Source organism: Mercenaria mercenaria, chromosome 7 (genome assembly GCF_021730395.1).
Source record: "Mercenaria mercenaria strain notata chromosome 7, MADL_Memer_1, whole genome shotgun sequence".
Taxonomy (NCBI): Eukaryota; Metazoa; Mollusca; class Bivalvia; order Venerida; family Veneridae; genus Mercenaria; species Mercenaria mercenaria.
This window is the reverse complement of record NC_069367.1, coordinates 62,655,891-62,724,897: the sequence shown is the minus strand read 5'-3', so window position 1 is coordinate 62,724,897 and position 69,007 is coordinate 62,655,891. Positions and strand designations below refer to the sequence as shown.

Below are 69,007 nucleotides of genomic sequence, written 5' to 3'. Positions count from 1 at the left end.
AATTTTCTACTGAAATTTGAACAATTCTAGAGCTTAGGTTTAATATATAAGTAACAAATTATCAACAGAAACTGAACAATAGGTATTACAAATCAACTGCCCAATTTTTATTTGAAAATGACCGTATTAAGTAACCTTTCACCCAGCTATATTCCCAATAATTGGTTACCACCGTACATTTTTTTACATTATTATTTTATTCATTATTTCTGCATTATTAAACCATTAAGCTTCAGATCGAGACAGGTTAATGATTTTTTCCGAATAATTGATATACAAAAACATTTAGTTTGTCGTAAACGTCGTCGTAAATCGTCACGTTAACTTCCGGTTAGGCATGCGCACATACAAATATTCAGGTAACCTACCTCCTTAATTGATTGTTGTAACTATGCCGAGTACTTTTTGAGTGGCTGCTTTTCTTGTTGGACAGTTGCCCTTGTTTTTTGTGATTTTTTTTGTGAAAATACATTTTTATGATAGTGGCATTTGTTTTACAATTACTTTTGCTGTACATTGATTGTGTTACTAAAAACATTATTATGGTATGCAGTTTAAATAATTTGTAGCCTATCACAGTATTATTATTTTCCAAACATATTACCGGTTCAGCTGGAAGGTAATTATCGTTACCCTCTTGTCTGTTTGTCCGTCAATCTGTCAGTGAGTCACACAGAGTGTTATTCTGCGATATTTTAAAAATAAAAGGTATTGTTTCATAAGGAATAGTATATTGATCAATTATTGCATTATGGAAAATGTTCACATTCGTTTATTTTGTTGCTATGACCAAAATTATTCCTGCGATAGCACAATACATACAATAAGTTATCTGCCTGAAATGTGTTCTTTCGACAGAAGACGGTATGGAGAACACTGCTTACTGTTTTCTCCGTTTGTCTATCCGTTCGAGGACATATACAGGAGAAATTGTGGATAATATTCACATCAGCTTATTTCATACATACTTTCGTCCGTCTGTCTGTCCGGCCGTCGATCATGGAAAGTATACAAGAGATTATATCACGGACACTTGTTCTAGATGGTGTTATGTATATATATGATGTTATCTGGAGAAAATACAGGTTTGATTTAGTTTGAACACAAATGTGGTTCTTGTGCCATCAAATATGGAAAATGCCCCTTACGGCAGGGGAAGGTATTGCTGGGCTATAGTCTTGTTATATCTGTGTTTGCTTGACATTTATTATAAATACTTACTATTGTTATCATAATGTTATTTAGTTGTTGTAATATATTACTAGTATGGCTTGACATTGACATGATGAAATCTTCACGTTATTGGGTTGTTATTATATAGTACGGCTCGAAATTGATTTTGATGATATTGCTATGTTATTCGATTGTTAAAATAAGAACCACTTGACATTGATTTTGATGATATTATCGTGTTATTTATTATAAAACTGAATCGTCTTCTATTTAGATATTTCTACTAGAATGACTTGACATTGTTTTGATAAAACCGTCATGTTATTCAGACATTTCAACTAGAATGACTTGACATTAATTTTGATAATATCGTCATTTAATCAAGATATTTTTACTAGAATGACTTTACATTAATTTTGATTATATTGCCATGTTATTCCGATATTAATATTGGTATGCAAGTAATTTATCTGAGCTAGAACGGTTTGACATTGATTTTAATGATATCATCATGTTATACGTTTATTCAAGCTATAACTGGTTGACGCTGATTTTGAGCATTTCGGTTATACAAGCTACAGTCAGGTTGACTTGACATCGATTTTGTTAACATCGTCATGTAATTAAGCTATTAAAAGAAGAGCGGCTTGACCGCGTGTTAATAATATTGCCTTGTAATTCAGTTATATAAGTGTAATTCCAAATTATTTCAGATTACGAAAACGCATTCAAAAACGTAGTTAATCTATCAAACCCTGGGACGAATTAGGAAAATATATCCTCATATAAAATGAGTGTAAAAAGAGAGCAAAACATTGTACTTTGTCCATTATCCTTAACCTGTTCACGTCTAAGTATGGACCAACTTTAATCATGATGATGTTAACATAAGCCTTGCGTGTATCAGTGCTATACACTGGGCACGTTAAAGAACCAGGCTGTCTATTCGCAACGAGCTAGGCTAAGTTAGCCGGACAAGCCTGTATCTGATTTCTGATCTCTCTGTCGTGGGGGTTTTGTCTCACTCTGTCCCTCTGGTCAGATCGCTCTGTGTCTGTACTAGTAGAGGATGAATTATGCGCCCTGTGTGGCTGCATTTGAACTATGTAAAGCGCCTTTGAACGTGAAATTGATCATGAAAAGGTCGCTATATAAATCTGGTATAATAATAATAATAATAATCTTTCATGGTTGGTTGCGACAATATTAATTATAACATTGTTTGATAGCTATATACCATTGTGCCTTCATAACATTATTATCTGCCTTAGAGATGTTTCTTTTACATAAAGTCTTTTCAACAGCATATAAATTGTTTGAATCATTTTTAATCTTGAAATCGTTGACTTTGCGTGCATAGTTTTGAAAACTTCATTGAAATCTTCAAAAGTATGCCGGGTATGGTTTTATTACCAAAGGCAATTTCTGAACGCACATTTAGAAACTTGCGTTTTATCTAAAATATATATTGGTTATGTATTTTGTATAGAAGGAAATTAACGTATATTTTCTTATAAAAACAGCATTTGTGCGATTGAACGTGTGATCAAACGTCGTTCACGAAAGCATAAAAAGAATGACGTCATGAAAAATGTATTTAAAAACCGGCAATCATCCCAAGCTTTAATTATATCATAGTATGATAGTAGGTTGTCCCCCTTTAAAGTAACCCGATAAACAATATTGGTTTCCCGATTAAATAAACTTTGAGCAATAGGTTATATAGGAAACTATTTTCAATGGTTAATTTCAAACATTTCTTTACATTTGTGAATAGTTTAGCAGATATGACATTATATTCAATTTCTCCTCTTTAATTTGATGTAAAAATATATTTGTTTTACTTACATCCCAGTTTACTCAAGTTTTTTATACTGCTCGAATTTTATAAATATCTCGGATACCGTATTATTCATTCTAATATGCTTGTCTCTGTTAAAACACGCTTACGCTAGAATGACGTCACGTTAACGTGCGGTGACGTCAAAGATTTTGTTGCGAACAATATTTTACCTACTGTTTCAGATTAAGGGCATATTAGAATCGAAATAATTTATAGCACAGGCGTGTTTTAACATAATTTATACACTCGGGTGGTAATACGTCGTTCAAATAATTTACGCCCGACGTATAACGACCCATCGTGCATAAATAGTGTTGAAGCACTCTGTTGCTATAAATTATTTCTTAAGTTTATGGCTTTTGTCCTGCTATTAAAGAGAAAACCTCTAGGCATGTGAAGTTACATAAAAATACCGTTATATAGGCAAGAGAATATATTGTGTCTTTATATTAGTCTCGTTTTGATCAAGGAGGAAACTTACTTTACATGTTGTTATTTTCGAAATATTTGGTCATCTCTTTATGGCGGACTTTAAAGTTTCAAAACAAAATGATATAAACTTATCTTTATGTATTTATTTTCTGTTACTAGAAAACACGAAATCCGTAACATTGTAAGCTAACATAATGTTTATATTTTTTTTACTGAACTGTTTTATGTTTTTACAGAGAATCTTTCTATATGAATCTATTAATCAACAGAAGTTATAACTTTATTTCAAGGTATTGCCCAAAGCAATACTACGATCAGTTCGAACTGTATGAAAGTGAGTTATTAATATACGACTTTAGCTAATGTAAGGGAGACAATCGAATCAGGAGAACAGCTTTAAAACAATCGATATTTCTCATCATAAGCTGTCCATGGGTTCCATAACTCTATTTTGATCTTCCTTTTATCACAGAACCCACTGATTTGATTTGAATGGATTGAAACTTCACACAATTGTTCACTGTGATGATTTGACATTTAGTACACATGTGTCATAAATCTGTTTTGCAGTTTTACTTATGTATGCCCCGTTTTTTACTTCGCAGTTTTTGTACATGCAGTACCAAGTTATGGGAATGGATTGACACACACTTGTTGAATGTGACAAATTGACCTTCAGTGCATAGGTTCCATAACTCTAATTTGCATTTGTACAAAATTATGCCCCTTTTTGGACTTTAGGGCAAGTTTTTTATGTAAGCTGGTATCTCAGGATCTATTTATAGGAATGGATTGAAACTTCACACACTTGTTCACTGTCATGATCTGACATTAACTGCACAGGTTTCGTAACTCTGCTTTGCCTGTTCTAAAAATATATGCCGCTTTTCCGACTTAGCAATGTTTGGTTTATTTTGTATGTAAGCTAGTAGCTCAGTACCCGCTAATGGGAATGGATTGAAACTTCACAAACCGATCCACTCTGATAAGCTGACATGCATGCTACAGGTTACATAACTCTCTATTGTATTTTTACAAAATTGTATCATTTGTTCAACTTTTATTATTAATTCAGTTGACAATGCTGTTGAATAATCGAGCGTTGCTGACCTCCGAAAGCTCTTGTTAACAAGGTATTTACTTCAGTTTTTGTCGAGCCCGCTGGCAGAAGCGAAGACATAGTTGTCCAAATGGCCGTTTGATGTATGTGCGTGCGTCCGTGCGTGTGTTCGCCCGCGCGTGCGTGCGTTCATCCGGATTTGTTTGTCCGGCCGATAACTTTGACACGCAAAGAGCAATCTTGTTTATATTTAGCATGAATGTTAACCTCATTGAGACGGAGTGTCATGTGCAAACCCCAGGTTCCTATCTCAAAGGTCAAGGTCACAGTTGGAAGTCAAATGTCATGTCAGATCTTGTCCAGCCTATAACTTTCACATGCATTGAGGAATCTTGTTTATATTTGGCTTAAATGTTTAACTCAATAAAACCCCAGTCAAACATACGGCGCGGATAGCTACGTCTAGCCACGGATAGAAACGTAGTAAACCGTACCGATCCGTACCTGTGCCGTACCTCAAAGTAGTAATTCGTATCAATCCATACCAACACTTGGCCAAAACGTATTCAGAACTTATATCAAACTTGCAAGTTTCTCCAACTTTTGAACATGCACAAAAGTTTGAGCGATCCGTAGCCATTTGAGCGTGACTTTAGTCCAAATTGGTTGAAACTTACTCATCCAGTTAAACGTACTAAGACGTAGTTATACGTACTGAAACTTGCCTTGCCGTAGCTGAACGTAGTTATCTGTGGCTGTCCGTAGTTAAGCGTAGTTCAACGTAGGTCACCGCAGACCCGTCCACGCGCTGGGCAAGTAGCCAGGCGCAGTAAAACGTAGTACGCCGTACCTAACCGTACTTATTCGCGTCCTTTTTTGTTCCCCGTTTCTCACCTTTTTCCAGTACTAAGACGTACTGCTCCTTACTTATCTGTGTCCGCACCCCACAGACCAATCCCATCCGCACCGTACCTCAACACACGGACATATCCGTATGTGTGGCTGTAGCTTTAGACGGAGTGTCATGTGTAGGTTCCTATTGTTCATTTTAGATCTTGTCCAGGACATAACGTTGGTAAGTATGGAGCAATCTTTTTCTCCTTTGGCGTAAATGTTCACTTCTGTAAGACGGATTGTTGTGTGCAAACCTAGGGTCCCTATCTCAAAGGTAAAGGTCAAACTTTGGGATCAAAGGTCATTTTAGAGCTTGTCCGGACTAACTTTGCCATGCATAAAGCAGTTTTTTTATTTGGCATGAATGTTTACCTCAATGAGGTAAAGTGTCGTGTGCAACTCCCAGACCCCTACCTCAAAGGTCAAGGTCATACTTAGAGGTCAAAGGTTAAAACTTGGTGCTGTAAATCCTTTTGACAACTGGCGGGCTCGACATAGTGCCCGTGGACATCTAGTTATTATTTATTGGTTATGACCAAAGCTTATTTAATGAAACTTAAGTGCTAGCTGGTTTCAAATTGATCATTCCTGCTCAATAACTTTAGTTTGAAATGCTAGTTGTCCTATAGCTTTATAGTTAGACTAAGATTTGGACTGAGTATGAGGTTAATGGGGTTAATTAAGGCCAAGATCACCTTTACTCATTAATAAAGTAAAAAACAAATATTACCGGTTCAGTGACTTACTAAGGTACGAATAAAATGAAACAAAGATGACTTATCACACAAATACCAAGGCGTGGATTGAATATGGCTCAGTAAATAGGACCGAGGTTACCTTATCAAAGATAGAAACACTACAACATCGATCAAAAACTTCTATTTCGATTGATATATTGAAAAGAAATTAATTTCGTCTTATTAGCATATATAAAGAGTAAGACCGTGATTGCATGGGGTCAAGGTCAAGCTCATCGTTACTAAAATAGATAAAACTGAAAGTTTACTTGGTTTATAGGTAGCCTATACAAAGACTAAGGTATTGATTACACATGAGGCTAGTGCAGTCAAGTTCCAAAATTTTCCCAACTATTTTTAAAGAGTGATTGGTCTAAAGTAAATTTCTCATATCACTATGATCGTTGACAGCGATCAACGGAATACATTCATTAACAATTGATACAAATGTTCAAACCATAGCTAGCACTTTATAATCTTCATAAATCTATAAGAGGAATACAAATGAATGCACCATGTCACATCCGCTGGGAAATATTTGTCCGATGAGTTGTATAGTTCCAACAGACTTTAAATTACAAATTATTGGATAATGACACATGTTTATATGGTGACTAATTTAGGGCATTTCGTTATATCGCATAAATATTTGCGTGCGCGCGGCTTTTGTAGCACATTTCGTTGTGTCATTTTGGCGCGCGCCAATGCGACAATGCGAAACTAACAATGTCACATAACGAAAATGAAATATTTAATTCCGTGTTGGCTTGGGCGCCATTTACAAAGATTTTGTTTTGACATGTTGGTGCGCGTACCAAGTTTCATTATGTCGCGTTGGCATGATTGCTTTTATGTAGCACATTTAACTGTGTCGTACTGGCGCGCAAGCTCACGTGAGACGAAGAAACATTGTATTTAGTCTTGGCGCCTTTGTTAATGGCGAGCAGGTCCGCGCAAAACAACGAATAATTTCATCTCGTCTTGACGTCCGCGCCAACGCACAATCATGATTTTTTTATTTGATATTTTTTTTTATTGTTATACAATATTCCTGCACGGAGGCTGGTTCAAATACAGATCTTATTCATAAAACAGTTTCATTCTCAGCTGAGTTTGCATAATGTAACTTTATTTGTCACTATTAAAATTTCAATCTTAAACTAAGTTGAGACCGACAAATGTTTTGTGAACATGGGGCAAGATCTCTACAATAAGTTTGATATCTTATATTGCAGCGACTTTTATTATCATATACTGGCCGTTGCATGGTATCATACTGGATTACGTATCGACCTTAACTTTAGGCAGAAGCAAAATCGCATGCTGCTCTGGTACCATGATTCAGTCTTAGCAGAGTTTGATAAAGAAACGTTATTTGTCAATTGCATCTAAATTGCATTAAATGTTAACATAAACATAACATGTGCCCATAACAACGTGAAACGGCGGCAAAAGTCAGCTTATATGTCTTGTATTTTCGATAGTTTCAGCACTTTGTTGTGTTTTATGCAAGAATAGCGACAACACACGCTTCGTTGAACAACATCTACAGAATCCCTCGGGCTGTGTTTGTGCACTCGCCCTTCGTGCACCAGCCAATCACTCAGGATGTTGCAGATGTTGTTACTCGAAAACACTTGCGTTAACCTAACCCTACAATGTCACACTCAGCTGAGGGGGTTAGCAAGGATCATGGTCACAAGAATCCATCTCACTAAGGCAAGAATATAGCATTTTCCCAATGTACAACAAAACTAGACGGACTGACGGGCAGACGCACGCACGCACGGATATTGCTCTCTTTCTATCTATATGTCACTTGATAAATCTTGTAATTTAAAAGTTTCGCTGAAAGACTCACTGATGAATTGAAGGTTTGTGTGAGGGTGAGAGCGTAGGGATAAGAGTGGACAATTTCCTCTGGTAACACTTTTAAAATGAGGGACTAACAAATATATGACTATATTAAATGTTACAAACTTTTATCTTCAGTTTAATTTAACACTAAATATTCTGGAAGGTGAAAAGGCGACATTCGGCAGGGCGAAGTTTGTTGGGACGAAGTTCGGCGGGGCAACATTCGACGGGGCGACGTTTGGCTAGGCGACGTTTGGGGGTCGATGTTCGGAGGGGTGTCGTTCGGTGGGGCGACATAACGACGTTTACCAATGTGTCGCTGCGACAGAACGAAAAAAACGAAATGGCATAAATCAGCCATCATAGTAAATGGATTTGAAAACTGATTTATACGCGAGTCTAAAAATATAAAGTAGTAAACGATGTACGAGAAGCATAAAATTTTAATTGACTGGAACCCCCAATCCACTTAAGAATAATGTATTTGTCGATTTCGTTTTGTCATGCATGTCTGTCAAGCACTGCAGAATTCAATTACAACTGCAATCAAAACAATTTTAAAATGCGATCACCATTACATCATTTTGGGAAAGCCATTAGTTCCTGTAATTGATTATTCACTAATTTCGACAAGTAAATTCATTTCTTATTCTGTTATAACTTTAGTAAAAACATAAAGCAGGTATAATAGATGATTTATCAAAGTCCCGAGAGCCATAAAAAACTCTGTGACAATTAAAATATTGTTAATTGTAAGATTAAATCGACGCGTTGTTGAGATAATCAAGAGAACATGTCCCATTCCGTCTTTTAGACGAGTCTGAAGTGATTATTTCTTTAACACGCAGGAATCAAAACGAGGATTATTCTGTAGGTAGAAACTATAATGATGTCTAAAAATGTATTTAAGTAACAAGAACTGGAACAAAAATAACCAGCTCCTTTCAGATTTTGCAACAAACAATTGCGCTGTGCGGAACGGACTAATTTCTTGTTGGTAAAACTCTACGAAACGTGATACACTCTGAAAAGAAATACGTCATAGAGACGTAGAATATAAGGTGCAATAGGATTTCAGCTTCAGTATGATATTCTCATTCAGTGAGCGTTTCAAGTTTTAACAATTTATATCTCTTTCAATTTCTGTTGTAAAAAGGTGAACGTATATTATCGGGTACTAACACTTTATTAAATGTTATGGCGAACGGGCGTAAAACAACGTTATTGGAATATATGGACTACTCGACAATACACGGTATTGGACGATACAAAAACACACCTTATATTGTTTTGAAGATATTTTGGTTACTAGCGATTCTTGCATCATTAGGCATGGTTATCTGGCAAGTTCATGGTTATTGAAATTTGAAGGGAGATACGATGAAGTTTTTAGAGTTTGCTAAGGACGTTTTGCGTAGTTTAACTTAACACAGTTGCTGGGTTGTGAGCAGATACTGAGAAAATAATTGAGTTTGAAAAGTTTCTACTGGTGGAACTTTGCACATTCATTTTCGGTATTATTCCTAAAAAAATAGTTTACATAAATGAAGCCACCACAACTCGCCTTCCACATTATGTTGTATCCATCGGTTGACGTAAATGGGTCATGGCTCAATGGGTTACAAAATAAGTATTTTTTCTCAGTAACGTCGACAATTTACGTTTGTGTATTGAATCAATAGTATTAACTTTTCTACATTCTTCTTATCCTCAAATACATGAACATAACCGACGTTATACAGCACAAGCAACGATGTTACTTAAAATGATTCGTCTTATACAATCTGATAATTCAATAGATAGAATAAAAATAGTGCAAAACGACAGCCTGCACTTGAACTTTTCGTGAATAAAAGTGAACATGTTATCAGCAACAACATAGTTCTGAGTATTTCTTCCACGATACAAAACACATCCTTAATTGTTTGAGATATTGGTTACTAGCGATTTTGTCATATGCTATTTATGGCAACAGTTAATGATTGAAAGTTGTCTTTGTAAGTTTTAGATGTCTACATAAAACGCTTTTGCATATGCTTTTAAACTTGAAACAGTTCTATGCTTGTAGATGAAATACTGAATAAAATAAGCTTAGGATGTTTGAAAAGTTCCATATAGCTCTCAAAATGGAATATCAGTTTTTAAGAATGCCATTTACAAAGACAGTCAGTTACTATCGTAGTTAGTTACTGACAAGGTCATTTAAAACGGCCAGTTACTAACATGGTCAGTTAAGACGACCAGTTACCAAAACAGTCACTTAAGATGGTTATTAAGACGGTCAGTTAAAAAGATCATTTAAGATGGTCAGTTGTTAGGAAGTCAGTTAAGACGGTCAGTTTTTAAGACGGTCTGTTATTCCATACCAGTACGTTTTTCACTACGCAAGTAACTGCTTAAATACCACAGAGTCAGGGGCTATAACATTTTCACTTACTTTCTTCTCTTTAATCACCCTGGAGATAATTTTCTCGACCCGGATTCCAACTCGAGACTTATTTATTGCTAGTCTTGGGCACGCATTCATTAATGTTTTAAAACTATAATTTATACTCAGAATTTAAATTGCTCTATTTTTGCAAATGAGTGCAGTTTGTCCATAACCTTTGCTTGAAGATAGTTCCTATATTTCAACTATGAAAATTTTCAACGATATAGAGCTAAATGTCAGAAAATACGACAACTTTAATGTTTAGAGATTTAAAGCTATGTGTCTAATTTACTGCGCTCGCCAGAAGATAATACTGAAAGGAGTAAAATTTGTTTTCGCTTTTAGACAGCTGTTTAATACAAAGTTGATATTCAAGTGAACTTAAAGAGAGACGAGAACAGTATTCTTCTTTAATTAATGGCTTGTCCTCTGGTAAGATATGGTGATCACCCCTTGTTGTTCGTTTGTTGTAAACATATCTCCTCCTAAACCACTTTGCCAGTATCAGTCAAAGTCTATACAGACATGTACATGTGCAGTATAAGTTCAAACTTGTTAAAAGTGTGTATTCTATGCTGAACTACGATTGTCAAGGCAATGGAAAGGAAACTTGTTTTAAAATATATTGTCTGAAAACATTTCAAAATACAGACGACATCTCTACCACTGTGTTCCTGTTTTACCTTTAAAACTCAGGTGAACGAATCAAGGCCAGTCTTGGCCCCGCTTGTTTTATATATATATATATATATATATATATCATTTCAGCCATCCAATTAGTACTTCTGTAGAAGTGAAAACAGCAACGGAATTAACGTTCCCGACGGTGACAATATGCAACACAAATCCTGCACAGTACTCAAGGATTGATATGGTTTCTACATTGGGAGAAGTGATACAAAAAGCATCGGAAACATATTCCATGGACTTAGATATTTACAACGTCACGGTTAGTTATATAATTATGTAATATTCTAACACGAACCGATTTGCTTTCCTATTAAACAAAGAAGACTGGCTGAAAACTGTGTGTTATTATTCAACAATTCGTTTTTCTGACGTCACAGTTATTACGTCATCGTGTTAGACGGCATAGCGGCGTGTTGGAAAATAAATCAAGAGAAATCTGGCAAATACTTGATGGATATCGTCAAGGACGTATATAATAATCCTTGATAACGTATTAGAATCGAAATAATATATCTCAAACCGTGATTTTACGCGTGAATAAAATCATTGTCGTTTAGATGCGTATTATTATATCACTCGGGCTGCGCCCCCGTGATATAATTCCTTCGCATCTACACTCCAAACAATGATTTTATTCAACGACAAATCACTGTTTGGGATATTATTATTTCTTAAACAATTCTTTTTTGACGTCACAATTATTGCGTCATAGCGTTAGACGGCATAGCGACGCGTTTAAAAATAAATCAATAGAAATCATGCAAATATTTCATGGATATCGTCTAGGAGGTACATAATAATCCTTGATAAGGTGTTAGAATCGAAATAATATATCTCAAACAGTGATTTGCTTGTGAATTGTTTGTGTTTATATGCGAATTATTATATCACTCGTGATCTAATTCCTTCGCATCTTAATTCCAAACAATGATTTTATTCAATGACAAATCACTGTTTGAGATATATTATTTCTTAAATATAGATTTTATGAGATTTGTTATAAAGATGGAATATATGTAATATGTTTTCGCGGAAAGTGTTTTACTAGTCCCTTAATTTGTTAAAAACGAGTTTCGGGGACTGAAGGATTGCGCTTTTCATCCGTCCCATTTCGTCCACTTTGGTGTACGGTCCATTACTATGTTATCCATCAAGGAATTTTAAAATTACTTAACACAAATGTTCTCCCAAAATAAGCTAACGTGTCATGAGCAAAAACGGACTCCTAGTTTAAAGGTCAAGGCCACAAACAGAGGCCAAAGGTCACCAGAATTTTTTCTTGTCTGGTCTATAATTCAGCCATTCATAAGGGTATTTCAATGTTACATGGTAGAAATAATCCCCATAATGAGACAGCGTGCCATGCGCAAAACACATACTTTGAGCTTAATGGTAAATGTCACAGAGGTGAAAGATCAATATTTTTCTTTTTCTGCCCATACGTGTGTCACCCATCATCCTTCAAGGGGTTTTAATATTTCTTGGCACAGATAAACGCAATAATGAGCCGACGTGTCTTGCGCAACACTCAAACACCCTAGCTCAGAAGTTAAGTTCGCAAATTGAGGTAAAAAATCAGAAGGGTCTGTTTTTCTTATCCGGTCAATAACTCTGGCTCCCATGAAAGGTTTTCAATATGCACACATTTTATCATAATGAGACTTGTCATGTGCAACACCCATACTCCTAGCTCAGAGGTCACGGTCACACTTGAAGGTTAAAGCTATTTTTCTGTCCGGCCCTTAACTCTGTTATTCATCAAAGGATATAAATATCACTGGCAAATGTTCCCTTTAATGGGATGATATGCCATGCACAACATCCAGATCACTAGCTCAAAGGTCAAGTTCACGCTTTGTGTCTCTCTGCAGTTTTTTTCGTCCATGCATGGAATTAAGTAATATAGCACTTTCATGTGTCATATATAGATCCCGCACGATAACTCAAACGATAACACGTTTGATAGTTATGATTTCTTTTCATTAAAACGTTTTAAAGGGAATTATTATTATTATTATTATTATTATTATACCAGATTTATATAGCGCCCTTTTCATGATCAATTTCACGTTCAAAGGCGCTTTACATAGTTCAAATGCAGCCACACAGGGCGCATAATTCATCCTCTACTAGTACAGACACAGAGCGACCTGACCAGAGGGACAGAGTGAGACAAAGCCCCCACGACAGAGAGATCAGAAATTCTATACAGGCTTGTCCGGCTAACTTAGCCTAGCTCGTTTCGAATAGACAGCCTGGTTCTTTAACGTGCCCAGTGTATAGCACTGATACACGCAAGGTTTGCCTGGGTTCCTGACCAGTACACCTCTAGTTGGGTGGGAAACACTGAAAAGCGTTTCTAAAAATTCCCGAGTAGCTGCCGAGGATCGAACCCCCGACCTCAGGATTGGAAGGCCAGTGTGCAAACCACTGAGCTATCCGTCCACCCGAATTCCTATAGTTTTTTATGCGCATCTTTCTGCGCAGCCGACACTTTCTATGGAAAACTGAACTGAAGTCAACATTTGTTGAAACATGTTACAGACAATCTTAAATATGAGGAATTTTGAATGAAATAACATTTTTGATAAGTTATATCAGTAATCAAATGTTGATACTGGTTTATGTTGTATTGACAAGTATCATGCCTGACAGGTATCTTGCTATTTTTGTGGTTGTGTTTTCACATCGCATTTTAGTACAAAGACAGTGTTGTTCATATAATGTAAGATAATTTACTTAGTACTGATAAGACAATATCACCTTTCAGATTATTTAGTATTCAATTATAGAAAGAATTAAGAATTTTTAAAAATTTTTTTTAACTTTTAGCAGATATACATGTAATCAATTTGGCCAGGTTCGCGCCATTTCCGTCCGAACAGGTGTTGTATTCTAGCGGTTTTACCATAAAATTTAGCCTGGTGACCCATACATTTTTAGCCATTTTTATGCTCACAATGCAATTATCTATACACAAGAAGAAAAAGAAAAAATTCTATGAAAGATTTTTTTCAAAATTTAAAAAAATTATTCTTCACTATGGGTATTTTTCATTGAAAAAAGTTTACAAAAGTAAATATGAAACAATATTTTTTTTCATTTGTATCCATTATTGTAAGGATAGAGTATTACAAATATGGCTATGATATCAAATAAGTATATAATAAAATCTGTAAAAAGAAAAAACCGTATTGTGCTGCCTGGATGTATATTTTGGTTGGTATTTATAAAAAAGCAGAAAATTATGAAAATGTTGAAAAATCGCTGGCAGTTTCAGCAACAGTGGGTGTGTTCAAAACAATTTTTCACAAAAACAAGCCTGGTGACCTATTGTTTTTATTTGTTCATTGTTTTCAGCACAAATTTTCCTATCATATATGTGAATTTAAAAAAATTCTATGAAAGGAAAAAAACTATAGGAATTCTCTTTAATACAGAAAATATCTTGTATAACATTACAGTATGCACTTAATTTCTATCATTGACAACCTTTAAGAGTTCATCAATGCATGAGAACCATTATCGTGCGGATAGTACCCATCACATTTTTCATTAATAGCCCCCACCCCTCTCCTCCGAATTTCAAAATGAATTTTATTAAAAACAATTTTATATTTGTAGTGGCTATAAGCAATGAGCATATGCAGACATATATATATACAAATTTTAATTTTTAGAACATTTAGCGTTGGTAAGTCATACTTGATTGAGCAACTGACCTCGAAAGCTGTTGTCATTACAAGCTGGCCAATCAAAGTCCGTGACCTTAGAAATAACTTCTGACGTTAAAATCATTCTTTCCTAGTTGAGGTGACTCTCTAACTGAACGCGCTTCGCGGATTACATATTACTAATTCCGAGGATGGTTGATTGATTCTTTTATGTCCTCCATTCTTGAAGAGCATAACATATGTACAAACAGATAAGACATAAATTAGCAAATTTACATGTATGCATGGACAATATGTGAAAACAAACCCCATTGTGACCCTCTAATTATGCGCAGCAAATTTACGCATCGAATCGTACACTACCTTATTGCCGTATTTACTCAGCTGAAAGTGGTAACGGATTTACTTTATTGTTGTATTTAACAATTTATGTTAAATAACTAGGCAGTATTTTGGCAGTATAAAACAACATAGTTTTTTTTTTTTTGATTTTGGTACAGAAATAAACGCCCTCTTGGTGCAAAATGTAACGTCCCCAGGGGCGCTATTTAACATGGGTAGTCGACGAAACCCCCCACCCCCCACACCGGAATGGATGGAACAACTAATTTCCAGCCGAGCCTACGGCATGCGTCATATTTACCTCCACAGCATCCAGTCTAGACCGATTATGTTTGAAACAGTACCAAGTATAGTAAATCACCCAGCACTGAACTCTAGTCGGGATATCTGCCGCAACCGGGAATCGATCCGGGTCCCGGAATCGAACCCGGATCGCTGTCGTTGTAGACCAAACTGCTAACCACTGCGCCACTGACTCCCTGATTAAACAGGGGGATACGGAATGTCAATAAGGTAGAATGGTCTTGTCCTTTTGTCCGATCCTGTGGTTCCACACACTGATGTCCAACATCTAAAACAGACATTGCAACCAATATTTTACAAGATGATCATTATATATTTATATAGTTGTGCCCTAGAAGGAACTTTTGCTATGCTTTAACTTGTCCAATTACTGTGCGATATAACATATAACACAATATTGTATATAGATGTAAGGTCGTTTTCGGAAGTCCGCTGTTTAAAATGCATACATTTTACATTTTCTGAAAACAATTTAGATTTTAAAAACGGCCATGTAGATTGACTGATATCCAGTTAAATTGCTTCCAATGTAGATAAAGCTTTATTCCAACAATTGCAATAGAAGATTTTTTCCGGAAAAAGTCTGTAACTTCTTTATTATATTTTTTTGTTGTTTAAAGCATTTGTAAACCCGAAAAATACGAGAACCAGCAATGACAAAGTTAGAATATAGGAAAAAACACGTTTTTTGTGTATTAACATTTGCAGAAGCCCGCGAGAATGGGTCGAGTTCACAAGTATATCCCTGCAGATGTTAACCTTTTGTGTATTAACGTCTGCCGAAGCCCGCGGGAATATTTGTGACCGAAGGTATAAAAAACATTAAACAACGACTAAATGTTTTGTTGTCATATGTGATGACTTAAAGATTCCGGAACAATTTTTAATTAACATTCTGTTGCTCCTGGAAACGGTAAACACGTTTTAAATACCCATAACCAGGGTTCAGAAATCAACAACACTGCTAAAAGCACATACTGAAAGTTTTAAGTGTTTTTTTTTTATCTCTGACTCGTTATTACAAACATGACATTACAAATAATTTCTCATATTACTTAAATATTTGGTTAGCAGGAGCACAATTCTAAGAATGATTGTTTTACATTTGAGTTATTTTGAGTAGCCTATGGTAAAGGTAAAGGTAAAGGTAAGCATTTTTAACATCGCATATCATCCAACTTATAACACGAGCTACAAAGCTCTTGTGCGACAAACTAGGTATCCAGTAACAGATACTTACCTGTGCTTATTTTACCTCCTGGTACTACCCTTTCAATGCTGAGTGCCACGCAAGGGAGCTACCAGTACCATTTTTCACGTCTTTGGTATGACGCGGCCGGGGATCAAACCCCAGACCTCCCGCACTCAAAGCGGACACTCTACCACTAGGCTACTGAGGCGGTACGTGTGGTTCGTGGTTCATGTTTAATTTCCCGAGCCTATTCTTGCATTCATTTCGCATGAACTCCGAAAAAAATGTATTCATTTCTTACATTTACATTATATTTCCTTTGGATTTATTAACAAGATTATATTATAAATTGCACACAGTTTGTTTTATTGAATCAGCTTCTGTTCACCAGACGGAATAATAATATCTGTGATGTGTAATCGGATAGAAATATCCGTCTCGAGAGCACCTGCGCATTGGGCGGTAACGAGGCTTGACGTCTTTCCTTTTACTGTTAATACAAAATGAACGTCATAATTTTCAATGGAAAAGAATAAGGCAAATGTAAATATTATTTAATTATGAAAGGTTTCATTAAAGTAGACATTGTAGAAAATAAATCTATTGGCGAAATGTCATTAACATTGTGAGTTTCCCATAGGCTCCTGTTATGAAAACTTGTGTGAGATCGAATTTTTTCAAATCAATTTTGACAAAAGTCAGCCGCACGACTGTATCTTTTTAATTTGCCAGGTTTTCTAAGTACATTCTGAAGTATTGAAAAATAAGAGTTTCTTAAAATTCTACATTATGGAAAAGAATGATCCGAATGTGCAGATCTACCTTAAATATCTAAGCATCTGAACGATGAACAGGTAAATTAGACGATAAACCACAAGAGGCTTTGATTGTTTACATTGAAAACATTTGATGAAAATTATGCTGGACATAATATATGCGAGCAGCAATGAACCGGGCGTCAGCGTCATAATTGACGTCTTAATGCATTCTAACCGGTCCGTCAACCGTTGTTTATCGCAGAATATACATAACCGTTTTATTAAACGCTTTTCTTCCACCATGCCAACAAGGGTTGTATCATTCACGCGAAAATTATTGTGCTATATTACCACTTTTCATATGCTAAGCCGTTATAGTACTAAATAGGTAATCAAGCAGCACTTTCGGATAATGGCGGAAAGAAAGAATCCTCCATTTTTTTCCAGATTACAGTGGGTATTTCGTGTTTTATGAAAGCAATTTCATGTTTCTACTTCATTGTGGACCTATACCTGACATTCTTGTAGCATTTTCAAGGAGATGGTTTGCATTTAAAGAAATGTAAACAAACCTATAGTAATTACACATGTGTTACCTGGCTATACATTACAGCTCTCAGAAGATTGCTTATTTTATATAGAACAAATTTATTTACTACCGTGTACCTATAACAACAACATTGGCTAAACTTGAAATTTGTCCAGATATATGTAAAATAGGGCATTTTGGTCTGATTTTGGTAGAAAAAGAATATTTCTTTGCAGTTTGTTTCAAAAATGGTAAAAAAACAAAAACAGTCACATTTTCACTTTTTTGGGCGTATTCTTTTTTTTTTTAAAAATGCGTATTAAGAACTTAAATATTACCCATTCATAGCTATTTGAAAGTTTGTATAGTTAACAGTGTTTGTATGTTATTTGCTTGCAAATTTGAGTACGAAATAGAAGAACAAGGCAAAAATAGGCTCCAACTAGAAGAAACGATTAAAAGTTATATCGCGACAAATATGTTACTGAAAGTGCCATTAAACTTTGAAAAATGATTTCATCAAGCTGAAACTTGGTCTTTTTGATGCAGTTAAGCTACTGTTACTATACAAATGAAACCTATACTATTATAGACAGCTCTCAGAAGATTGCTAATTTTATATCGAACATATAGCAAATTTAAAGTCGCTGAAAATAACTGGTGGCCTTTAACTAATATAACACGCATATAATGTAATAGTTTTCTTGTTAAATATACTTACGTTACATTTCAGGATATATATGGCTACAACTACACATCTTATGATGCAAAGTATGAAAATGTTACCATAAGTGAGTTTAGTTTATTATCTCTGTAGTTAATACTCTTGTAAGAATCGTGGTTTTGATATATCTCTCTTATGAAACTGACTGTATACGAGGAGTGTTCGAAAAGTATTGTGTGTTGTTGTGACAGATTATTTCCACGAGGAATTTCAAGTCGATGTTTATACTGCTGATTACCTCTATTCAATATCTACACATTGGGATATACATGTATCTATTCAATAACCGTTCCACCGAGTTGTCGCTATATTAATTTGGACAGTAGTTGACCACTGTAGCAAAAATGGATGGAAAACGAATAACAAATACCAAAGAAATTCGGTCATATATAATATTTCGCAGTAAACTCGGTTAAACTTTTTGCCGAAATAACCCGTGTTTATGGGTCTAGCAAGGTGTCTTATGAGACGGTTCGCAGGTTAAAAAAGAAATGTGATTGTGGTGTAGAGTCTGTTGAAAATGCTCCAAAATCAGGTCGGCCAAAGACAGAAATGTGTGACCAAAATAATTTGAAAGTCACAGAAATTATTCAAAATGATGCTCAATATACTTTACGCGATATTACACGCATTTAGCATTTCAGTATCAACAGTTCATTTTATTTAAAAAAATCTTAACAGTTAGAAAGATTTCTGCTAGGTGGGTACCCAATCTTTTGAATGAAGACAAAAAAAAAGGCTACGTGTTGAAACCGCCAAAAGATTGCTAAAATGTTCCGAAAATACGACAAAAAGGTTTGTGCAAATGTTTTACAGGTGCTGAAACCTGTGTGCATTATTTGAACCTGTCAGAAAGGTTGGGAACAAAATATGGGCCACCAAACATGGTCAAAGGCCAATAATTGCAAAACGCACTTTGAGTGCAAAGAAAGTTTTGTATGCCATATTCTTCTCCAGCGAAGGTATAGCAGTACAGATTCTAGTAAAAAAGGATAGAAGTGTGACTGGTAGGTACTACCGTGACGTTATCTTGAAATAATTAAAGAAGTACTACAAGAAACTTCGCCCAGTCACAGGTTTAAAACATGTTCGATTGTTGCATGACAATACTGCAGCGCCAACCTCTAGTACAGTAACAAAGTTTTTGAAGTCGGAGAGAGTTACTGTGCTACCACATCCACCTTATTACCCAGACCTGGCCCATGCAACTTCTTTCTGTTTCCAAACTTGAAAAACTTCCTATCTGGTCGTAGATATCAATCGCGACAAGCTCTCAGTTCTGCTGTCCATCAGTACCTCCGCAGTATACCAAAATCAGCCTACTGTGACGCTTTCCGGAAATGGAACAATAAACTAAAATTATGCATTTCTCACCACGGGGAATATTTTGAGGGTATGAAATGACAACATGCACGTTTCCATCAGTTTTCAAGGTTTCAGACCACAATACACAATACTTTTCGAACACTCGTCTTAAATGCATGTACATCATATCTGACCATGCATATGCACTGTTTGGCAGGCTATTTAAACTGTGTCAACATAAAAATATAAACGCTTTGGAACCTTAACGACTGGGAAGAACTGAATGGGTTTTGATTCAGTCTTCAGTAATCGGACTTCTCTACTCCATATACCACTAGACCACACACTATGACAAAAACAGATTTGATGCTGTGTGTCAAAGATGACGACGCGAAGCTGATTTAGAAATAAAGAATTTCTATTGTCTCAGTAAAATCCATTGAAATTTATTACGGAATGAAGCATTTAACTGAGTATTTTCTTTTTCATTTGGCCCTTAAAGATTTCTCTGGATTCTCTGCCTTCTACAAAGGCACTGAGTGCATACGTTTATGAAACGTTTTAGTTCGTTTTATATATACTTTGCACCAATATTTTTGTGTTTTACACATCATCTCTTTTCAGTTCATCTGATTTTTTGAAAAAAAAAGATGAGTTATTGTCATCACTTGATCGGCGTCGGCGTCGGCGTTGCCTGGTTAAGTTTTATGTTTAAGTCAGCTTTTTTCCTAAACTGTCAAACTTAGGTATTGCTTTGAAACTTGCAACACTTGTTCACCTTTAATAGCTGACTCAGGACAGCAAGAAACATAATTCCATCCTACTTTTTGCAAGAATTATGGCCCCTTTTGGACTTAGAAAATATCAGACTTCTTGGTTAAGTTTTATGTTTAGGTAAAATTTTCTCCTAAACTATCAAACCTATTGCTTTAAAACTTGCAACCTTGTTTACCATCGTAAGCTGACCCTGTACAGCAAGAAACTTAACTCTGTATTGCATTTTGCAAGAATTATGGCCCCTTTTGGACTTAGAAAATATCACATTTATTAGTTAAGTTGTATGTTTAGGTAAACTTTTCTCCTAAACTATCAAAGGTATTGCAACAGTTGTTTACTATCATAAGCTGACTCTTTACAGCAAGAAACATAACTCCATTATGCTTTTGCAAGAATTATTGCTCTTTTTGGACTTAGAAAATCATGGGTAGGACAATATTTCAATTATACAGAGACAAAAAAATCAGATGAGCGTCTGCACCCGCAGGGCGGTGCTCTTGTTTACCATTCATCTCATTTAGGGATTCACAGGGATTGGATAACTAAATAAACTCTTTCCCGTGACTTTGAACATTGACAAACTATTAACCAGTCAAACTCTCCAGTGATGTTTTGCCAAGGCGGTTTTTCGCTGTGTTTCCGTTATTATTTAGCAGGGTTTAATTTTGGGGAGGTTGCGTTTCTGGAACGTTGGAGCCTGACGTTTCGTATTAGTTCTTTTTTGTTCTTTGTTTGTTTTTTGTTTTGTTTTGGTGGGTGGGAGTGTTGTGACATAGTAGCACAATATTCGATCTAACTGAAAGCTCTCATAGTACATACATAGATTTACATCTTTTGTTTGTCAGGTAACGATATAATGTGGAAAACATTGGAACAATTTCGGATGCAGATGGCTACGCTAGATCGTTCCAGCCTTGACCATATATCACAGCCGTATAAGGAATTCTTTCTTCTATGCAATTTTGCAGGGGAAGAATGCGATAGGTAAGTCCACCGAACGCATACGCATATATTCTCTGAAGACTAAAACATCACTCTAAACTATGATATTTCCGTTTATGGGGGAGGGTATCCAAAATATTTTAGAGAATCCGCATTAGCAGAAATGGGCGATTGATCTCCCTTGTCAAAATATTGACACATACGCAGTGTGATTTACTTAACTATTTATATCTTGAGCAATGAAATGGGCCTTATCTTAACTTCAATAATTCCAGAAAATCCAACAAAGAAATTTACTTGTAACATTATCTTTACGTTCCTTTCGCAGATTAACAACATTTTTCGTGAACCTCTCTACGGACATTGGTGTTTCGGAAACATTCTTACATTGATATTTCTAACATTTGCTGCGTCGGGTGAGCGTCTAAGGTTCATCGTGACCGTTTTGTTTCTATTACAGTGAAACGATAATCCAAATCAGGTCTTACAACTATGGAATGTGTTACAAGTTCAAACCTCAGAACGTAAAAGCCCTCGAACCACACGGCAAAGTAGCGGGTACAGGTCCAAAGTATGGTAAGAGATTTGTGATGAGAAACCTCCTTAAAGATCTCTTAGAGTGACGGTGAAAAGCGTGTTAGTTTTTTTTAAAATGTATGCTATGCCTCGTTTAGCTCGATTCAAACGCGGTGGATTTTAACTTTGTCTGTCAGTCTGTCTGTCTGTCTGACTATGTCACATATCCCAAAGTCATCATTCGTAATAAGATTGTACTTGATTGTAACAGTTTTACTTGTGAGTTCTCACTTATTCAGTTTATGCACTGGAAGCTTTTATTTATCTTCTATTAATTTTTAGCTTTGGAATTGCTACTCAATGTTGATCAGAGGGAGAGCATACCACTCGTGACGTCATCAGCAGGTGTTGTTGTAGGAACGGACGCAGAAAGCTGGTATTTCCACGAAAATCACGGCGTTTTCATACCAACTGGCTTTGAAACAAATATTGCGCTATCGAGTGTAAGTGAATATGCAAATCGAGTATAAAAGTACAACAGGCTTTCAAAGAGTCTCTGACAAAATCTATGGCTAATTTCAGTATTTTAGGACTGCAGTCAACAATATTTATGCTTAAAATTACAAATTTTTTGGTCCATCAAATGGTTAGAAAACTGAAAAAAAAGAGATCTATGTGAAAGTTTCAGATTTGATTGAGCAATAAATTTGTACAGGTAAAATACTTTATTGGCAAATATATAGACATTTTGAATGTAATTTATACCATTTCAAATAAATATTAACAAGGCCATGTCTATGACAAAATACAAATTTAGGAATTTTCTTTGTTTTTTATTTCTAACTATTTAGGAATTTTAGTAAAACATTTTAGTTTTGACTCTAGTTATTTCTCATCTAGATTAGTGCAATGTGATATTGTATGGTGTAGCTAACGGTGAGGTACGTAAGATGCATAGTTTTCAAAACACCAGTGCAAAACTTGTCCTTAACAGGAGGAAATTTGACAGTTTCAAACAAGCATTGTATGCCGGTGAAAGCAATGATTGAGTTTAAGATACTTTCTTTCATGTATAGCTGTCACATTAGCAGAGCACCTATGTATTTAATAGAATTGCATACAGAGTATGTTCAAAGTAGATAAGGTTTGAGATCGTCATGCCGTTATGTTGTTCCATACAACAAGTGCAAAACATTTAATGATAGAAGTACAACGCCATTAGATTTGTCATTGTATAAAAATAGACGTTTAATATAGATGGATGGTCCAGCGTCCGTCATCCTTCGTCCAGCGTCCTGCGTCAACACTTTTACTTTAACAGCTTCTCCTCATATACATCTACAGAATTACATCCTGGCATAGACCACTATCAAGTGTTTTTCCAAATTTAGGACCGTTTAGGACCCTCAATACTTTTATGAAGAAAAAAAAATCATTTAAACAACTTCTTCTCATGAACCGCTAGGTGGATCTTCATTAAACTTGGTCTGTACCATCACTATAAGGCTCTTTATCGATTTCATTCAAATGAGAATGCTTGGCATCTTTTAGAGGCCACTAAAGCTGAAAATAAAAATACTTTTATACGGCTTCCGCTTATGAACTACAAGAAGGAACTTCACCAAACTTGGTCCGTCGCATTATTATAAGGTCCGTTGGTCAAATGGGGAAGTCAGCCCCTGTAAGGGGCCGCTTGGACTAAAAATAAAAATACTTCTTTACGCCTCGTTTTCATGAACTGCTGAATAGAACTTTATCAGACCTGGTCTATAGCATCATTTTAAGATCCTCTACCAAATTTTTCAAAATAGGGGGCACTTCATCCCTTTTAGAGACCCCTAGATCTGAAATTAGAAATACTTTTAAATGAGTCCTTTTCATGAACCGCTAGTCTTATCTTCATTAAACTTGGTCTGTAGTATCATTGTAAGGTCTTCACCCATATTTGTTCAGATGGGAACGCTTGGGCCCTTTTAGGGACCATAAAGCTAAAAACAAAACTACCTTTAAACGACTTCTTTTCATGAACCGCTAGATGTATCTTGATCAAACTTTCTATGTAGCCCCATTATAAGATCTTTGCAAAATTGCTTTAAAGTTTTGGAGCACTTGGCCTCTTTAAATGGCCAATAGAACTTAAAATAGAAATACCTTTATGGATTTTTTCTGATGAACCACTCAGTGGATCTTCATTTATCTTTGATTGTAGCATCACTGTAAGGTCTCATCCCAATTTTATTTAAATGCGGGTGATTGACACCTTTTAGGGACTAATAGAAGTAAAATAGAAATACCCTTAAATGACTTTTTGTGATGATCAGCTTGATGGAACAGCATCAAACTTGGTATGAAGCATAATGTTAAGTGTCATTTTAAGGTCTCTTTCCAGTTTTGTTCAGATTGGGATGTTTGACCAATTGTATGAGCCGTGAGTAAAGCTAGAAATACCTTTACATGACTTTTTGCATGAATCGCCAAATTGATCTTCATCAAACTTGGCTTTTAGCATCACTGTAAGGTCTTCTCCCAAATGTTTTCAAATTTGGTTTATGGACCCCTTTTAGGAGCCTTTAGAGCTGAAAAAAACAAGAACATTATATGACCTCTTTTCATGATTCGCTTGATGGATTTAGATCAAACTTGGAATGTAGCATCATTGAAATGTCCTCCCCAAACTTAAACATTAAATGACTTCTTCTCAGGAACCACTTGATCGATATTGATCAGACTTGGTCTGTAGTCAGAAGCAAGGTGGTCAATGTCCTCCTCAGGTGAGCGACTTAGGCCCATTTGGGCCTCTTGTCTATTGTTCTTTAAATTAGCTAATGACTGAGCACTATTTCATGCTGTTATTGATAAATTGTGTTTAGCTTGATAATTGTCATTTCTGAATACATCATATCAGAAATATATTTAAATGTTCAATTTTCTCATCAAAATGTTGATCCCAAAATTGTACCGACTGGATATTTGGTATACCTTTAAGAGGAGTTAAATTATTCAGACAATAAAGTTTGTTGGAAATTTGTGTTAAACATTGAAACATTATATTTAGGTTTCAAAACAGAGAGTTCCAGGATGGGGTAAAAAATTGCGCTGCAAGGATTCGAGTAATGGGCTGACACTGTTGGTAAGAATACATAACCCTCAAATTTTGTGCCAATAAGGTCTACCATGCACCCCCCCCCCCCCCCCCCCCCCCCCCCCCCCCCCCCCCCCCCACACACACACACCCTAGACATTTTTTCATAGATACCAAATTGTTCGGCAGGACCAACTCTTTCAAAATAAAAAATGTTCCTATGAAAAAACTCTTTTGAACTATATATGATTTCACTGTTTCCATGGCAACCATTCATTTTTGAAAAGGACCGTATAGATGATTAACAGTCATATCTTGGTCAGTTTAGGTGATAAAACAAAAAACCTGGTCTTAAAGTCTCTCGGTATGTTTTAAAATATTATTTTGTTACTCTTATGGTATTTTATTTTACTAAAAACTGGATGTTCTCAGCTAATTTGCATAAAATGAACCAGTGTCACAAACAATGAATAAAATTCTGAGACCAATAAAACTGAATAAAATGCTATAATTAATTGTTATCAATGAAATAACAATTTTTATGTGGTCTATAATGTTCACAGACTTCGTGTTTACACTTTATTGAAGGAAGAATAAAAATGTAACATACATTACACATGTTACGTTACCATTTCAACAACCTTGTTGTATTGAATCAATTATTTAGAAGCTATTTCAGAAACATAATTAATATTACTTATTTTGCACTATAATAACACAATATGCGTCTTTATTTGTCAAACAGTGTGATTTTTTTTCCGTAACACACTTTAAAATACGTTACCACTACCATTGCTTTTTAAAAAAGATATCTAAGAAGAAATTGAAGCCCACATTGTCACATACTGATTTATCTAAACTGTTAGTGGTAAATTTTAAGGTTTTCTTCTGTTATTTCAGAAATTGCCTAAAATATATATTGCAACATCCATAAAACTATAATTTTAAATAGAATTTCAATAAAACATACAATAATATCCATCTGTGCGTTCATAATATCATGATCATACAGCTGATGTGTGCAGTCGTCCTGTGAGTAAAAATCAAGTTTTATAAAAAGTATTTTTTTCTAATATAGAAATAGTAGCATTACAAGAACATATACAAAACCAACCCTAGCTCGATAGGACGAATCATAGGGTCTTGAGTCAGATATCTGGATGAGGCCTTTGCTCTCCATGACGATTCAATAAAGACATCGTGTCTGAAACCTGTATAATACGGAGAACTTAGAACTTCCCTGTAGAGAACTGAATAGTAGTTCCGGTACAGAATCCAGGGACACTTGTTAGGTTAACTCAACATTAAAAGACTGAATTTCTGTTGCAAAGCGGTGCTAAACCAACAAAAGAAAATATGCAGGTATTTAAGTAAACACTTTACATTTAGAACTTTTACCAGGTTGACCAAAACTGTTTAAGTGATACCAAATCAAAATATAAGAAATAAATAAAACTTTAAAGATATGAAATAAAGAAAACTTTTGTTGTAATTTTGAAACATTTACAAGAATGACAGAATCTACAAACTTTTTTAATATTTTAAATTGTACCGACAAGGACTAAATTGTATTTTGTGATGGAATATTCCTAGATATACCGGAACATTAAGAGATACACTACTAAGAGAAGCTATACATCAATCATAACAAATAAAGTTTGATTATCAATTAAGTTACGTACCAAAGGTTATAACAAAGGCATGACCTGTCTTTGTCAAAAGTTCAAACTGTAGCAAGAAACTCGAGAGCATGATACAGATTGCTCCAGAATCAAAGTGTAATCAAATGTCATTCATAAAAATTAAGTGATTTAATGTCTTTGGAACATGGTGGGGGTAAGAGGGAGGTTGGGTGTGCACCATAAACCGGTTTAAGCTCCCCAGTGGTGTTTTTGCCACTGACCGTTCCAAGGCGGTGCCCCACTGTGTTCCTTTGTTTGTTCGTTTTGTCCTTGTGTGTTGACTTTGTGTGCGCGCGTGTGTGTATGCTTATTGTTCGTCTTGTCATTATGTGTTGGCTTTGAGTGTGTGTGTGTGTGTTGTTCGTTTTGTCCTGATGTGTAAGCTTTGAGTGTGTGTGTGTGTGGTGCACGCGTTTGCGTGCTGGGGGGTTCGTTTAGAGGAGGCTGCGCTTTTGGTGCGTGGCATTCCCTGTTTGATATTTTTCTTTGTTTTTTTTTTTTTTGTTTTTTTGAGAGCCTATGATCTTCTATTGTCAGTTGCTATCTATCTTATTAATAATATGTCATAAAGCAACATATTATTCAGAACAGCTAACCAACAAGAGAGCAAATATGCTACATTAGGTAACATTAAAGTGAAAATATCGTAAGTCACATCTTAATCAAGACGTGCAGATTGGGATTTTCTTGTAACACTGCTGCCTTAAATTGTGTGCAGTTAATATTTTTCAGACATTTCATCTAATTTTAGATTCAGATTTTAACTAATCTATACAATTTTACTATTACAGAACACTGTTTAAGCTAGTGCTAGGGATGTGAGGGCAATTTCACATTTCATTACATTTAACGTACAGACACAATTTAAAATTTTCTGGCCCTTTTGGACCATGTTTACTAAAACAGAATTCCTCTTAAGCCAGCGCTATGTGTTAAGTATGTAACAAACAGATTCCTCCTTCAAATAAGTATTGACACTATATTTTCATATGATATAGCTCAAATAACACAAGGTTATTGATTACAGTTTATTTCATCATGTTGTTCAGTTTTAGTTATATCTTGTTTCAAGAGATGTCTGTTTTAGCATAGATTAATTTATGAAAATTAACTAAAATACCTAATGTAGAAAAAAATATTTACCTTCAGAGTAACAAAATACTATTCTAGAAAACACTGAGAGACATTACGACCAGATCAAAACTGTCTGATCTATATTTTCTAAATAATTGATGTAATAAAACAAATTTATTGAAATGGTAACGTAACATGTGTAAAGTATGTTACATACTGATTCCTCCTTCAAAAAGATGTTTAAACTACATTTCCAAACAAGATAGCTCACATAATTGTTATTTTACTGATACCAATTAATTATATCATTTTATTAAATTTTAGTGGTATCTTGTTTCCTGAGATGTTGGTTATGGTAGTGGTTAATTTTATGCAAATTACAGTGAAACACCGCTCGCTCGAGGTCGCAAGGGGATGAGCAAAATGCTCGAGTTATCTATGGTTTCGAGCGACCCAAACTTTGACCAACATACGAAGAAAATTGAAGTTTGTTTTACCAATTCTCATCGAGACCATTTGCAGAGGAAACAGTGATGCGTAATAATAACACACTCGTGACATTTTCAAAAAACGTATTACAAACGTTATTTATGATAGATCGTAAATGGCACATGTGAAAAAACAGCTAATACATTTTTTTTTATTTGAAATACTGTAAATTAAATTCGCAATTTTCTTCTCCAAATTAAGATCTCATAATTATCGTCTCAATTTTATGAAAAGGCTTATTTCCTCTATTTGCATGCAAACATCTGTTGATTAAAATATTAAGATCTCATAATTATCTTCTCGATCCCGCAGAAAAGTAATAATTAATAACAATTTTAATCAATAAATTTTTTCTTCAATCTTTCATCAATAATCAATTTCATTATCAGATCAAATATACCGACAAACAAACATTTAAGATAGTCGGGGAATAGACCATGCAGTTCTCACGACGTGTGAAAATTTTAAATAAACATTAATTCATTCTTGATCGCCGAAGGTGTGAAAAATGTTGACACCTCTGCTCGAGTTTGCCATAAGCAACAAGAGTAAATTAATTCACAGGACCAGTGTCATGCTCGAGCGATCGAGTTATCGATGCTCGACCACCATGGTAATTTCACATAGAAAATAGAAGGAAATCGGCCGGGACCACATGAATTGCTCGAGCGAGCCGGGTGCTCGAGTCATCGATGCTCGAGCGAGCGGTGTTTCACTGTAGCTAAACATACCTATTTTGGAGTAAAAAATTTACCATCAGTGTTACAAAATACTATTTAAGAAAACGCTGAGAGACTTTCAGAACAGATCAAAACTGTTTGGTACAATTAAATTGATTCAAAACTTAGAAACTATTATTTTCTAACAAAATTTTGTCATTTTGTAACATTCTCATTAATATTCATGAATATGCAAATGAGTCAATTAACATAAAAATACTGCTGTTTTAAGGCCAATGTCTTAGCTCCAGTTTGATACCATTTTTATTGTTTTATCACCAAAACTGACCAAAATATGACTGATTATCATTTATATGGTTGTCCTTTCCAAAAATGAACGGTTGCCATGGAAACAGTGAAATCATATATAGGTCAAAAGAGTTTTTTCATAGGAACATTTTTCATTTTGAAAGAGTTGGTCCTGCCGGACAATTTGGTACCTATGAAAAAAAGTCTAGGGGGATGCATGGTAGACCTTATTGGCCCCTACCTATTTTGAGAAGAAAAGGGGAATAAGTAGGTAATATTTTAACAGTTTCATTTGGTTTCTCAATTCAACTAAACAAAGGCTCTGATTGCAGACATTTTTGTTGTCCAAAAGTCGGTTTGGAAATCCCAGAGGAAGAATGTATTTGAAACTACTTTAATTTGACCAAAGAGTAAAATACTTGCACGACATTCACGTGATCTGGAGACCAGCTGAGTATTAAATTTGTTCTATTGATGGAGATAAAAGTATTTATATTAAATGAAATTATGTAGCAATTTACTCACTAAAGGAGACGGGAACAATTCGATTTGTTAAATAAGTTATTGATTGAGAAAGTCTGAAATCGCTGTTTATATTTTATGAAATGCTGAAATGAATGGCATTTGATGGAAAAAATTCATATGGAATGATAAGACCGACACAATCTTAAAAGGATTCTGAATGCAATTTTAGCGTCTTAGTTATTATCTACGTCCGTTTTGGGTTTTGGATCATGTTATTTAGAATCATGTCCTAAATAAAAGAAACGGCAAACTCTTTTGCAACAATGGCAAAAGTAAACAAGATTAATGACGCAACTGTGTTATCAATATTTTCAACAAAATGTAAGTTAGCGCGAAAAGTTAGTTGTTTTATGTTATGGATGTAATGAATAGAAAGGTTGATATGGAAATAATGAAATGAAGCGATTTCTTGTAAAAATCCATATCCAGTGTTTTGTGTAAGTCAAGTTGCATCCTGTATTTAAATAATTTATGAAAAATATATAAGCATTTGTAGTGTATCATAATAAATGTCCATAAAATGATTCATGATGGATTCTAACATTTCGAAAAGTGTAGTCTTGTGTCATTTTCATATGACGCCATTTTAAATTTCTAAAATATATATTAAGAACTCCGCACAGCGCTGCAATATACTCTCACAGTTTGATAGAGGAGACATTGTGCGGGTTGGTGTGTGTGTGTGCTCGTATTTATACACATTCGGCTGTAAGAAACTTTAAAATGGGTAAATTTAATCAAAACATGAAATAAAAAGAAAATTTGTTTGTTTTACATGTAAGATCAAAATATCTTTCAACAGGAACACCATATCTTCCATGTTCACTCGTAGCAATGCCACTCGCGAAAATATTGTATCTGGTGTTCACTCGTGAAAGATATTTCAATCTAACGCTGAAACATACAGATATCCTCTCTATATATCTGGGAATAATACAATAGAAGAAAGCAGTAGTTCGATAACACTGTAATTTGAAATAGTAGTTATGGAATGTCGTTAAACATTTTTGTATCGAAACGTTCAATTTTGCAAAAATATGATGTTACATTTTCTTCGACAGGATTGTCAAAAAGAATGTAAACTAGAAGACATCAGTGAAAAGTGTGGTTGCTATCTGTATTTCTTTCAAGTCGGTCATATAAATGGGTCTGTGTCCTCAAACAATACAGTTGATCAAGAAACAGGTTACGTACCGTGCTATACTGCAGAACACTATGAATGTATCCAGAATGTTCATGCCGAATACATGCGAGAACCAGCGGAGAAATGTGCCGATTGTATACCACCATGCAGGTAGGTATTTTGTTTTGTTTTTGTTGGGTTTAATGACCTTCCGTATGCCAACCGGATGGCTTCTCACATAACAATGCAATGCCCGAGTGAGACTTGAACCTACATCGGTGAGGGATCCATTTAGGCTTGCAATATTGTCTGGAGTGGCACCCAAGGAACTTCCTTAGTCGTTAAAAGCTGAAAAAGTCGTGATATGACATACAGTGTGGCGGTGTGCTTTAAAATCCAACAAAACTAACAAAAAAACTTCTGCTTTATTGTTTAAAATGTTGTGCAAAATCTACTTTTTGTTGCTTAGATATCTTTATCAAATCTAGTTTTACTGGAATTAAAGGTAAATAATAACTATCTCGCATATGTATCCGATGGAAAACATAATATGAAACAAGGCACTGCCTCAATCGGGAATCGATCCGGCTTCTACTCATCCCATAACATTTGAAAAAAGAACTGTCTAATAACAGCACGGAAGGACATTTTTTAATTCGGTAGTATATATCTCATTCGGTATATCGCATGTTACCGTAGAGGGATAGATCCCGATTTTTGTCGCTACGCTTAGGATCGATTCACTATCAATTTAAAGGTATATTTTGGAATAAAAACAACACTGCCCATATTGTATTGTATTGTATTGTATTGTATTGTATTATGTTGTGTACAGGTAATTTCCGCCTCCCCCCTGAGAGGTAAATTATATGAACTGTGCTCACTTTGTGCTTTTATTTATAAGTGCACACTACGTGTATATATACCATATATCCATATTTATACTGATGTGTAAAATTGCGGTTCGGACAAGTTATGTTGACGCTTATAGGGCACAAAGGAAAGGCGTATTCTTCTAAAACATCCGAAGTCAAACGCTCTGTGCACGTGCCGGAAGTACACATTATTTTATTCGATAGTATTTATCTCATTCGGTATATTGCATGTTACCGTAGAAGGATCGAACCCGATTTTCGTCGCTTAGCGACGTAAATCGATAAGATCGATTCCTTATTAATGTTTTAGTACCTATCAAACAGAACATTATTTTCGACCATGGCAGTTGCATTGTCAATCTGACTAAAGTACTTGATCTTCTAAACGAAGATCTGAGAACGACCCATTCACATTCGTCTTCTGTATATTTTGGATTTCCATTATTGCCATTTTTATGTTATCCAATCAGACGACTTGTTCAATTGTCAAAGAGTAAGAAAAATATGCAATTATTCCAGGACTCGAACCCGGGACCTCTCGCTTACAAAGCAAGTGGCCTACCGACTGAGCTAACCGGCTATCTGTTACATTACGACATATGAATTGTAAATATCAAAAGTCAATGCTAGAGGTAGATTTGCAAGATGTTGTAAGCTAGGCTCTGATTGGCTAGTGAAAGGGCCGTCAGAACGAGGCAATGAATAGGTCGTTTTCAGATCCTATGCGTAGCGTAATAGGAGATGTACTTTAGTCAGATTGGTTGCATTGTCTACCGTGATATTTGATAAACTAAGAATTAGTGGGAAACGTGGTGTAGTTGTGAAGTGGTTAAGCTGTCATTTGTGCTTTTCAAATATTGAACAAAACAACCACAAATGAGTGTATAGCAAGCCATCTACTTTTTCTTGTTGACTGGTTTATTAAGCGCTTCGTATACTGTTTCTTTTCACTGAAGTGTCTACTCGTGACTGACCTGGTTTGCATCATATGGCTCAGATAACATTTGATGCAATCATAGATTTTCATTATACCGTTGATTCGAGAATGGCCGTGTTTGCAGTATATGCGTTTCGTACACTCGGTGCTTTGTACTGCAGCGTCAATGCATGACTGGCCTGGTTTACGGTGAGTGCCTCTGGTTGCGTTTGGTGCACTTAATGATTTCCACTGCAGCGTAAGTGCATGACTGGCTTGAGTTTTGGTGCGTGGCTCTGGTAGCGTTTGGTTAACTTAGTGATTTACACTGGAGTGTCAGTTGCATGACTAGCCTGCTTTTCGGTGTGTGGCTCTTGTTCCGTATGGTTCAGTTAGTGTTTTCAACTACAGCATCAGTGCATGATTGGCCTTGGTATCGGTGTTTGACTCTGGTCGCGTTCTTTTTTTATTTTCTCAGCACTTTTACTACAGCGTCAGTGAATGACTGACCTGGGTGACGACGTGCGGCTCTTGTTGCCTTTGGTTCTCTTAGTGATTTCCGCTGCATCGTCAATGCATGATTTGCCTAGGTTTCAGTGTGTGACTCTGGTTAGGTTTTATATTTTCTCAGTGCTTTCCACTACACTGTCAATGCAGGACTGGCCTGAGTTTCGGTGTTAAAATCTAGTTGCGTTTGGTTCTCAATAGTTTCCATTGCCGCCATATGGCTCTGGTTGTATTTGGTGCACTTAATGCTTACACTACAGTGTGAATTGGGGAGTGGCCTGTGTTCGATGTATGGCTCTGGTTGTATTTCGGGCACTTAATGCTTCCACTACAGTGTGTATTTGGGAGTGGCCTGGTGTTCGATGTATGGCTCTGGTTGTATTTGGTGCACTTAATGCTTCCACTACAGTGTGAATTGTGGAGTGACCTTGTGTTCGATGTATGGCTCTGGTTGTATTTGGTGCACTTAATGCTTCCACTACAGTGTGTATTGGGGAGTGGCCTGGTGTTCGATGTATGGCTCTGGTTGTATTTGGTGCACTAAATGCTTCCAATACAGTGTGTATTGGGGAGTGGACTGGTGTTCGATGTATGGCTCTGGTTGTATTTGGTGCGCTTAATGCTTCCACTACAGTGTGTATTGGGGAGTATTTGGTGCACTAAATGCTTCCAATGCAGTGTGAATGGGGGAGTGCCCTGGTGTTCGATGTATGGCTCTGGTTGTATTTGGTGCACTAAACGCTTCCAATACAGTGTGAATGGGGGAGTGTCCTGGTGTTCGATGTATGGCTCTGGTTGTATTTGGTGCACTTAATGCTTCCAATACAGTGTGAATGGGGGAGTGACCTTGTGTTCGATGTATGGCTCTGGTTGTATTTGGGGCACTTAATACTTCCACTATTGTGTGTATTAGGGAGTGGACTGGTGTTCTTCGATGCATGGCTCTGGTTGTATTTGGGGCACTTAATGCTTCCAATACAGTGTGTATTGGGGAGTCGATGCATGGCTCTGGTTGTATTTGGTGCACTTAATACTTCCAATACAGTGTGTATTGGTGAGTGACCTTGTGTTCGATGTATGGCTCTGGTTGTATTTGGGTCACTTAATACTTTCACTATTGTGTGTATTAGGGAGTGGACTGTGTTCGATGCATGGCTCTGGTTGTATTTGGTGCACTTAATGCTTCCAATACAGTGTGTATTGGGGAGTCGATGCATGGCTCTGGTTGTATTTGGTGCACTTAATGCTTCCACCACAGTGTGAATTGGGGAGTGACCTTGTGTTCGATGTATGGCTCTGGTTGTATTTGGGGCACTTAATACTTCCACTATTGTGTGTATTAGGGAGTGGACTGGTGTTCGATGCATGGCTCTGGTTGTATTTGGTGCACTTAATGCTTCCAGTACAGTGTGTATTGGGGAGTCGATGCATGGCTCTGGTTGTATTTTGGAGCACTTAATACTTCCAATACAGTGTGTATTGGGGATTGGACTGGTGTTCGATGCATGGCTCTGGTTGTATTTGGTGCACTTAATGCTTCCAATACAGTGTGTATTGGGGAGTGGCCTGGTGTTCGATGCATGGCTATGGTTGTAGTTGGTGCACTTAATGCTTTCACTTTAGTGTGAATTGGGGAGTGGCCGGGTGTTTGATGCATGGTTCTGGTTGTATTTGGTGCACCTAATGCTTCCACTACAGTGTGAATTCGGGAGTGGACTGGTGATCGATGTATGGCTCTGGTTGTATTTGGTGCACTTAATGCTTCCACTACAGTGTGAATTGGGGAGCGGACTGGGTGTTCGATGTATGGCTGTGGTTGTATTTGGTGCACTTAAGCTCATCATGTGATTGGGAGTGATGATGGCTCTGTTGTATTTGTCACTTAATCTTCCAATACAGTGTGATTGGGAGTGCGGGTCGATGATGGCTTGGTTGTATTGGTGCATTAATGCTTCATAGTGTGAATTGGGAGTGCGTGTTGATATGGTTGGTTGTATTTGTGCACTAAGCTTCCATACAGTGTGAATTGGAGTGACTGGTGTCGATGTATGCTCTGGTTGTATTGTGCCTATGCTTCCACTACAGTGTGAATTGGGGTGACTGTGTTCGTGTATGGCTTGGTTGTATTGTGCACTTAATGCTTCCACATGTGAATGGAGTGCCTTGTTCGATGATGCTTGGTTGTATTTGGTACTTAATGCTTCACTACGTGTGATTGGGAGTGGCTGTGTCGATGTATGCCTGGTTGTATTGTGCACTTATGCTTCATACGTGTATTGGTGACTTGTGTTCGATGTTGCTCTGGTTGTATTGTGTTATGCTTCCACTACAGTGTGTAATGGGGATGCCTGGTGTTCGATGTATGGCTCTGGTTGTATTTGGTGCACTTAATGCTTCCAATACAGTGTGAATTGGGGAGTGTCCTGGTGTTCGATGTATGGCTCTGTTGTATCTGGTGCACTAACGCTTCCAATACAGTGTGATGGGGAGTGGGCCTGGTGTTCGATGTATGGCCTGGTTGTATTTGGTGCACTTAACGCTACCACTACAGTGTGAATAGGAGAGTGTCCTGGTGTTCGATATATGGCTCTGGTTGTATTTGGTGCACTTAATGCTTCCAATACAGTGTGAATTGGGGAATGCCCTAGTGTTTGATGTATGGCTCTGGTTGTATTTGGTGCACTTAATGCTTCCAATACAGTGTGAATTGGGGAGTGTCCTGGCGTTCGATGTATGGCTCTGGTTGTATTCGGTGCACTTAATGCTTCCAATACAGAGTGAATTTGGGAGTGGACTGGTGTTCGATATATGGCTCTGGTTGTATTTGGTGCAATTAATGCTTCCACTGCAGTGTGAATTGGGGAGCGGACTGGTGTTCGATGTATGACTCTGGTTGTATTTGGTGCACTTAATGCTTCCAATACAGTGTGAATTTGGGAGTGGACTGGTGTTCAATGTATGGCTCTGGTTGTATTTGGTGCACTTAATGCTTCCAATACAGTGTGAATTGGGGAGTGACCTGGTGTTCGATGTATGGCTCTGGTTGTATTTGGTGCACTTAATGCTTCCAATACAGTGTGAATTGGGGAGTGACCTGGTGTTCGATGTATGGCTCTGGTTGTATTTGGTGCACTTAACGCTTCCAATACAGTGTGAATTGGGGAGTGTCCTGGTGTTCGATGTATGGCTCTGGTTGTATTTGGTGCACTTAACGCTTCCAATACAGTGTGAATTGGGGAATGCCCTAGTGTTTGATGTATGGCTCAGGTTGTATTTGGTGCACTTAATGTTTTCATTACAGTGTGAATTGGGGAATGCCTAGTGTTTGATGTATGGCTCTTGGTTGTATTTGGTGCCTAATGCTTCCAATAGCAGTGTGAATTGGAGTACCTGGCGTTCGATGTAGGCTCTGGTTGTATTACGGTGCACTTAATGCTTCCAATACAGTGTGAACTGGGGAGTGACCTGGTGTTCGATGTATGGCTCTGGTTGTATTTGTTGCACTTAATGCTTCCAATACAGTGTGAATTGGGGAGTGACCTGGTGCTCGATGTATGGCTCTGGTTGTATTTGTTGCACTAAATGCTTCCACTACAGTGTGAATTGGGGAGTGACCTTGTGTTCGATGTATGGCTCTGGTTGTATTTGCTGCACTTAATGCTTCCAATACAGTGTGAATGGGTGAGTGACCTTGTATTCGATGCATTGCTCTGGTTGTATTTGGTTCACTTAATGCTTCCACTACAGTGTGAACTTGGGAGTGGACTGATGTTCGATGTATGGCTCTGGTTGTATTTGGTGCACTTAATGCTTCCACTACAGTGTGAATTGGGGAGTGACCTGGTTTTCGATGTATGGCTCTTGTTGTATTTGGTGCACTTAATGCTTCCACTACAGTGTGAATTGGGGAATGGCCTAGTGTTTGATGTAAGGCTCTGGTTGTGTTTGGTGCACACACTGTTTTTGTGCCCCCCATGAGTGGTGGGGGCATATAGATTTGGTCTTGTCCGTGCATCCGTGCGTCCGTCCGTCTGTCCGTCCGTCCTTCCGTCCGTCCGTCCGAAGTTCATGACGCGCCTAGCTCGAAAAGTATTTGATATAAATTGATGAAACCTTGCATGAGTCTTTATCATGATATGAACTTGCGCACCTCCTATTTTTCATCTGGCTCCACCCCCTATTTTCAGAGTTATGGCCCCTGAAATAGTCAAAAATGCACATTTTGACCTTGTGACACGCCTAGCTCAAAAAGTATTTAATATAGATTCATGAAACCTTGCATGAGTCTTAATCATGATATGAACTTGCGCACCTCTTATTTTTCATCTGGCTCCGCCCTCTATTTTCAGAGTTATGGCCCCTGAAATAGTCAAAAATGTACTTTTTCACCTTGTGACATGCCTAGCTCAAAAAGTGTTTGATATAGATTCATGAAACCTTGCATGAGTCTTAATCATGATATGAACTTGCGCACCTCCTATTTTTCATCTGGCTCCACCCCCTATTTTCAGAGTTATGGCCCCTGAAATAGTAAAAAATACACATTTTCACCTTGTGACACGCCTAGCTCAAAAAGTGTTTAATATAGATTCAAGAAACCTTGCATGAGTCTTAATCATGATATGAACTTGCGCACCTCCTATTTTTCATTTGGGTCTGCCCCCAATTTTCAGAGTTATGTCCCCTGAAGTAGTCAAAAATGCGCATTTTCACCTTCTGACATGCCTAGGTCAAAAAGTATTTGATATAGATTCATGAAACCTTGCATGAGTCTTAATCATGATATGAACTTGCACACTTCCAATTTTTCATTTGGGTCCGCCCCCTATTTTTAGAGTTATGGCCCCTGAAATAGTCAAAAATGTACATTTTCACTTTGTGACACACCTAGCTCAAAAAGTATTTAATATAAATGGTTGAAAACTCGCATAAGTCTTTATCATGATATTAACTTGCACACCTCTAATTTTTTGGCTGGCTCCACCCCTTATTTTTAAAGTTATGGCCCCTGAAATAGTAAAAAAATGCACTTTTTCACCTAATTATATACCTAGCTCAAAAAGTATTTGATGTAAATTCAGGAAACCTTGCTGGAGTCTTTATCGTGATGTGACCTTGCACACTTAGCATTCTTCTTGAGAATCTTAGCTCTTATTACAGAGTTATGGCCCTTGAAATAGCCAGAATAGTGGATTTTTTGTTTGTGATGCTCATAGCTAGAAAAGTATAGCGCCTAGAATAATGAATCCTTTTCATAAAATGTTTGTTGAGGCTATACCCCATTAAGACTGCAATCATTTGAATTATTGCCACTTATTTGTGACAAATGTACCAGTGGGGGGCACACCCTGTGTCCTACAGACACATTCTAGTTTAATACATTGTCAGTTTTTGAATGGCCTTGGTTCCGATGTGTTGCTCTTGTTGCGTTTAGTGTTATGAATGCTGCCATATAGTGCATGGTGTCTGGTTCCACCCTGTCATGTAGGCGTGTTGGCGAGGCAAAAACACAACTACATGAAAATACGAAAACTCGACAAACACCTTATCTGTCGAGTTTTCGTGTCTTCTGTTAATGTATTTGTAGGGCGAAAACTAGGAAAGACGACACATTCTGAGAAAAATCCGTTTAGAGGGCACCGACACGACATATTTATCGGTTGAGTTTTTATGTTGGCGGGCATGAATATGTCGTGTCGGTGCCCTTTATTTGTCGTGCTGTCATGACTCCGCCCCGCCGACATGAAAACGCGATAAAAACCTTATTTGTCGTGTTTTCGTGATTTCGTCCCGCCGACACGTAGAGGCGAAAACACAAGTATCTTGTGTAAAATTGTTGCAAAAATAATATGATAATCCTCTGGGTTTACATTATTTCAGTGAAAATCTTTACGAAAGGGACGTTTCGATGACAACATGGCCAGGGGAAAATTTTTTGCCCATACTTAGACGAATCATGCAGTCAAGATTGCCTCACGTTGATCTATCTTTTATAGATCGCGACTATGTCAGGTAATGTATCTCTATGTATAATCATGACTCTGTTATTAATATTCGCTATGTAAACAGTCCTACGTGTTTAGGCTTTGAAAAACATGTACAAATGTACTTAAAACCTATCTGACTATGAGGGTAGTCAAATGCTTGTATAACATACTACTGGTGTCTTTATCACTGCATGTAAGTCTAAATTTGTTGTGACTATTTGATGGATAATATCACTACCGTAAGGAAGTGTCGTAAACTTCTTAAGTGTAAGCAAAGGTAATGCAAATAATTGTAATTTTAGTTTCTTTATTAATTTGAAAACATAGACATCACTTTTGCAGTCAAAATCCAATAGACTGTTTATATGCCTCGCATTTTAAGTACCATTCATATTGGTTTAATAGCCGCCGTTGCTAATCAATATCTCCAGTTGATAAAAGCTTGATTATTTTCCCTTAAAGATCAATTATCAACCTTGATCAGATCGTGGGTGAACTGATTAGCTACAACTTCCTAGAACTTTAAAACACATAATTAACGATGGGAAAATAAAACACTAGATCTAACACAATAAAAAAGTGTAAGGGTGGTTTTAAAATAATGAAGCCAAAGTGTGACATCTATTTTATATGATAACAAATACTTCAAGAAAACAACTTTGTGCAAGTGTTGAGAAATACCAATCAGAATTTTGTTCAACCTTTAATTCGAAAGTTCAGTAAATTTCCAGAAAGTTCAGTGAATTTCCATTAAGATTTGTGATAAATGCTGTAGTGTTTTATGACAAGGAAATATGAATAACAGTATTTTTTTCAACAAGTATGATAAATAATAGGTGCATGTGCATGGTCTGAAACTTATTTAATCAAATGTTAGTGGACAAGGGTTTTTAAAATTACACTTTCTGAACAAATCAGACATAACATTTTACCTAGAAAAGGGTGCATAGACCTTCATCAAGATTCTGAGAAAGTTGATTTATTTAGGTAAAAATTCATATTGTGTCTTCAAATCTGAAAGGATTTAGATCTGAGAAAAACATTAGGACTAAAGAAAAGTAGTGGGGTTATGAAATTGTAGTGCTCAACATTTAAATTTATTAATTGTTTCACTATTTCTTGTGAAGGGGGTTCCATCACAAGATGTGAAATATTGGTAAGAATAAGATGTAGTTTATGAATAAAAGTATTTTGCTTTAAATGTGCAAAGTTTAAGTTACATTGAAATCAAAGTTGCAACAAAAAAGCTTGGTATGAAAAAATAAAACGCGAAATCTAGCCTCCTTGTAAAATGTTACACTTTTTTGGGTGCACAGGCAAAATTAGCTATATAATTTGATAACTTTAAAACTGCTTGAGCCATTAAGCTGAAATTGCACATATTTATTGACTACATTTCTATGGATACAGTTAGCCCAAAAACACTTTCTAAAACTGAACTGAATTAAAGTAATGTGAGAGCGAAGAAAAAGGCTTCATTATTTTGAAAACCACCCATAAGAGAAAATATAGTAAGAAAAAATACAATGGACAAATACCAGATGTACAAACAATTTGCCCTCATTTGAAGAATAAAGAATATAAAAACAGGAATTTGTCGCACACTTGACAATTTAAGAATAACAAAAATGATATTTCACCTTCATGAAATAAACTGAAAATTATTGAATTATTGAAGATTTCCGAGGAATAAGTTTTCGAATTTTCTGACTACTCTTGACATTTAGCGTCCTGGAATTCTGGTCATATAATTACACTTTGTTCGTGCTTTGCTTGCTTTTTGTGTAACAGTGGTTTCTTTCTTTCATTTCGTCATTATATTTGATCATGTTTCAGGGGCAATCTTGCCCTCGTGAGGATATACCTGTCATCTTTGTCCTACGAGGTGATCCACGAGGAATACGCATATTCGGTAAAGTCATTTTAGCATTTCTTATTTATTTTTTGCAAACATTACGTTAACTGCAAATATTTGCTTTGTATAATACAGCAGAGACATTTATCTGAGCAAAACGTCTAAATAGTTTAAAAAAAGAAATATAAACCATTTTACACTGACTATAGTTTTGCGTTGGAGAGACAACATATTCAAAACTACATTCTACACACAAATAAGTGTTTTAATCTATAACAATTCCCAATATGAGTTCAACTCACTGAAGAAGCGATGATCTCCCCTAGGGTAACATTAATTACTGCCATCACTCACACCAGTTGAACATACAATCACATGATCATTGAAGATATTTTTTTATTTTCAATATGATTTTTTTCTCATTTACTTGAAATCTAAGCAAGTTCATTCATTTATTTATTTATTTGGGTTTTACGGTGCACCAACACAGTATAGGTTACATGGCGCCAAAGAGGACTATAAATTTTGGTTCCACATCTCATTTACATCGAAATAAAAACATGAGGTATGGAATCAAAATTTGCATACCTGCTGGAATCACAGAGTTACTGCAAAACCAAGTGTTAAGACCCTATTAGTCGCCTCTTACGATCATGCAAAGGTAAGGCAGTGGTTCCAATTCTTTTCATACACAGATCGTCCCAGAACCACAGGGGGCATAAGCAAGTTCAAGAAATGAAACTAAATGTGAAAAAAAAAACAATATATTAGTCTAAAGTGTTTCGTGTTGTTCTCAGTTTAAACAATGTGTACTAAGTAAACAATTATATGACTGACCTTGACATTTTTCAGGATGTTGACTTCATCAGTGATATTGGAGGTCAGCTTGGACTGTGGACAGGCTTTTCTGTGTTATCGCTACTTGAAGTAATTGAACTTGTCCTGTTGTTATGTGTGAGTGGAAGAAAAAAGCAGAAAACTAACCCTGAGAACAGCGACTTGTCGACAAATCAGTAGAACTAAAATATAGGACTTTACTGACCGTTCCAAGGCGGTGCCCCTATTTTCAACTGCTTTTTTCTGTCTTGTATTTTCTGTTGCGTATGTTATCTTGTTTGTTGTAAGCGTTTTTTTCCCCTCCTTCTCCTCACTCCCCCTATCGCACCCTCCTTTCCCCTTGCATTTGCGCTCCCCCGTTTTTTGTTGATGTTGTTGTTTTGACATCCCCCCTTTACTATGAGTTAGTTTTCGTGCCCCCTCTCCCCCTTTTTTTTGACTGCCGGAATCCTGAGGCGGTACACGATTGTTTTTTCCTGCTTATAGGTGTGCGTTTGTGTGATTGTGTGTCTAAAGCAGTGCCCTACAGTGTTCTTCTATCTTACTTGTCTGTTTTTCTATGTTAGATAGTTGGGTGTGGTTGGTACATAAATGTCTGCGCTATTGTGGTTTACGTTGTTGTGTAACTGTGATTAATCAACGTACCATTCCCTTTGTATATTCATCCTTGTTCTACTGTCCCTTTCAACCTCCTCCTACACCCCCCCCCCCCCCCCCCCCCCCCCTTTTCTACCCCTTGCCACTTTCTCGCCCTCTGTCTATATTTGGCATCAATTTATATGTACTTGTTAGATTTTTTGAAGCAACCCGTCTGTAATGTTTTTCCGTTACAGCTTCTTTTTGTTGTGGGCCTACTTTGCAAATGCGTGGCTCTGAGGCTGTGTTTTTAGTGCTCTGTGCTTCCGAGAAATCTACCCTTACCTATTATCTTTTCTATATTATCATTTCGTATTTTATTATTTATTGTTTATATTAAATATACCTTAACCTTCGTTTCGATGATCTTTTCGTGATATTAATTGATTGTTGTAACTATATAAGGTCGTAATTATGCCGAGTATCTCGAGTGGCTGCCTTCAAAGAAGTGAAAGAATTTTCAAATTCGGCATAGAAATGAGGCAGTTATGAGCTTTATATATATATTTGATCAAAACAGCGGCCATTTTGGTTCCATGGCAACAAAACAAAATGGCGGATTTATTAAATTTCTAGATACATATCTGAACTGAATTTACTTCTTTCTTCAAAATAATTTCTCTACTTGTTCTAGCTATAATAAAAGAAATTATTATGTTTTACATCTTACACATAAAAAATCTTATGAAATTGATCTATTTAAAAGGTTATTTGCTAAATAAAGAATCTATCAATGTGTAAATGACGTCATAAACACACTAAAATGGCTGCTTCCAAGATCGACCATTTTGTTAAATTTCAACCTGCCATATCTTTTTCAATAGAAGTCCGCTTTTAAAGATTCTTTCAGTATTATGAAAGGCTTGAGGTTAGCTGTCATATAAAGTCAACTTATTGTCAGGCATTCCTTGCCATTTTATGTGGCTTTTCCTGTTGGACAGTTGTCCTTGTTTTGTTTTGTTTTTTGTATAAATACATTATGCTAGTCACATTTGTTTTAGGACTACTTTTGCTGTGCATTAATTGATAATTTCACTGAAAAACGAATGGTATGCCGCTTAAATAATTTGTGGCCTATCATAGTGTTATTATTTTGCAAGTACCCTACCGGTTCATTAAGGAATAGTATATTGATCAATTATTGCATTATGGAGAATGTTCGCATATCTGGTTGCTGTGGAAGAAATGATTCCTGTGGTGATACGTACATTGTTCTTTCAACTGAAAAAGGTATGGAGAACATTGCTCACTATTTTCTCCGTTTGTCTATCCGTTCAGAGACATAGATAGAAGAAATTGTGGATAAAATGCACATCAGCTTATTTTGTCCGTTCTTTCGTCCTTCTGTCTGTCCGTTCGTCGATCGAGAAAAGATTACACTAACTTTAAAATGTACAAGAGATTATATCACGGAAACTTGTTTCTAGATGGTGTGTTATCTGGAGAAAATGCAGGTTTGATTTAGTTTGAATACAAATGTGGTTCTTGTGGCATCAAATATGGAAAATGCCCTTACGGCAGGGGAAAGTATTGCTGGGCTATAGTCTTGTTATGTCTGTAATTGCTTGACATTTGTTGTTATTACTAACTAGTGTAACTAGTACTAGTAATTGTAATGTATAACTAGTATGGCTTGACATTGACATGGATGAAATCTTCACGTTATTTGGTTGTTTGTTCATGCAACTAGAACGGCTCTAAATTGATTTTGATTTTGATAATAGTATTATGTTATTCAGATGTTAAAAGTAGAACAACTTGACACTGATTTTGATGAAATCATCGTGTTATTCATTAAGTTACTGAATCACTATGTTATTCAGATATTTTAACTAGAATGACTTGACATTATTTTTGATAATATCGTCATGTTATTCAGATATTTAAACTAGAATGACTTGACCTTAATTTTGATGATATCGGCATATTATTCAAGTATTTATATTGGTATGTAATGCGATTATTTAAGCATGAACGGACGATCTCATCATGTAAGTCATTTATCTGAGCTAATACGGCTTGATATTGTTTTTTATTATATAGTCATATTATTCATGTATTAAAACTGACTGGCGCTGATTTTGTGCATGTCAAATTCGGTTATATAAGCTTGGTTGGCTTGACGTCGATTTTATTAACATTGTCGTGTAATTAGGGGCGTCCTTAGGCGTTTATTCCCCGGATGGAATTTAGTCGAGTTGGGTCACGTAGCTCGAGTAAAACGCTCTAACACCGGGAACCGGAAGTGGAGTTTTACAGCCTTGTTTACGGAGCTTGTTTACATTATCCACGAAAGTAAATCAACATTTCTACAAAAGTAGTGTAATTTCTTCATTCAAGGAATAATTTATTTGGTCATAAATTTATCATATGTTTATTTTGCTACGCTGTTTCTTTGAAATTGAAGTTGTACCTTCTCATTCCGCCATATTGTTCTCGCTTTGTTCGCGGTCCTACCGATTAGATGGCATGAAATTTTGACCCGAGAACAATGTTCTTTGCCTTGTTCGTGACTGTCATTAGGGCGATCCTGTCTCGGTTCGGACACAGGAGAACAAGAAGAACGAAGCGCCTAAGGACACCCCTAGGTTATGTGAAGAAGAGCGGCTTGTCCGAAAGTTAACGTCATGTAGTTCCATTATTCAAGTGTAATCATATTTGTATTACATTTTCTACATAATGTGTTAATTCAATTTTCAAATAATTTCAGATTACGAGAACGCACTCAAAGACTTTGTTCATCTACCAAACCGAATGAATTAAGAAAATATATCCTCATATAAAATGAGTGTAAAAAGAGTGCAAATCATTATACTTTATCCATTATCCTTGACCACTATTCATGGTCATTACTGTACAAAGGTACAGAGACCTGTTAACGTCTAAGTATGGACTAACTTTAATTCTAAAGTATATGCTTGAAAGAGCGCTACTATATTTTATTTACTGTTGTAGATTAAGGGCATATTAGAATCGAAAAAATGTATAGCAAAATCGGGTTTTACCTAAACTAACGTTAAAACACGGTTTTTCTATACATGATGATGTTATCATAATCTTTCATATTTGGTTGCGACAATATCAATTATAACATTGTTTGGTTGCTATATACCAGTGTGCCTTCATAACGTTAATATCTGATGCCTTAGTGATGTTGCAATTTTCAATCATTTATACTCTTATATGTTTCTTTTACATAAAGTCTTTTCATCAGCATATATAGTGTTTGTATTATTTTTAATTTTGAAACCTTATAGGTATACTGTTGACTTTACGTGCATAGTTTTGAAATCTTCATTGAAATCTTCAGAAGTATGTCGGGTGTAGTTTGATTAACAAAGACAATTTCTGAACTCATGTTTACAAATTTGCGTTTTATCTAATATATATATTGCTTATGTATTTTGTATAGAAGGAAATTAACGTATATTTTCTTATAAAAACAGCATTGATACGATTGAACTCAAAATGTGAGAAAAAAAAACGTTCAGTGATTGTTAAAACTCCTTATTCGCATGGTAAAGATAGAAGTTGAATCGACACGACTATGCAATTTTTCAAGGATACTGTGCTAGATCTGGGGTTAAGATCAAGATCTACCTATTTATATATATACATTTGTTAATATCTAATATAGCCAAGGTTTGACAATCTGTACGTCATATTATATGAATTACGTATATGTGAATTACTGGCATAACGTTAACAACAACAATGTTCAACAATTAAACTGTAACTTCAATACTGATCTCTGAACGATCAAACTCTTTTTATTGCCAACTAGATCTAGACATTGGTATCATAACAGTAATTTTTTGTAACATATTAAATTATCTAAAAGTTTCATTTAGAGTGAAAATTCGACAAACATCGTACTTATTTTTTCAAAATGTTTGCACGCTCGGTCTCAAACTGTTTCTGAATATAATCTATCAGGACGTATGCACAGGAACAATCAGCCGTTAACGCCGCGTCATACGCGCCGTCAGGAATGGAAAGAGTTGAGAATTAATGAAAATTTGAGAAAATATCAGAGTAAGCTTTTGCAGCTAAAATACGTATTAATAAGGTAAAAAGACGCTTCAGAAATTTTCTGATACTGTTATAATCAATATGTGTATAAATCAAAAGGCAGAAGTTTTATCTGGCTAAGATATAACGCTTGTAAATTTGTAATAAAACTGACGAAACTTGCGACTTAGTTAGTTCTCATAATCCAGGAAGGAAATACTGTTTAGCCATTCTGTAACGCTGTTTGAAATACCGTATATACACATAACGTCGTCTTACTTTTATGTACTTGAGTTTGACATACGTAGCCTTTCAAAGATATTAAACATGAATAGAACGAACGATTGTCCGCTAGCAAAAGCTATTCAAATGTGCATTCTTCTTATCAGTGCAGTATTTTGTTTGTGTAAGTTTTTTGCACAGCGTCTTGTAAAACTAATTTACGCCGACACCTGGCGTAACATTTGAAGACATCTCCGAAACGCGGAATCACTTACAAAGCTAGAAATAAGCAATATAGTCGCATTTAACTACGGTGTTCCGTTTGGACAATCGTGACTTTTTATTTAATACTAAACCGCGATGCACGATGGTACGATGACGTAAACGCGATGGCGCGATGGCACGATGATGAAACAACGATGGTACGATGGTGAAAACGCGATGGCACGATGATGAAATCGCGATAGCACGATGGTGCGATGGTGAAAACGCGATGGTACGATGATGAAAACGCAATATTACATCGACATTTCACCATCGTACCATCGCACCATCGCAATTTCATCATCGTGCCATAGCGCCATCGCGTTTTCGTCATCGTACCATCGTGCATCGCGGTTTAGTATTAAATAAAAATTCACGATTTTCCAAACGGAACACCGTATTTAACACATTTATGGAATGAAAAAAAAACACAAAAAACTTTATACATATTCAGTATTTGCAGTTTTATTTGAAAGTGCAGAAAGACAAAATTCCATCTTCGTGTGGTCAGTTTTCAATGTTTACTTTTAATAGGTCAGGTTAAGCAAATATTGAAAGAGTGATGAATTTATGATTCTATACAACATAGCTATGGTCAGCTAGAGAATGGATTGGAAAGTGTTAACTTTTCTCGTGTGCTGCTTCGGATTCTTTAAGGACCTGCGACCTTCTGAAGCGTATCTGACAACATACCTAACAAGACAGTGGAAGAATTTAACTTTAGATCAAGTAAATAATGAAATATATCCTTGGTGGACATATTCCTACGCGATTTGGTTAATTCCGGTTTTTGTATTTACGGACTACTTTCGCTACAGGTCTTTACTCATTTTAGACGCAAGTGCTTATATTACGACATGGGTGCTTATTCTGTGGGCCCGGGGAATTCCCGCGATGACAGTCATGCAAGTTTCGTACGGGTTAGCCACTGCTGGCGAGATTGGATATTTTTCTTATCTATATTCAATGGTTGATAAAGCACACTTTCAAAAAGTTGCAAGTTTTACCCGATGTTCCTCATTAGCAGGTCGATTTACCGCGTACCTTTTGGGTCAGTTTCTAGTTTCCTATAAAGTTCTAAATCTGTTTCAGCTCAACGCATTCTCATTTTCAAGCGTTTCTTTAGCCTTTGCAATTGCTGTATTTCTTCCAAAATCAAGATCCTCTACTAACCCAGATGACACTGTAACATACATTGACGACAAAACTAGAACTGAAATTAAGCAAACCGACAGCATCTCAAGCAGTATTAACATAGAACGAAACGCTGCGGTCGTAAATAAAGAGAACGAAACAGAAGCTAGTGCTGAAAATGTTGATTCATATGTAAATGTAGAAAACTGTACAGTTGATGAAGTGGAACAAAATGATGGAAAAGGAATTGACACTTTGAAAAGAAACTGTGTTAAAACTAATATCGAAGAAACCGCCGGGAATAACAGTAGTAATGAAAATAGAAACATAGGAGACGGTAAAAATGTGGACTTTAAATCAGTTCCAAATGATGATAAAGAGCTCAAATCTTTAAATGAACAGATTTATTTAGAAGAAATCCAAGACGATATGAGTGAATTAAGTTGCGAAAGCTACATCTCTCTTGACACCACTGAAACCTATCAGAATGTATTGAAGACGGTGCTTAATTTTCTGAAAGCGGTTAAAGTGCAGGTTAAAGAGGCATACTCGAATAGGACAGTAATAATTTGGTCAGTTTGGTGGGTTACAGCGTCCTGTGGTAATCTACAAGTCGGAAGTTATATACAGAACCTATGGGAAGTTATTTCACCACACAAAGACAGTGAAAATATTTACAATGGAGCGGTAGAAGCCGCTGGAACATTTGCAGGTAGACAATATTCTATAGTTATTTCATATCTCATGAGCTATCTGAGTTAGTTTGTATAATGTCTTTAACGGAATTGTTGTAGAGATAAAATTTGGAATTATTTGGCAAAATCTTTATGTCAAGCAGGGTTTGATTCATAGTCCAAAAGCTGAAAACACATCTGTTACTTTCTATAATATCAAAATACAGTTATGTTACCACTAATCACATGTTAAGTCTAATACACAGTTATTATGTCTATATCAACGCAGTTAGCTACGTCTTTATCAAATACCAGTTATGTTACTTCTAAAATATCAAAACACAGTTATGTATGTCTAATCAAATAAGTATTACTTCTACACAAATACAGTTATGTTACCGTCTGTATCAAAATACAGTTGTGTTATACACTTTTACAACAAAATACATCATCCCAATCTAATATCATTGTTACTGAAATTGCCAGCAAAGTTTGCTACTTCCTACAATATCAAAATACAGTTGTGTTACGGTCTACAATTTTACAATACAGTTATGTTACTGTCTACAATATTACAATACAGTTATGCATGTTACTGTCTACAATATTACAATACAGTTATGTTACTGTCTATATCAGTACACAGTTATGTTACCGTCTATATCAATACACAGTTATTTTTCTGTCTACAGTATCAAAATACAGTCATGTTACTTTCTAAAATATCAAAACACAGTTATGTTACTGTCTATATCAATATACAGTTATGTTACCGTCTATATCAAAATACAGTTGTGTTATCGAAATACAGTTAATATCAAAATACAGTTATGTCACTTTATACTTCTATATCAAAATGTCCCATCTAGATTCATTGTAATAGAATTGGACCAGCAAATGGCTACTACTGCTTTATCTCTTGATGTTTGTATGTTGGTAAGTAAGGCTTACTGATCGTTTCTAATTAATGACGGATATGTTTTTATTTCTTGGAAAACGTACCAATTCGCAGCAATTGTAGTTTAATGTTGTTTATCAATGTTTGCAGAAAGCGATTAAAATATATACATGTACACTGAAGTTGTTTATTGTTCAGGATCCCTATGTGTCATGTTGGCAGGCTTCCTCACTCTGCAGTGGTCAAAGACCGGAAGAAGTGAGGCCTTGATGACATCAGTCTGCGCAGTAAAAGCGATTATTTTGATTGTCATGGCAGCTACTACTGAAATATGGGTTTCCTACATTTTGTATGGTCTCTTTCGTGTAATGTACCAAATCACTATAACGATAGAAACGTAAGTAAAAATATATTTTACATGTATTATAACGTATAAAACTCATATTTATAAGTGAAATCTTTATATTTTAATATTTAATCTGATCGGAAATTAAAGTTTATCCTGTCCTCCTTTTACATTTGAAAACTGATTCTATGTATCATTGCTTTCTTTGTCGAATCTTATATCAGCTGTATACGTTATAGTATGCAATGTCTTACTTATATTTCAAATATCTTATTCAGTTACGGTATTTCGTTAATAGTTAATAAGCGACTAATTAGTATGAAATAAATATCAGATTATTTTCTACGTACTTTGCCATTTGGTTGTTTAGTCATATTCTATATATCAAACTGGTAATTTATTACATTACTGCTAACAAGCTAATGTTAATCGGACTCATTAACGAGATCATTATCCTAAATGCCGTAGTGAAATGTATAGCATGTTAATGTGTTATTAGGAATGTAACCAAAAATGATTTGCTCAGTTAAAAATGAATTACAAAGTAAAAGCAGAGTCATCTAGATCATTTGATAGAGTTGTTGACAGTCAAATGCCTCTGCCTTACATCCTAGAATGGACATACACGCTTAGAATCTGTTACGACTGCTTTATATTCCGGAAAGGACATACACGCTTAGAATCTGTTACGACTGCTTTATATTCCGGAAAGGACATACACACGCTTAGAATCTGTTACGACTGCTTTATATTCCGGAAAGGACATACACACGCTTAGAATCTGTTACGACTGCTTTATATTCCGGAAAGGACATACACACGCTTAGAATCTGTTACGACTGCTTTATATTCCGGAAAGGACATACACACACTTAGAATCTATTACACACATACACACGCTTAGAATCTATTACCACTGCTTTATATTCTGGAAAGGACATACGAGGGGCGTTCAATATGTAATGTTACTCCGTATGTAGTTCCGTAACCGCTGGTTATTTTTAGATGCAGTTTTCGGCACATTGTAGAGCAATTTATTGGGCACATAATAATTTATAAATTATGAAAATCGACAGGTTCAAAGTAAAAATATAATCATTTTAGTGAGGTGTACTCAGGTATACTAGAACATTATTATAATTTTGGTTTGTCCTGGGCATCCGGAATCTCAGAAAAATATAATTACTTGTAAAATCACAAAATTCTATCATTTTTCTTCGAGGTACAGCAATTTGTGATGCGTTTGCGTTTGTTTTAAACTATTTATTGCATTTTTAATTTTACAACACAACTAAAAATTCTAACTTCGAGGTTGATTCCATCTTGAATAGGTGTTGAGGGCGATTAATCAAAGTTGCAAGAACTAGTTTTGCAATCGAGAATTAAGGTACAAGTATCAACTTCAAATACAAGAATTTTTAAACGGTGATTATCGCACCTGACAAAATTGCAGAGGCTTATTGTACTCACCTTATCATTTTTCGAGTAAAAATGTACACACTCAATTAAAAACTGTTATAAACTTTTTTATTTTAGTTTTCATATTTTTTTGTGAAGATCATGATTTGTTTTATCTGTTTAAACTAAAAATTTAACTATAGTTCTAGTTGTTGAATAGTATATTCAAGGAATTACGTATTACAATCTCAATATTTTGGACATAAAATTGTCTACTATACCCGAGTACACCTCACTCAAATGATTATAGTTTAACTTTGAATCTACCAATTTTTATAATTTATATATCATTGTGTTGCCAATACATTGCTCTATAATGTGCCGAAAACCGCATCTAAAAATAACTAGTGGTTACGGAACTACATACGGAGTAACATTATATATTGAACGCCACTCGTACACACACTTAGAATCTGTTACACACATACACACGCTTAGACTCTATTACCACTGCTTTATATTCTGGAAAGGATATACACACACTTAGAATCTATTACCACTGCTTTACATTCTGGAAAGGACATACACACGCTTAGAATCTTTTACCACTGCTTTATGTTCTGGAAAGGACATACACACACTTAGAATCTATTACCACTGCTTTATATTCTGGAAAGGACATACACACACTTAGAATCTATTACCACTGCTTTATATTCTGGAAAGGACATAAACACACTTAGAATCTTTTACCACTGCTTTATATTCTGAAAATGACATACACACACTATTACCACTGCTTTATATTTTGGAAAGGACATACACACACTTAGAATCTATTATCACTGCTTTATATTCTGGAAAGGACATACACACGCTTTGAATCGATTACCACTGCTTTATATTCTGGAAAGGACAAACACACACTTAGAATCTATTACCACTGCTTTATATTTTGGAAAGGACATACACACAATTAGAATCTATTACCACTGCTTTATATTTTGGAAAGGACATACACACGCTTTGAATCAATTACCACTGCTTTATATTCTGGAAAGGACATACACACACTTAGAATCTATTACCACTGCCTTATATTCTGGAAAGGACATACACACACTTAGAATCTATTACCACTGCTTTATATTCTGAAAATGACATAAACACACTTTTACCACTGCTTTATATTCTGGAAAGGACATACACACGCTTAGAATCTATTACCACTGCTTTATATTCTGAAACTGACATACACACACTATTACCACTGCTTTATATTCTGGAAAGGACATACATACACTTAGAATCGATTACCACTGCTTTATATTTTGGAAAGGATATGCACACACTTAGAATCTATTACCACTGCTTTATATTCTGGAAAGGACATACACACACTTAGAATCGATTACCACTGCTTTATATTCTGGAAAGGACATACACACACTTAGAATCTATTACCACTGCTTTATATTCTGGAAAGGACATACACACACTTAGAATCTATTACCACTGCTTTATATTTTGGAAAGGATATACACACGCTTAGAATCTATTACACACATACACACACTTAGAATCTATTACCACTGCTTTATATTCTGGAAAGGACATACACACACTTAGAATCTGTTACCACTGCTTTATATTCTGGAAAGGACATACACACACTTAGAATCGATTACCACTGCTTTATGTTCTGGAAAGGATATACACACGCTTAGAATCTATTACACACATACACACGCTTAGAATCGATTACCACTGCTTTATATTCGGAAAATGACATACACGCTTAGAATCTGTTACCACTGCTTTATATTCTGGAAAGGACATACACACACTTAGAATCTGTTACCACTGCTTTATATTCTGGAAAGGACATACACACACTTAGAATCGATTACCACTGCTTTATATTCTGGAAAGGATATACACTAGCTTAGAATCTATTACACACATACACACGCTTAGAATCGATTACCACTGCTTTATATTCGGAAAATGACATACACGCTTAGAATCGACTGCCACTGCTTTATATTCTGGAAAGGACATATACACGCTTAGAATCGATTACCACTGCTTTATATTCTGAAAATGACAAACACGCATAGAATCGATTGCCACTGCCTTATATTCTGGAAAGGACATAACACGCTTAGAATCGATTGCCACTGCTTTATATTCTTGAAACGACATACACGCTTAGAATCGATTGCCACTGCTTTATATTCTTGAAAGGACATACACACGCTTAGAATTGATTACCACTGCTTTATATTCTGAAAATGACATACGCGCTTAGAATCGATTGCCACTGCCTTATATTCTGAAAAGGACATACACACGCTTAGAATCGATTTCAACTGCTTTATATTCTGAAAATCACATACACGCTTAGAATCGATTGCCACTGCCTTACATTCTGGAAAGGACATACACACGCTTAGAATCGATTACCACTGCTTTATATTTTGAAAATGACATACACGCTTAGAATCGATTACCACTGCTTTATATTCTGAAAATGACATACATGCTTAGAATCGATTGCCACTGCTTTATATTTTGAAAATGACATACAGGCTTAGAATCGATTGCCACTGCCCTATATTCTGGAAGGGACATACACACGCTTAGAATCGATTACCACTGCTTTATATTCTGAAAATGACATACACGCTTAGAATCGATTACCACTGCTTTATATTCTGAAAATGACATACACGCTTAGAATCGATTGCCACTGCCTTATATTCTGAAAATCACATACACGCTTAGAATCGATTGCCACTGCCTTATATTCTGGAAAGGACATACACACGCTTAGAATCGATTACCACTGCTTTATATTCTGAAAATGACATACACAATTAGAATCGATTACCACTGCTTTATATTCTGAAAATGACTTACACACGCTTAGAATCGATTACCACTGCTTTATATTCTGAAAATGACATACACGTTTAGAATCGATTGCCACTGCCTTATATTCTGAAAATGACATACACGCTTTGAATCGATTGCCACTGCTTTATATTCTGGAAAGGACATACACACGCTTAGAATCGATTACCACTGCCTTATGTTCTGGAAAGGACATACACACGCTTATAATAGATTACCACTGCTTTATATTCTGAAAATGACATACACGCTTAGAATCGATTACCACTGCCTTATATTCTGTAAAGGACTAATACACGCTTAAAATCGATTACCACTGCTTTATATTCTGAAAATGACATACACGCTTAGAATCGATTACCACTGCTTTATATTCTGAAAATCACATACACGCTTAGAATCGATTGCCACTGCTTTATATTCTGGAAAGGACATACACACACTTAGAATCTATTACCACTGCTTTATATTCTGAAAATGACATACACACACTTTGAATCTATTACCACTGCTTTATATTCTGGAAAGGACATACACACGCTTAGAATCTATTAACACTGCCTTATATTCTGGAAAGAACATACACACGCTATTACCACTGCTTTACATTCTGGAAAGGACATACACACGCTTAGAATCGATTAACACTGCTTTATATTCTGGAAAGGACATACACACGCTTAGAATCTATTACCACTGCTTTATATTCTGGAAAGGACATACACGCTTAGAATCTATTACCACTGCTTTATATTCTGGAAAGGACATACACGCTTAGAATCTATTACCACTGCTTTATATTCTGGAAAGGACATACACACGCTTAGAATCTATTACCACTGCTTTACATTCTGGAAAGGACATACACACGTTTAGAATCTATTACCACTGCTTTATATTCTGGAAAGGACATACACACGCTTAGAATCTATTACCACTGCTTTATATTCTGGAAAGGACATACACACGCTTAGAATCTATTACCACTGCTTTATATTTTGGAAAGGACATACACACGCTTAGTATCTATTACCCCAGCCTTATATACTGGAAAGGACATAACAAAAGCTTAAAATCTATTACCCCTGTCTTATATTCTGGAAAGGACGTTACACAAGCTTAGAATCTATCACCACTCAGTCTGCCACATATCCTGGAAAGAACATTCCACACGCTTAGAGTCTATTACCCTTACCTTGTATACTGGAAAGGACATATACACGCTTAGAATCTATTACCCTTGCCTTATATCCTATACGCTTAGAAACTATTACCCTTGCCTTATATCCTATACGCTTAGAATCTATTACCCTTGCCTTAGATCCTATACGCATAGAATCTATTACCCTTGCCTTATATCCTATACGCTTAGAATATATTACCCTTGCCTTATATCCTATACACTTAGAATCTATTACCCTTGCCTTATATCCTATACGCTTAGAATCTATTACCCTTGCCTTATATCCTATACGCTTAGAATCTATTGCCCTTGCCTTATATCCTATACGCTTAGAATATATTACCCTTGCCTTATATCCTGGAAGGATGTTACACACGCTTAGAATATATTATAACTATTATATTATATCCTAGCTACAAGTAAGACAAGAAACAAAAGTCGTTGCTCGTGCTTAGAAAATATTACCACTGCAGTTATGGAGTAAATATTTTTGCGTTATCCCGGTTAAGAAAATAAACATGCGTTTCTTTTCAGAGCAGAAATTGCGAAGGCGCTAACAGGGTGTCACTATGGTTTTGTTTTCGGATGCAACATGTTCTTAGCGCTAGTAATCGAGTCTGTATTCACTGCAGTTGTGGTAGACGAAGCTGGCCTAGGTGTAGATGTTCGAACACAAGTAAGCCTTTAAGTAAAGTAATATGGTATTCTGCCACGTAAGAAAGTCTAGTTATAAAATAAATGAATCTAGTACTATTTAGATTTAACACCGAAAATACACCATGACTGAAATAAAATTTGTTTCAATGGGGCGATACATTTGTTTAAAGTAGCTCGATACAAAGACAGAAAAAATTTGATAGACTAGATCCACCTATTCTTGGTGATAAAATGCATTGCTTGAATTTCTTTTTATCTTTTCTTTTTCAGTTTTTAGCTTATGGCGGATATTCGGGTGCACTTTCTATTGTCTTTTTTGTTGTTACCATGACAACAATTTGCAGCAAACATCGAGGAGAACCAGATGATAAAGAAGGTGCTGAAATCTGGTCGACGAATTTATAAATCTGAATACATGGTTCCAATTCCACCATATAGTTACCAGGCTTATCAGAAAATGCCGTCGTGTGTTTGAGTTTCATATGAATTAATTTGACAGATGTTCTACCGAGCATATAATGGTATTGCACTTATTTGATTGCTGCTGTGCCATCGAGTCAGCTTCGTATCTATAGTTATGTTTTAATAGCAGACAATATGCGTCTTCAAATCACCATAAGATTTATAACAATGTTCTGTAAAGTTTTACACAGATTTAAATCCATGTTCTTTGTTTTCAAAACAACACTTGCACATGTAGTAACGATTACAGGAATACCAAATACCCTAATAACAGGTGACCAGCTGTACAGCTTTATATCTCATATATTGTTTGTCAGAGATACTTTCAGCAGTTCAATGATCTTACCGCTACTGGACGTGTCAGCATGTCTACTGTCAAATATTCCTTCTGATATAAGCAAAGATTACTGACTAGTTTAAAACATATCTGGATTGTTTTGAATAAAAACAGAGAATGAATAGTTTTAAGATCAAGTTTTTTATTCAACAATAACGATATGAACAATAAATTAATAGCGCTGCTGAGCCGGAAAGATTCCTTTGACGTTTGAACAGCGTGCTCGTGACCTGAAATTATATAATAAAAACAATAAGAAACAGATGTTACTGAATAATGCAAGTGTGTTATTGGACAAGAGAAAGACGAATTAGGTCGATGCTTCTATGAAATAACTGCCCCACCTACTCCCATGTAAATGCACAAATCAAAGCAAAACTATTTCCATAACGATGTGATCTGGCTTAAATACTGTAGATATTGTTGCTGATTTTGAAAATCCAATTTTATTGTGTGGTAGAGTTAATTTATTAAGAAAGGTGTCTAATTATCTGCACTCAGTTACATTTATACTTCACTCAATTACATTTATACTTCACTCAATTACATTTTTACTTCATAGATCGCTGTTCTTCATAACATAAACATCAACCTTTGAATTACCGTGAAACATCCATATGCAGTAATATCTTTTGAGATAAAAATCTGTGTAAAATATATCATATGTTCTTACCATATTTAATTGGTTTAACCCTGGATGATCCTGATTGGGGTGGTGCTGGAGCTGGAAGTGGTGTTGAACAAGTTGCTGTTGAACAGGATCAGGATGAGGAATAGGAGTCCGATCATGTACACTGTAATAAACAGATGAAATCACAACATTATTCAAAATCATATCATATATTTTATTCGTCATAAAAGGTTGTTGTTCTTATTTAACATAAGCGTAATGTCTTCATATTAAATATTTATTTAGCTCTTGTACTTGGCAAATATGGATAATTAAAGATCAGGATCGATCAGTCCCCAAAGTGAATCAAAGATATATACCAAAGCGAAACAGATGCCTTAAACATAAACAGTTTGTCTGTGATAGAAATGTAAGATCAAGGATACCCTTTTGAAGGTGTTCATTATAAAAGCCTTGGTTAAAACAAGCAATTACTACTTTATAAACGGATGCATGTCTTATTGATGTATACAATCAAAATCGAAAAGCACGCTCTGACAACTCTACAGTTCATGTACTTTTCTTTCTATTATGAGTAAAGTTCGAGAATATTATTCGGATATACTAAACCAAGAACAGATGATTTTTATATAATTATGTATGTCCCCATCTAAACCTACATTTCATTTAGAAAACAAAGTGTCTCCTGTTATTACCTTATGTAATATCACACATTAATAAAAGTGATTGTTGTTGTAGCGTGTTAAATAATAAACAATTTTCTTATTCTATACACAAAAATATTAATGTCGACTTTATCGAAATCTTGAAGTAATTTTGTTCAAAGTGTCTATGAACAAACAGTGAAATCAAAGCGATCAGTCAGATAAAGTCTACATGTGCAATGTTCTTATAAAAATCCTCTTTTACACTACGAAATATGTATAAAAAGGCAGCCTTCTGCACCACTCACGCAGTAGAAAATTGATGTAAATGATATCATGCTCATAAAATGCTATGGTAGTTGAGCCGTAATGACGTTCGGTTGGGATTTCGGCATTTTCCGTAATGAACGGAATATCAGGTGCTTGTATAACTCACATTTTCGTCCGAAGAATGCCGAAATCGCACGGAAATTACCGATTGCCATTATGGATCCAATATATTCATAATATTGACTTGAAAAGATACTGACTGCTGATTTTTGATCTCTTATTGACATTACTATTTGTACTAAAATAAAATTTAATTTGATGCGCCTATGCAGGCAAGTGGTGTCATAAAAGTAGCAAATTAAAGAAGTAACTTACAGAAGCTGTTATCAATACCAGCACTTCCGTATCCCGTCTGTCCTCCAGATACTGGCATGTAGGTGTAGCCAGATCCGTAGCCGGATCCATAACCATAGGCAGCCAGTGTGACTCCCATGCACATCATGACGGCGAGAATGGCAAGAGTGGCGGATTTCATCTGAAAATCATACGTTTCAATATTGTAAAATTTGATAATTGAGATCCTCTTTTTGAGACAAATTTTCTGTATTAAAAAGTTGTCTTAATACCATAATGATTATATTACTATTACAATTATTATCATCATTATTATTATCATTATTATTATCATTATTATCATCATTATTATTATCATTATTATTATATTTATGCGATTGTCATTAAACATCAAATATACATTACTATGAAAAACACTGAAATTTCGAAATATTTGATCTGATGTTCCGAATTTTTGAGAAATATGTATAAAAGTTAAAAAAAAAAATATTTATATCTTCACTTATGATTTGAATTGAAACATAATTTCATTGAGATATTTAGATAGTAGTGTATCCGAATATTAAAAATGGTTTATAACTAATTACAGTTAATAAATATTAAAATATTTAAACATTTTCTTACCTTTGTTTTTGGTTTTGGTTTTCAGGACAACGAGAAGAGTATGGTTGTGAAGACCACTGCAAATAATTTAGTTTATATACGAAACTTACTTCCGCGCTAACTTGGCTTTTTCGTTTCCGGGTAGACGCATCACGTGACTTTATTGACAGGTGGTGACCTCTAGCAATGTCTACTCGTGGAAAAATGTGACGATTTTAACAGGAACGTCAATCAAATTTAAACGTTAATATTGTGTATTGATTTTTAAATAAGAACATTGGTGAAAATTTTATTAAAGATGTATTGAGAACTTTTTTTCATATTTAAATGCTAAGCGGATACAGCTTTTTTTTTTTTAAAAAATAACAACAAAAAACTTTATTTCAGTTTAAATTAGTAATGAAATTTAGAAAAAAATACGCGGAATAGATTTTAATATCACTTGCTACACAATGCTACTGGAATAGACACGAACCATATGCGTGCTTTCAAAATGCATCTTGGTCTAGAATATAATGTCTGTTGATGTTTGAACGCTCATAATGCCTTTGTAAATGATGCGGTTGCCATATTTTATCATAAACGTAAAATACATTAGTTTCGACTTAAGATCTATTCTCATGTACTTGTCAACTTTTTCAGTGTTTTGATTACCTCCCTTTACGGATTTTACTGTTTAAGTTTATGTGAAATATTGAAAGTAGCGATTTTCTAAGCATTTAATTATGTACATTTTTAATTTTGACAGCTGTTTAGTCTGTTTTGAACATAAAAAAATAAAAGCCTTATGGAATTTTAAGGTGGTAATACTTCGTCTTCATACGATAACATAAAAAAGGGTACAGACGCTAAACTTTCCCTCTTGCTGTATACATGTACATTCAACGACAAAAATGAAACAAAAGTCTGCATTAGTATAAAACAATAACAAAAATAAAAACAACTTAAGACTTCAATGTTTTTACATATGTATTTGGGGAAGATTAATACTTTGAATACTGTAGATTAGTTCTGTTAAACTCTTAGAAGAACCCTAAAATAAAACAATACATACGTAGAAGTTAACTATTTTTAATGTCCATTTCAACTTTCCACTGTCTGTACGTTGCTCGTTTAAGTAGCAGAATGTCCAAAAGGCATACTTACCCGTGGTAATTAATATTCAGTCATTGTTGATAAAGATGTAAATGAGGTAATGATGTCCTAATCTTGCTGAAGTTGGCGGCCTAGCGGTCCGATGTTGGCGGTCTAGCGGCCTGAACATAGCGACCTGGTGGCCCAGCGGCCTATTGGCCTGGCGACCCGGCAGACTCGTGTACTTGTATTAAAAATAATGAGTTAGAATATACGATAAATATAAAGTAAACTTATACTTCCTACAAAGAAATTAAGAAACAGTCAAGTATCCTCAATGAAATACATAAAACATGTCTAATTACTCAGAAAAAGAGATTTCTAACTTCAGACCGCTAGGCCGCTAACTAATTTTCACTGCTTGGCCGCCAGCTTCTGGCCGCTATGCCGTCAACTTAAGCAAGATAGATTTCCTACGTGTTATATTCATATTTATATAGTAATCAAAACATTAAAACATTGCAGTTCGATAATAAAACTCCATTTTTGCTGTTCAAAGCAGCAATCGTAACTAAATAAAGTAGAGGAAACTTCCCGATCGGGAAGTCACCCGCTGGGATTTCATGATTTCCCGAACGAGAAACTTGATTTTAAATATAGCATCTTGATTCCCGTTTAGGAAGTAAAATGATCCTTTTCTGTACATGTTTTCATTCAAAAGATAGCTGCATTAGGATATATACGGTATCATTAAATGAAATACAGTACATTTATTCACATTGAAATTACTTAATTCCAAAATTTCCTAAACCGGAAACTTAACTTTCAGATCGGTAGCAACGCATTTTGGCAGTCACTAGCGACAAAATGCGTCGCAAGGGTACATATGATAAGTTAAGGATCATGGAAATGAACGTATTTTGGTAGTTATTTCTACATCAGGGGCTGTGCTCATTTTTTACGCACAAAAGAGAGAGATAAAAGGAGAAAATGTCTCCTATAAAAATGGTTGGCGGAGGGGGTTCGGAGTTCCCCTCCCGAGATATATAGCTTTCGTATAAAAACAACCAGAATGTAGATTCATGAGCGTGTGAAACGGGCTTCAAGCGTCGCTTCCTATGCAATAACATTGCATTGTTTCAATGTGCTAGTTTTGTCAAAGGGATAGTCCGTCGAGACTTTTTAAAGCACTAAAATGTTGAATTTTGTAAAAGGAAGTATAAATGTGAGGACGGCACGTGGGTCCCCCACCTAGATATTTTTTTAAAACAGCCCATATAAACATAAATGGTGAATTCTGTGCGTGTGTTAGTTATAATAATAAAAAAACCCATGTTTCCAAGGTACCAACTTTTTGTCGAGTAATGGACAGACTCTTAACAAAATATGCCACAGAACCTCAACTTTAAAACATAGTAACAATTTACAGTAACAATTTAGGAGCGCACATTTATACATTCAGCCCAACGACAATCCTACACCCCGGGTGTATAAAATGTTTTTCCAGCACCAGGTGAAAATACGAGACAGTTATGTCCGGTATACAAAAATACGAGTGTCCGATATTTACTCGAGCAACCTCGGTTACTCTTTGTAAATAAATTAATCGGTAACCCTCGGAATTAAATTCACTACAGGGTTGGATTATAGTAAACAACATTGAAATATTATAAAGATTTTTGGTGGATAAAGGTTGCATGTCTACCTTGCATATACTTTTAAAGGTATTATACAACCCGTATTATGTGACCTTTTATCGTGGACGTCCTGAATTTTAAGGTAGAACGCGACACTTTGCGAACTTTAGAGTAGCGTCTTGAAATTTTGCATGTGTAAAATTGACCATATTTCAAACAAGATGCAGTTTATTTTATACCAATAGAGCCGACCAGTTTTTGTACACGAGACGTCAAAGTTGACCACCAAAGCCCGTTTCTAAAACTGACGTTGCCGCGTATCCTTGGCAACTGTTACGGGTACTGCAACGGCACCAGCCAAAAAATTTTCTTAAATTATACATTATTCGACGGGAATTGGTTTTTCCTTTATGGTGATGTAAAAATCATTGTTTTACACCGACAAATATTTGAAAAATGGAAAGAAAATCGCCGTTTTTGACTAAAAATTGACGTTCAGTTTCGCAGCATTTTTCGGCTTTAAATCAGCATATTACAAAATCCCTGAATTAAATTTTTGATTTTTTTCAATAAACGGTGTTTAAAATGTATACCGAGTCCAACAGACATATAAAACTGGGGGGTCACCGACTTAGTTTTTTTGGTACATGTGATTTTATTTCCCCCACCCCCATGCGTAAAATGACGTCGCGCATATCCTTGTCAACACTGTTACGGGTACTGTGACGACACCAGCAAACAAATTTTCTTAAACTATACATTATTCGACGGGAATTAGCATTTTCTTTATGCTGATGTAAAAATCATTGTTTTACACCGACAAATATTTGAAAAATGGAAAGAAAGTCGCCGTTTTTGACTAAAAATTGACGTTCAGTTTCGCAGCATTTTCCGGCTTCAAAGCAGCATATTACAAAATCCCTGAATTAAATTTTTGATTTTTTTTCAATAAACGGTGTTTAAAATGTATACCGAATCCAACAGACATATAAAACTGGGGGGTCACCGACTTAGTTTTTTCGGTACATGTGATTTTATTTCCCCCACCCCCATGCGTAAATTTTGTACCATAATTCGACGTCTGCAGATACGTTTGAGACATTATGATTTGGCCATTGTGTTTAGCTTATCAGCTGCACCATTTAGTGTTTTACTGGTTCTTAAAGAACTTAAAATTATATAAAACAAAAACAAACATTTTGTTCCATGGCAAGACGTTTATATATTAACAATGATGAAAACGTATTAAAAAGTGAAATCTTAGTACATTTCAATATGTTACATAACGTGCCACTGGTGCAAAAAAAAAAAAAAAAAAAAAAAAAAAAAAATAAAAATCCGAAGCGTTTGGTATCTTTAAATGCGTCAAGTGGACACAATTTGCTATAAGTAAGGAGGAATGCGTCTAAATTCAGAAGTTATTGGGTTCCGTTTCGACATTTTATTTAATTTAAAATCCAGCATATTCCTCATATAATGCGTATTTTACATTTTTGATATTTCTGTAACTTTTTTCTCCGCAAACCTTAGACGTCCATTTTTGTGATTTCTCGTCCGTCGGACTGTTTTCGTAAATCGTTCTGTTCAGTCAACAAATATCTGCATTTAAAATAGTATATAATTTGTGGTGATCACTTAACCTTAGACCCGATATTTACGTTAAAGTTACGTCAGAGCGACAAATATGACGTTGAGTTTTGAATAAAAAATATGCTTTAATCTTGTCTAATATAAAACCCAAACAATATAATTTGACTAAAAAGTAATATGATGATGAAAACTTTATTTAATTGCAATGAGTATTTGTTTCTGTAAATCTTCATTTTAAGATAGACTCTGCTTTTAGATCAAAATAGCCTTTAAAACTCGGTTACCGTGGGCGAAATTATTACGCTGAATTATATTACTCTACCCCAACCCCAGATACAAATACGTAACTAAACGGGTTCTCGTATGTCTTGTGATCAATTTTTAACCTATTTTAAGAAGAATTTAGTCAACAGAGTCGTTTACAACTTTGCAAGAATTTCTTGAATTTCCTCTTAAGTTCATGATTATACATAATTGATACACACGTCATTGCAAACATTTACAAAAATAATAAGAAAAAATAAAAGCCCTAATATCGTTGGAATAAACATCACAAATTTATTTAACTTTATTATAAATTTTACGTTTTGAAAATATTTCGATTGTTTTGAGAGTAGTTAGACACTTCGATTTCAAATAAAGTGCAGCCACGGGGAAACAGAATTTATATTCATTGTACGGAGGCTGTTTTAGTTCTGAAAAGGTTAATTTATTAACAACGCTAGATAGAAACACTATCCTTTACAAAGAGGTTTTAGCTCTCCAGAGATGTGTTTAAAGAAAGGTTATCCTTGTATTCATAGACACATAATAGAAACATATTCCATATATAATATTTTTCCTAATATTAGAGACCTATCAGACATAACAAGTACGAGTACATACTCTGCTAAAAATGATAAATATTCCATAAAATAAAAAAAATAAGGAAACTGTTTGTTTTAGGTTTAGCGCTGTTTTCTGTTACGATAGGCGGTTAACCTAACTAGTGTTCCTCAACAAGTAACTTTCAACTTCACCACATAAAATCGGAGGTGGAGGACGAATGATTTCGGACAAATACCTTCTACCAAATTGTCACGCCCTACCCAGGAATCGGAAAAGCGATTCATAGAACTGAGCTAAGCGGATGGGGTAAAAGAAAGAAACACAGAAAACAGTGGTTGTGATGGAAACTCGCTGTAACTCATCAGCGGTTAAACATGTATAATTCTATGTTGTAATTATCTATATGAGCGACTCAAGAATCGTAACATTGTACATAGGACCGACGGCTCAAACTTGCTGGTCTTGGTTTCGTCTTTACGAGATACTAGGATTTGTACCAGTATATGTATATGTGTAAGATTTTATAATTTATTTATTTTTATTTTAATAAGCGTCTGAGCTTTCAACATTCAGAATGTAACAATTTTCAAACAATTTAGCAGTTCACTCATCAGAACTTTATAAAGTTACGCTTATGCGTTAATGTAACTTTAGAATAGTATTCAAAGCGATACCTCTTATTGAGCCGTGCCATGGGAAAACCAACATAGTGCATTTACGACCAGCATATATGACATTGGGATGTGCGGGCGTGCGTGCGTGTGTGCTTATGGAGGAAAAGGGATAATATCAAGAAAAACTTTACTCTCGTGGAGGGCAAACTTAAAACTATATGAAACTGCTGTACAATTCTGATCTATGATATTTCACAATAATTATGCTTTAACTTTTGTTTCAAATGTGAAATCTCCGAACTATCTACACAATTGCATATGTATGAATTCTTCATTTTAGCAGTGTATTACAACGGAAAACTTGTTAATTTGGTACTTTGAATAAGAAAAAGATTTTAAAAAATCATTATTATATAGAAAATATATTAAAAGCGATTTTCAAAATGACTGAATTATGATGTCTCGAACGTATATGCAGACGTCGAATTATGGTACAAAATTTGCGCATGGGGGTGGGGGAAATAAAATCACATGCACCGAAAAATCTAAGTCGGTGACCCCCCAGTTTTATTTGTCATTTGGACTTGGTATACATTTTAAACACCGTTTATTGAAAAAAATCAAAAATTTAATTGAGGGATTTTGTAATATGCTGATTTAAAGCCGAAAAATGCTGCGAAACTGAACGTCAATTTTTAGTCAAAAACGGCGATTTTCTTTCCATTTTTCAAATATTTGTCGGTGTAAAACAATGATTTTTACATCACCATAAAGGAAAAACCAATTCCCGTCGAATAATGTATAATTTAAGAAAATGTGTTGGCTGGTGCCGTTGCAGTACCCGTAAAAGTTGCCAAGGATACGCGGCAACGTCAGTTTCAAAAACGGGCTTTGGTGGTCAACTTTGACGTTTCGTGTACAAAAACTGGTCGGCTCTATTGGTATAAAATAAACTGCATCTTGTTTGAAATATGGTCAACTTTACACATGCAAAATTTCAAGACGCTACTCGAAAGTTCGCAAAGTGTCGCGTGCTACCTTAATCTCAAACAGTCTATACTTACTTATTGACGTTTGTGAAACCTGTCCCAGGGTCATGCGAACGACGCATCAGCTAATTGTGGTGAAGTTCCTTCGATATCTCTCGATGTATGTCAAAGTTAGAGTTGCAATTGACCTCTCTCATGAGTGTTCCAATGGCCCTGCTTGACTGAATCTGGGGCCTTTATATTTTCAAGGTCAAAAGGTCAAGGTCGGATGAGCGACTAAGTTCCATCATGACTCGCTTTGAAATAATATTGTCCATTCGTCACAAAATATTCTTTTTATTAATCATGAGATTATTATTAATACCGCTTTGCGTTGGATGTGTACATATCCAACGCATTTTGGTACTAAATTTTTGTAAATTACCAAATTGCGTTGAGTGTAACGCATTTTGGTAGTGACTATCAAAACTCGGCCGATTTTTGGTAGTAACCACCAGAATGCGTTGCTACTATTTTGAGGTGTAACAATGCTGTTTCTGCAGCGATGAATACATTTTGTAGAAATTAATGGTCGTCTTCGTGTCAAATATCTTATTCATTTGAGAAATAATAGATTTTTCTATATCCAAAACATTGATTCAATGTGTCGTTCAATAAAATCATTGTTTGGAGTTAAGATTGGAGTGACAAACAATAATTTTATTCAAGGGAAAATCACTTTTTGTTAAATACATGTATATTATTTTGATAACACAATATGCAGGTTTATAAACTTCGACCTTGACGACATTCACCATATATTTGCCTGTTTTATGTGGTTTTCTTTTCCAGCACGCCGATATGATGTTTGAAGTTATGACGTATTCTAACACGACTTGATTCATTTTCCTATGAAACAAAGGAGGCTGAAAGTTGTGTGTTATTTTACAACAATTCACTGTTCTGACGTTACAATTATTACGTCATAGCGGCGCGTTGAAAAAGAAACAAAGAAAAAACAGGCAAATATTTGACGGACGTCGTCAAGGATGTACTTTAAAATCATTGGTAACGTGTTAGAATCGAAATAATATATCTCATTTAGTGATTTGCTCTTGAATAAAATCACTGTTTGTCGTTCAGATGCGTATTATTATATCACGAGGGCAGCGCCCTCGTGATATAATTCCTTTGCATCTGAACTTCAAACAATGAATTTATTCAACGACAAATCACTGGATGAGATATCTTATTTCTTAAATAACTGTAATGTACAAACTGTGATTTTGTTGCATTATAAAACAGTTTCAATCTTGTTTAAAGGGCAAGGAATGTCTGACAATGAGTCAATTTTATATGAAAGCCAGCCCTAATCCTTTCATAACGTTGAAAGAACCACGATTGAAAAGGATATGGTAGTTTGAAATTTAAGAAAATGGCTGACCATGGAGGCAGCTATTTTAGTATGTTTATGACGTCATTTACACACTGCTGAATCCTATTTGTCTAATGCAAAAGAAAGAAGTATATTGACAAGTTTTATTTTGAACATCCAAATGCTGTAAAATTTTCATTAATAATGAACAGCACTGTTGAAATTGTCAATATTTTGTTAAAAGATCATGTTAGCCTGTAAATGATACACATTCTATTTGTTTTACTGGGTGGTATTGAGTTTTCCATCTTTTGATCGGGTAGGGTTTGCTGTTATGATTTGGGAAGGGACCTTATGTCTGTTGTAAATTTTGGTAGGTCAGCTTGGATGAGGATAGAACTTTGGTTATATAATAGTTGTCTTGTCATCTGATATTACTATGCTATATTGTGTTATATGTCATGCATGTCACATGCCCTTATGGGCCCTTAATATATCAATAAACCTGGAACTTTATTTAGCATATAACTTTTTTAAATAGATTAATTTCATAGGCTTCTTGAGTATATGATGTAAAACATGGTAATTTCTTTCATTATAGCTGGAAAAAGTAGAGAAATAATTTTACAGAAATAAGTTGATAAAGTTCAAATAATTTTTATGATAGAAATCTAATAAATCCGCCATTTTGTTTTTTGTTGCCATGAAAACGAAATAGACGCCATTTGATCAAATATTTAATTCTTTCACTCCTTTCAATGGTGTTAGAAATCCTGGCAGACAGAATTAACATAAGAACATCATTGCCTTTCCCTTTAATAGGAAAATAATATGGGATCTTGTTAGAATATAAATCCCCCAAACAACTTAAGATAGTTGCATCTTCCAGACAGTAACTAATGCGCGATTTATATTTATTAGCGTTCCATGTACCTAAAAACCAACGCTTTAAAACATTTGGTCTCTAATTAACGTACAGGTAATTACAGTGCCAGGGGAAACAATTTTTCGGCGACGCCGTCTAAATTCGTTTTCGTTACCTATGCCACGTGACTTCAGTTTGCAAATCAAACTACTTGATAACGCATTATAGATAATTTATCAAAATGGAAGATTTATGCAACACCCTGCCTGATTGGACGAGAGTGTCAATTTCTTTCACTCTGTTGATTGTGCTACGCT

General features: G+C 35.5%; 2 protein-coding genes across 2 annotated transcripts; one reads left to right on the top strand and one right to left on the bottom strand.

Moving 5' to 3' along the window:
• Positions 1–17,798: 17,798 nt before the first annotated feature.
• Positions 17,799–33,834, top strand: LOC123555360 (degenerin unc-8-like). The gene is made up of 8 exons (XM_053547242.1): positions 17,799–17,843; positions 18,649–18,706; positions 21,567–21,705; positions 22,124–22,239; positions 22,522–22,682; positions 25,235–25,309; positions 31,061–31,293; positions 33,681–33,834. Exons 1-8 carry the CDS (start codon positions 17,799–17,801, stop codon positions 33,832–33,834), a joined length of 981 nt encoding a protein of 326 aa, XP_053403217.1.
• A 976-nt stretch (positions 33,835–34,810) lies between these two features.
• Positions 34,811–37,396, bottom strand: LOC128558315 (mucin-3A-like). Its single transcript, XM_053547241.1, has 3 exons — positions 36,843–37,396; positions 35,886–36,309; positions 34,811–35,230 (listed from the first exon to the last, which is right to left on the bottom strand). Exons 1-3 carry the CDS (start codon positions 37,394–37,396, stop codon positions 34,811–34,813), a joined length of 1,398 nt encoding a protein of 465 aa, XP_053403216.1.
• Between the last annotated feature and the right edge of the window lie 31,611 nt (positions 37,397–69,007).

Bases quoted from the DNA above. Each gene is read 5' to 3' on its own strand.
- LOC123555360 (XM_053547242.1), top strand. From the start codon at position 17,799: ATGGCGGAAAGAAAGAATCCTCCATTTTTTTCCAGATTACAGTGG. The intron at 17,844-18,648 runs GTATTTCGTGTT...GTTACATTTCAG, and splicing joins TTTTTTCCAGATTACAGTGG to GATATATATGGCTACAACTA. The intron at 31,294-33,680 runs GTAGGTATTTTG...CTTACACTACAG, and splicing joins GATTGTATACCACCATGCAG to TGTGAATTGGGGAGTGGCCT.
- LOC128558315 (XM_053547241.1), bottom strand. From the start codon at position 37,396: ATGGGGGGCACAAAAACAGTGTGTGCACCAAACACAACCAGAGCCTTA. The intron at 36,310-36,842 runs GTAATACAACCA...AAATACAACCAG, and splicing joins TTGGAAGCATTAAGTGCACC to AGTCATACATCGAACACCAG. The intron at 35,231-35,885 runs GTTAGTGCACCA...ATACAACCACAG, and splicing joins CATCACACTGTATTGGAAGC to CCATACATCGAACACCCAGT.